The sequence below is a fragment of the Equus asinus genome, chromosome 2 (genome assembly GCF_041296235.1).
Source record: "Equus asinus isolate D_3611 breed Donkey chromosome 2, EquAss-T2T_v2, whole genome shotgun sequence".
Classification (NCBI taxonomy): domain Eukaryota; kingdom Metazoa; phylum Chordata; class Mammalia; order Perissodactyla; family Equidae; genus Equus; species Equus asinus.
The window spans coordinates 162757336-162829424 of record NC_091791.1 but is presented as its reverse complement, the minus strand read 5'-3'; the positions used below and the strand labels follow the sequence as shown (position 1 = coordinate 162829424).

Genomic DNA, 72089 nt, shown 5'->3' with positions numbered 1-72089 from the left:
CTTGCCCTATGTTACTGAAATTATTTGTCATTTCTAATTTTGCTTTCTCCACTTTATCACCATTTGCTACCTCCCTGGTCTTGGTTCTCTCTACTGTTTGATTTCGCCTTCTCAATTTAATGGCACCAATGATATCTCAGCCCTAAATCCATGCCTTTTTCTTAGTCTTTCCCTATTTATTACTCTGTAACATAAGAAAATGACAGCTATCACTTAACTTCTTTAATATTTGTGCACAGAAGCAGAGGGACTTTTAAAGGCAGATAATATGTATAATATTAGCAACAGTAATATAATAAGGATGATCACAAATGCTATGTATTTGTTCTCTTTTGGCTGTGTATGCTTCATCTATTAACTTTATTTTATTTCTGTATATGTTATTCTTTAAGCAAATCTTTCTATCTCATGACTTCAAATTTTGTGTGACTTCAAAATTTTTGTCTCTCGCTGTCATCTTTCTTGCCTGTCAATTCTTAAAGCTTTTATTGAATAAATGGCCCCTCGATTTTGCTGAACCTTTTACTAGCATGAAAACCTTGATGTATTTTGGTTCTTTTCCATTCCAGTCAGCAACTCTCTCTCCCTCTTTTCCTTAACTTGTAGTAAGAATATGTAGGTTTAAGTCTTTGCTCTGCGACTAGTAGCTGTGAAATCTTGGGTAGGTTAATTTATGTATGTGTTAAACGTTTATGTGTAGGATGAAATATTCTTCTGAGTGAAGTGGAATTACTATTTTTCCAGCTTTGAGATATAACTGACAGATAACGTTGTGTAATTTTAAGGTGTACAGTGTTTAGAAATCTTTTTATAAGTCTATAGCAGGAATGATTATTTTAAATCATGAAAAAATAATCATATATGCATATGTATTCAAAATAGCACTGGATTTGGAATCAGAAGCCTTGATTTTTTATTTCAAAATAAGTAACTCTGTGTATTTGGGTAAGTTACTAACTTCTCTGAACTTGAGATTTCTCACAATAAATGAAAATAATTCTGCTATTGGACATATCCACCCAACAGGTAATTATAGAAATCAAATATGTGAAAATACTTAGTAAATGTGTTACATACAAATAGTGTATTTTCCAGTTCTAAAATTCCATCATTAGTTCAGAAACATTTACTATATGGTGAAAAATATCTATATTTCATTCTTTGCCTGTACGAATGGTATGGAAGATGACTATGAATTACATCATGAAGCCTAGAAGATAAAAACTGTGTAAGTTCCCTGCTCTGCTGGCTGCTGTTGGAATTATTGCTCCTCTCTCTCTCTTAGTCTTTTCCTTTTACATGCTTCTTCTTGTTTCATAAAAATTTATGAAGTTAAACCATGGACCATTATAAGCCTTGAGGTGAAGTTTCCCTACTTCCCAACTGGAAATTCATAGCAAGAATATCGGGCATTCTCTTGGGAGTGATTGGGAAATGTGTTACTGCTCAGTTTTAAATTCGGAAACTTCCTATGATACTAGGCTTAACGCAAAAAGATGGTAGACTGGAAAGACATGAGCTGTGGAGATTTATGGACCTGAAGAAATGATTTTATTTCAGAGAAGTGTTATTAACTAAACAATCAAGAAATCTTTGCTGGGCCAGCCCAGTGGCACAGTGGTTTAGTTCACACGTTCTGTTTTGGAGGCCCAGGTTTCGCCGACCTGGATCCTGGGTGCAGACCTATGCACCACTTGTCAGGTGTGTAGGATTGGCTGCAGATATTAGCTCAGGGCTAATCTTCTTCAAAAAAAAAGGAAAAAAAAAGAAATCTTTGCTACTTATTTCATTTTGTATTTTAGGAAACACAAGAGCCAGAAGAAATAGTTTTATCCTCTTTAAATTTACAACGTATTTGGAGAGAGGGAAGCTATAAAATGAAAAGCATTGGAGAATTATCATTAGTAGCAAAGATTTGTTCTAAATAAGGGATCAGTTATTATCTCATCTCAGAATACCTTCCCCTCTTCTTTCAGTTTATTAAACTACTAATTTTCAAAAACTCATCACAAGTCCTTTCTCTTTTGTGAAGCTGTCTCTGAAGTTCCCAGTGGACTCTCGCGTGTCCTTTTTGGCCAACAGCAAACATTTAGATCCTCTCCTATGGCGCTATATATTGTAGGTTATTTTTATGTGGGGAATTATTATTTTTCCGTTAAAATTTAAATTTCTTGACTTCTGGGAATAAGAGAGAGGAGAGATTAATGTAAAGTGCAGTTACTAGGGAAATTTTCATGGAGCAAATGGGATTTTGAATTACGTTTCAAGAATTAGCAGTGATTGGAAATGTTCTGTGTTGCACCATCCAATGCATGAGCAATAGCTACATGTGGTTACTAAGGAATCAAAATGTGTCTAGTGCAACTGAGAAAACAGATTTTTAATTTTGTTTAACAACCACATGTAACTAGTGGATAATGTTTTGGACTGAGCATATGCAGAATTTGACTTCTCTCTTCTCACTTTATTATTTCTCTAGTATGTAGAATCCAAAGCCATAGGTGGATTAGGAACCTAGATTCTCTGTCTATGACTGGTTGTTTGTCCATCACTGAACCACTATTTTTGGATTTGTAAATAATTAACTTAGACTACACAAACACTAACGAGATTTGTGGGATAAGAGTTTTATGACCAGGTTCACTCATCATGTACAACTGAGACGTGTGTATGTGTGCATATATAAACACACATTTTAAAAGGCAAAGCTTTGGATTTCATTTTTTTGTATTAGTGAGTCTTTCTCTTTCAATTCCAGGTCTGAGGCTTTTTGTGCGTTCATGTACCCTTATTTTACAAGCCCGTTACTGTTTATGCTCCAACCTTTCTCTTTTCTCAACTCCAACTTTTAGTAGCATATCTAAGTATTATGAGAGCAGGAAGGTTTGAGACACAGAATTATTTGACCCACAGGCAACAGAATATAACTTCCATGTGGTAATAGTATTTCAGTGTTACCTGCAAAAACGAATAAGAACTAGAGAGATTCATGTGGTAACCTGGAATTAAGTTCAGGAAACAGATTTAGCATTGGATCTTAGACACTTGGGAGGTTTTAAACAGAGAGATGAGCAAAGAGGGATAAAAGTTGCTAAAGGAGATGAGGGGACTGGAGAGGCTCAATGGTTATATAACATCTCTGACATTAATGTGCATTTCTTCATCCCCAGCGAACTCTAAAAGCTTAGGAAGCCAATAGCTATAAACAACATTCACAAACCTCAGAGATTGTGAAGAATCTGGACAGATAAATCAAATTTGCTTCCTTGACTTCCTTGCCTTCCTATAACTCCCCTCACCCCCATGCCAGCACTTCTGGGCCTTGTCCTGGCTACTGACTATGCTACTAGGTAGTTCTCACTGATACTTCTGCGGGACGAGGCCAATATTTTGTCCCATTAATATCTATTCTACCCTTGCCTTGGTCCTTTCCTACTCTTGAGTCACCTCTATGCCCTATACCTGGTTCTCTTATTTTCACCTCTACTCTGTGGGATTTGTGTGAATTGCTAATGTGAAGGTAGGTAATGGTGAATGAATAACTACAAAAGATATATTGTGTGCCAGAGACGAGGTCAGGTTATGAAATGAGACAGCTTGAATGCCTGAAGAACTGCTCCATGAACAACGTAGAAACAGAACCAGTGAGTTCTGGCAAATGTCATTTCCACTTTGTCTTTCTTTTTCTCTTTGTGTTGCACTGTAGCACCTTCTCTGCCCCTACTAATCCTTGCTATGCATAATTACTATGTTTTCATATTTTCTCCATTCTTTTGTTTATAGATGACTAGTCCTGGAGGCCATGGTGATAGGAATATTGCATGCGGCAGTGACTCCACTAATTTAGATACCACAGATAAAATGCTTATGTAGCGATGATATGAATTGAGACGATATATAATCTTCACAGTGTGAATGTCCTTGAATAACTAATCAACATAATATAAAACATTATTAACCTTCTTTTTTTAATTTATTTTTTTGCTTTCCTTTATCTACAACCATTCCAGCTGATACATCAATGGACGGCGCAAATCACTCTGTGGTGGCAGAGTTTGTGTTCCTGGGACTCACCAATTCCTGGGAGATCCAACTTCTCCTCTTCGTGTTCTCCTCCACATTTTATGTGGCAAGCATGATGGGAAACTCCCTCATTATGCTCACTGTGATTTCTGACTCTCACTTACACTCCCCCATGTACTTTCTGTTGGCCAACCTCTCCTTCATTGACCTGGCTGTTTCTTCTGTCGTTTCTCCCAAGATGATTTATGACATTTTCAGGAAGCGTAAGGTCATCTCCTTTGGAGGTTGCATTGCTCAGATCTTCTTCCTCCATGCCATTGGTGGTGTGGAGATGGTGCTGCTCACAGCCATGGCCTTTGACAGATATGTTGCCATATGTAAACCCCTCCACTATTTGACTATTATGAGCCGAAAAATGTGCATTTTGCTTCTGGTTGCTGCATGGATAATTGGCTTGACCCACTCTGTGATTCAACTGTTTTTTGTTATAAAATTGCCATTTTGTGGCCCTAATGTGTTAGACAGCTTTTACTGTGACTTTCCTCGGTTCATAAAACTTGCCTGCACAGATACCTACAGGTTAGAGTTCATGGTCACAGCCAACAGTGGCTTTATATCTCTGGGATCATTCTTCACATTGATTGTCTCCTATATTTTTATCCTGATCAGTATTCGAAAACTGTCTTCAAGTGCATCATCCAAGGCCCTCTCCACTTTGTCGACTCATGTCATGGTGGTGATTTTGTTCTTCGGTCCTTGCATCTTTGTTTATATCTGGCCTCACCCCACATCACATCTAGACAAATTCTTTGCTGTTTTTGATGCGATTTTCACTCCTTTTTTAAATTCAGTCATCTACACATTCAGGAACAAAGAAATGAAAGTGGCAATGAGGAAAATATGCCATCAATTTATTATTTTTAGCAGGATTTCATAAAGGACAAAAGTAGTATGAAGTTTCATTACTGACTTGGAATAGCGTTAAATTTCTGTTATTTCAGTATCAGGAGTTTCCAAGTGCCTTACTAATATTTAGGTGTCCCACATTAAAACAGCGTAGTTCTTTTTAAAATCTTAACTGAGAAATTGTGTTACTGTGTATGGTTGGAGGAAGCCTGTGATGTGGTAAAGTGTCTCCTGGGGAAGCCCATTTGTTTGTCTCTCAGGAGTTATTACCTTGATGAATTTACTGTAGTCTAGACTTCAAATTTGAGTCTCTTTCAGTGTCAGAGTGGGTTATATAAGGGAATGCTGACTAACACTAAATAAATTGCGTATCAATTTAGAAAATGCCTGCTCCTCTCAATCTTTTCTTTCTGCCTTTCTGTCAGGTCTATATCTATGAAAAGACGGATTCCCCTACTGCGTAGTGACTGAAAATTTTCTGTACCATTGATGTAAATCTTTGTTAAAGGTCATTCTTTTTACTCTAAAGAAATAATTGCTTTTAGTGGATATCTAATCATTTGTTGGCCCCAATCATCAACCTCCTTCTTCTGGTAAATGTATCTTTCTCTTCAAGTAAACATGTGTTATGATTAGAAGATGACATGTAGGTCCCATCTCTCTTACCACCATTATTTATTCAAAGGTTGGGCTTCTGAACCAGGGTGTAGTAACATATCTCCTAGCCACAGTTGATCAGTACAGGTATGAACCTCTGACCAAGATGGGCCAAATCTGAGATTTTCCCCAAAAGATTGGATTTGAGAATAGAGAGAAATCAAACCTCAGCCTTGCTTTATGTAGATATGTAGAAACTTCTGGCAATAATATTTCCTGCTGTCAAAAATCAAATCTTGGATAATGAAAAAAGGTATGTGAGAGAAGAAGATATAGGGTTTAAAGAGAGAAGTTTGGCAGTATTCATGTTCTTGGTCCAGCTGTCTGGGCATTCAGCTTCATTCTTGGCCTCAACTCAATATGCTTACTAGCTGAGCTAATAAATGAGCCAATACATTCACTCTCTTGCCTAAGTTTGTTAAAGTTGTTTAAGGAGTAATAATTACCTCTCCACTTTTAAGGAGACTATATTTTCAATTACTTCTGATGTAAAAATCCTTCATTATTTTCTTATTTCTTTAAGGAAATATTATTTTTTCTTAAAAAGAAAATATGCTTACTATGTAAAATTTATTGTAAACTTAGAGATTAAAAATAGAAATCACTCATAAAGTCACCATATGGAGATAATTATTAGTAATATCATGGTCTGTTTATTTTTAGTGTTTTTCTATGCCTAAATATAAATATATATTTACAAAATCAGGATTTATGACATCTACATTTTATTGTGTATTTTTGATAAATATTGTATTCTGAGAATTCTCTCACATTATAAAATTTTGTAGTACACAGCAATTAGATTGTCTTCAATTTTTTGCTCTGTCTTGAAAATTCTTGCATATACCTCTGTCTACCTTTCAGATTACTTCTTTTATAGATTGATATATTTGGAATTAATAATTAACATACTATTATTTTAAGCTCTTTATTTTCATTATCCTTATTCTTCAGAACTTTTTACCTGCTTAAAAATATTCCATTACAGTACCTGTCACAAAGCACTGAATATGAGCATATTAAATACCTTTGTCCCTTTAAAAGACAAAAAAAGATAAAATCTTGCTTTAACTTTCTTCAATTTTTGTATGCTTGTGCTTTTTCACATGTTGTTATTAATCTGAATTCTTTGAATACGTGTGAGAAGAATCCAATGAAAACAAGCTGAAAATAACTAAAACAGAAAAGAAATATATAGTTTTCGTTTTGCAAGAGGAAAACATCTAGAGAGCTGTTGTATAACGATGTGAATATACTGAACACTACTGAACTGTGTGCTTAAAAAGGGAAGATGGTAAATTTTATGTTATGTGTGTTTTTTTTTACTACAATTAAAAATAAAAAAAAATATTTTTAAAAAAGGAAGTACTGACTCAGGTTATTGGGATATCCAGTATTGTAGTCAGCCTCGAGGACTCAGGGATTCACTCAATTACACATTCTTAGATTTTACTCTCTCATTCACCTGCTTTCTCTTGCTCTTTTCTCTCTTTCTCTTTCTCCTCCCTTTCTATCTTTTGACTCTGTTTATCTCTGTACATTGGTCTTATTTTCTTTTTCTGCACCTGAATTTCTTTATGTATAGTTTGGGGAGAGGAGAGAGACTGCAAATAGCTCCAACTTTAAATCACCCCAGCAGAGCAATCTCATAGAAAATGGGAAAGTTTTCTTTCCCAGAATCCTTGTTAAAATACAATGAAAGGATCCTGACTGGCATTGTTTTTGTTTCACGCCAGGTCTGTATCACATACCCACCCCAGTGGACAGGGAACAAGATCCATGTGGTTGACAGCCTCCAAAGAACTACATGAATTTGAGGAAGAGCATTTTCCAAATAGTGGAGGTAGGGTACAGCCCTCAGTGAGAGGGGAAAAGTAATTCAGGGCAGACAAAAAAATTGTCACATCCTGTAGGTAGAATATTAATTTTGTCATATTGATTTACCAGTCCCAAATATATGTTAATGACACTAACTCCTTTATTATCATATTTGTGTCTAAAATGTTTCCCCCAATTTGTTTTCTTTTTAATTTTAGCTATCATATTCTTCAATTTTAAAGTTGTAGTTTTTTGTGACTCAAACTCCATGAGGCTTTTAAATTGTGACTCCATAGTTTTATTCTTAGGAAGTACTTTTCCATTGCAATACCTAATAAATATTCACAAACATGTATTTCTAAAATAGATTATCCACCTGAAAATTATTTTAGGTGTAAAAAATAAGAGAGAATCTAAATTTTTCAAATTTTCTTAAATTTCCTCAGCACCAGTGAATAATCATTTCTGTTCTGATTTCTAACCTTTTTTTACTACATTATTACATAAAATATGGTCCTTGTCTCTTCTGAGATCCAGACCCATATATAATATATCTTCTGACATCTCCTCTCAAACGTCTCATATGTCCTTTGACTGAATACATTCATAACAGTTCTCATGATCATTGCTGAAAACTGTGTCTTCCTCCAATGTCATATTTTCCATCATCAAAACAACTAACCCAAGAGTAATCCTCTCCCTCTTCATCACCCCCCACTTCTATCTCTCTCTCAATTTTTTATTCATGCAGCAAATATCAAGTGCCAACTAAGTGCTAGACATTATTGTAGCTTTTGGAATACATCAGTAAATAAAACATAAAAAAATATTTCTACCGTTGTAGAGCTTATATTCTAGTAGAGCTATACAGAGAATAAATAATAAGCAAAGTAAATATGCAAGTTTTAAAGTAAATTAAAAAGAAATGAGTGCAATAGCAATATAATAGAGTAGGCTAAGATGAATCAGAAACTCTAGAGTTGGGGGAGTAGCTTGCACTTCCAAGTAGGGTAGTCAGGGTAGGTATCATTGGAAAGGTGTCATTGAGCAAAGGTTTGATATAGGTAAGTGAGTTAGCAACGCAGATATGCAGTGTGTTCAGGAAACAGGAAGAAGGCCAATGTGACTTTGTCAGTGTAAAAAGTTGGAGCGTAGTGGCAATGTGATTTTGTCAGCGTAAAAATGTTGAATAGTAGGAGAACATTCAAGGAAGTAAAGAGATGCCAAATAATGTAAGATTCTGTAGACCATTGTAAAGAATTTGGATTTTACTCTGAGGAAGTGGGGACCATTGATGGATTCAGAGCACAGAGGTGGCATGATATTACTTACACTTAAAATTATTCTTATATCTCATTGTCCTGCTAAGAATAGTCTGAGGGAGGTGGGGCAATGGTCCACACGATGATGTTAGTAATGTTTTTCAGAAATTAAGGAAGTGAGAGATGGTGATTTGGATAGCAATGCAGATGGTAAGATGTGGTGAGATTTTGAAGAGTTAGCTAACAGGATCTGCCAATTGGTAGGATATTGCATATGAGAGAAATGACTCCAAGTTTTTTGACTTAAGCTACTGGAAGGATGGATTTGTCATCACTTAAGATGGAAGAGCAGGTAAGAGCAGGAGTTCGATTTTGTGTAATTACATTTAAGATGCTTATTGGATAGCCAAATGAAAATGTAAAGTAGACATCTGGATAAGCAAGTCTGATATAAAAGGTAGAAATCTTAACAGCAGATTGACATGTAGATGTTACTTGAAGGGACAGTACTAGATGTGATATCCTAGAGATGAATACAGAGAGGAAAGACATGAGGTTTAAGACCTGAACCTTGGTATTCTCAAACATTAAGAGATCAGAAAGAGAGTGAATAATAATGAATGAAGACTAAGAAGGAACTGTCAGTGATACAGAAGAAAAAAGGATTGTGTGCTGCCTGGGAAGCCAAGTGCAGAAAATGTGTGTGAAGACTGGAGGAAATAACTGTGATTAAAAGATGAGAACTGAGGATTGATCATTGGATTTAGATACAAAGGTCATGGGAGAACTAAAAGACAAGTGTTAGTGCAGGTACTAGGGGCACATTTTGATTGGAGTGGATTTCAGAGAAAACAAGAGAGGAATTAGAAAAAGAGAGCAGAGACAACTCTTTTGAGGAATTTTCCTGCAATTGTCTTTAGAGAAGTAGCCAGAAAGGGAAGCTGGATTAAGAGATTTAAAGATGGGAGATATAACACATGGTGAAAGCTGAGGAGAATGATACAATAGAGAGGGAAACATGGATGATATAGAAGAGAGAGGGGGAAAGCTGGAGTGGTTCTTGAGTGCACAGGAGTGGAGTGTGGGAGGCGGGTGGTGGTTATAATGAATGAGGTAAGGGTTTAGTTAGATCCTAGTTAGTTTGGTTTAGAAGGAAGAGAAGAGGACATATTTTTTCTTCTGCCATCTCAAGCTATAATTCTGTATCTATCTTCAAATTGATGTGGCATCTACTTTTCTTTGTTATGGTAGTTGTTCTTGCCTGATATTTTGATTTTGCCCTATGAAATAAAAGGGCAACATTGCACCTTTATTTTGTACTTTGACACAATTTGTGTCAAAGAGGTATGCCATAGAGAAGAACAGGAAAGAGTTTTTCACTTCTGACTTTAAAGTGAGACTGAGTTTTATTAGCCATATAATTTGATTTAATTCATAGATTGCAATTAGCCAGTGGTAACAATGCTTGTTCTGCAACGCTGTTCTGAGGATTCAGCAAAATAATATGCAAAAGGATTAATTTCCAAAATCACTTTATTTTCACATGTTAAAATGTTCTTTCTTCTGAAATAAAGCTCAAAAAATTATTTCCTCAAGGTTTTAAAAATACATTTCTACATTTTAAGTTGAATATGTTCTATTCAAATTATCATAAAATAACTAAAAATAGAAAGGTCATTTTAACTTTTCTGTGGAATGCATTTTCAATCACCACATATAAAGATTTAAAATAGTTCTATAATATGGCAATAATTCTCTTTGCCAAAATAAAATTACAAACATATTATTTGCTTTCATTAACAGTTTCTCTCTTGGCTATACTGGGATAACAGAAAAGATCATATGCAATAACTCCTCAGGCCAAGTGCTCAGTCTAGCAATCCCACATGTCTGCAGCATCAATTGATCACTCCCCTCTGGGGCTATAATTAGCTTCCACTCTTCACAACGGCACCATTTTATACAGTTATTTGTATGTGTCTGTAATGATCCTGAATAGGATCTGGTTGATTTTTTTGGAGAGCGTAACAGAATCTTTAGTGATGCTGATCTCTTATTTCCTTTTGGAAAACAGGTGGGTGAGGGGGATACAAATAGAAAGAAATCAGACATCAAAGTTTCTCTGTTCTAAGGATAGAGAAGATTTTTGTGATGTGATGAATTTTCTCAAGTCAGATCCACTTTATTACAGTAGTTTCTTAATTAAGTTTCTTCTCTCTTTTGTTCCTCCCTTCTAGGTTATCTATCACACTGACAGGTAAATCATCTTCCTTGAGCACTGGTCTTATCATTAACAGCTTGCTCCTAATTCTTTGCTCACCTTTATTTATTAACAACGCTTAGTCATCTTAAGGTAGAACCTTAGGTCAGATAAAACTTGTCTCAACTTTTTTTCTTATCTTACATTCCAGTATTCTCTTAAACAATTTCTATTCTCCAGGCAACCTGAACTATTCACCATTGTCCTCGAGAACCTTGAATTTACCTGTCATTTCTCCTGTTGTACCACCATGTTTGAAATAATCCTTCAAACTCTGTCTTTATATATTGTAACATTTACTATTTATAAAAGCTCAATGCCACATTTTCCACTTTGTATTCACTGATCACCACAGCCACAATTTTCACCTTCCACTTGGCTCAGGCATTACTCAGTCTGTGATGTTCATCTCACTATGCCTGTTGGGTATTTACTTAAACTATTAGATAGGCATTGTCTTTCTAAGCCACGAACACAGAATAGATCCTGAGTAAATGCATTTTAATTAATAGAAAATTAAATAAGAAGGTATTGTAGAATAGAAATAAAGAGAGGTAGGACTACGTTGGCCTGAGTTGCCATCTTCATCCATAACTGATTGTTTGATGTGCATAAACTATATTTCTGTTTTCTATTTACACAGGGATAGCAACAGCTGTGGCTGAAGAATGCTAAGTGGATCTTGAAAAAATAGTGGTTTGGGAGCAAATGTCTTATTTCCTGAGAGGCAGGTATTTGTGGGTTTTCCTCCGCTTCCCAGGCAAGTTTATGCAAATTTTTATCTGGATGAGCACAATCTTTGTAAATCCCAAGAAGCACCCCCTCTCTCATGCAGATGTCAATGACCAGTGTTATCTAAGGTGGTCAAGAAGGGCTTCTAAACAGTTTTTGTGAGAACTTATCCATGGCTTTGGCTGTTGGGAGAGCAGTGGTTGGGGTAAATGGCACAGTCTGACTTCTTATTTCTCAGAATGCAAACTTCTCACAAAACAAGCCCTGAGCAGTATCTCTACTTCAGGGCAAAAACATTCTATGGAAATGTTCCCAATGAAGCCTTTCAAGCTACTGGACATCAGCATAGACATGAAAACCTAATTTGAAATCAGCCCTACTTGATTATCTCAGAATAATGAATTAAGAATTAAAGATTTTTTAACACTTGGCACTAAGAACTGGGACGTATAGCTTACTGGTCCTTACTTTGTGTTAGGTACCACTTACTGTGCCCCCACAATGTAGTAGATACTGTCTTAAGCATATATTACATGTATATCACCCAGTTCCCACCACAACCTACCAGGGAGGCATTGTTATCTCCTTTAACAAAGGAGGAAACTGAGGCTCTGAGAGCTTAAGTAACTTTCCCATACTCACATAGCAAGTGAGTAGTGGAGTCTGGATTCGAAAATAGGCCTAATAGACGTCAAAGCCTAAGCTAATCACAGCTCTATGTAAGCTTCTCAAATCAGAGGAGCAGATATAATTTATGGCTGATTTACATTGGCATTGCATTATAAAAAAGCAAACTGTCTATTAATTATCATGTGTGAAATTCACAGAAATTGTGTGAGCTTGGCTGGGCAGCTACTGAAGGAGTTTCCATTTTGATCTGAGTCACTTGATTAGAGGTGGGAGTTGGATCTTCCTATTTACTTTTATCTGGTCTCTTCTGAACTTCTTCCCTCTGTCCTTGTATACTTTCATTGTTTTCTTTCTCTTCCTTTTATTTTCATAGTACCTTTATCTTCTAATTTCTCCTTTATGTGTGTCTTTCTCTCTGTTTTTGTTTTTTGTTTCTGCTTCCTCTATTCCTTTTTCCTTTCTGTGTCTCAGATTATTTCCAAGATTCATGAGATTAAGTTGAATGTTGGATGTAGATTTGCAGAGGAGCGTTTCCTCCTATCCCCAAGCCAAACATATGTTGTAAAGGGTTGGATGCCTCTGGATAGAGGCTATTACTTATGGTTACTATCAATTTGAGATGAGAAATATTCTTCTTTTTATGCAGAATCTATTGGAAAAGATGGTGGAGAGAGGAGAGCATTGGAGTCCTGGCTCCTGGAGTGTGGAGGGGTTATTAACTAACCTCTCATTATGGAAATATTTACTGACTTTCATACCTAGTTATGAACTTTGGGTGATATACAAATGAAAATTTTAAAGCATTATGATTAATAGTCAAAAACTCTACAAATTACAGATCAAGGTATTTACTAACTCATATTAAAATGAGAGATCGCCTTCCATCCTCTTCTTGAAATCCTTGACCTCATTAGATGACACTGGTCTTTCCTTTGAATTTGTATTCTTTTTCTTTCTCACATATTCAACGAATAATTTTCTCTACTCTTCATATGGCATATATTGTATACTATATAATATTGTAGCTATTTGATGTGCAATTTATGTCTTTCCCATAAGTTTATTAAGTTTGTGACTTAGAAAAGTTAGAAAGAAATAAAACCCTGACCATTATGGACTAGAACTCTCAAGAAAATCTTACTAAAATAATTGAGAACTAATATTGCCTTTTGAGGGGAGTAAAATATAGAGAGACAGAAAGAATGGTGGGATAACAAGTATTCCATCAAATAGTTTACCATTGTTGTATCCTTCCAAATGAGCACCAAAATAAGAAGATTGATCAAAGTACAGCAGCAATGAATAATCTCATTTCTGTGTGCAGTTTACTTCTAAAATTTAATTGATCACTTTTTTTGTATTGAGTTATGATTGTCACGCAAAATAATTTAGTGCAAATAATAAGTAGTTTGTCTCAATGCTGGTGTTTAGTGTCGGTTTTAACTCAGAAAATGGTATTTTTAATTTCAATTTTTACTCTTCTTTCTTAGGTTATTTTCTACAGGATATGTACTTTCTGGATGAGGAATTCAGAGACTTGGGTTCTGGTCCTCAGTTCTGGCACTAGTGTGACCATGGGAAATTCAGTATACATTTTTTGAATCCCAAGTTTTTCATCTAAATAATGGTCAATCTGGACCAGGACATCCCTTAGATCAAATTGTCAGTATAATTTCACTGGCTACTTATGCTTCTCTTCACAAAACTTTTCATGTTTCTTCTTCAGTTGCAGTTGCTGAGTATTTCTCACCGTTTTCCCAGTGCCTCAGTCATTCACTCATGCATTTCATGCCACCAGTCTTCTTCATTCCATCTGTCCCTCCCGCAATCAGCAGCACACATAGTTCCCTCTTCTCCAGCCCAGGCTCACATGTCTGATGACTGAAGAACTTGAGGTTATAGAAAAGTGTGTATCTTGAGACTATGGACTGTAGGCTCAGGAGGTGACAGCAAAATAAATTGAATTAGTTGAGTATGGAGTCACTCAGCTAAGAAGTGGTGAGACAGAATTACAGTCAGATGACAGTGAAAGTTTCTGGAAGTTTTGGACCAGAGGGATGTGTTAGGATAGATAAGAGCATCATCTGAACATGTGTTTTTGTGAGAAGATTCTTCAGATTTCTGAAGTTGTGTCTACAAAAGGAGAACAGTGTCAGTAACTTGTTCTTCTGCATCCTAGCACCTTCTAAGGGAATAGAAGTTTAGGAGCTGATTTCAGGTTCACTCCCCTATTGGAACTGACTCTAGTGGATATTTGGACACACAGAAATGGAATCCTCTCCATCCCCTCCATCCCTTGTCTACCTAAACAGACTGATATACTCAAAACTTAAAAGGCACCAACCCTTTAGTATCAGCTTTAGGTGCACATGATCAAGCCAACGTGAAAGCTCTTGTGCCCTCCTATAAAGTTACCAAAGTTTGATAGTCTTCTCATTTTATAAGGGGCTAAAAGCTTAAAAATATAAATGATTTTGGAGATACAACACACCTGAATCTATTTCAGACTCAGTAATTATATGATATCAAATTCAGAGCAAGTTACAATCAAGGAAAGCACTTCATACTGTAAAAGAATGGACATACCACAGGGCAGAAAAAAGGAATGTGTGAGTGAGGCTGAGGCAATGAAGAAGAAAAACAGCATTTCAAGGTTTCCAAGTGCTGATAAGCACCTTAATGTGTTCAGACAAACAGAAGCTATTTGCAGGTTTATGTCACATCCTTTGTAGTGATAAAGGCATATAATTTAACAGAAATTAGGGTGGAATCCCAAATATTTATACATATAATAGGCCTGGATAAATCTTGCAGGGCCAACTGTGGGCTCCAGAGGGAACTTTATTGAGTACTGTGACCAGTAGAAAGATTTGTATGACTTTGTAGAACTTTTCAAATACAGGAAGATTCAGTGGATGAACCTGGAGGATATTACGGTAAGTGGAATAAGCCAGTCACAAAAAGACAAATACTGTATAATTCCACTTATATGAAGTATCTCAAGTAGTCAAACTCATAGAAACAGAAAGTAGAATGGTGGTTACCAGGGACTGGGGGGTGGAGGGGAAGGGAGTTGTTATTTAATGGGTGTAGAGTTTCAGCTCTGCAAGATGAAAAAGTTCTGGAGGTCTGTTTCACAGTGTGTACTGTGAATATTACTTACTAGCACTACTGAACTGTACACTTAGAAAGGATTAATATCATAAACTTTACATCGTGTGTTTTTTGCCTCAATAAACAAGTGGGCAGATTTAGAAGAGCAGTGAACCTCACGTAATATGATAAAAAGGACTAAAATTCTATCTTGATAAAGCGCATATATTCCCTCTTTTACTAGTCTTGTCTGGTTCTGATGTTTCATATTCTCCAGTTTCATTTATTTTATTCTCACTCTATATCCTATTCTACAGTTTGTTTCTTCATAATTCAGCCCCATCTGATGTTTCAGAAAACTCTCACTCCTAGATGGTGATCCATTTATTAATCTTAGTTTTCCCCTAACCCTACTATCTGAGTGTAAATTGTACTGAGAGAAGAATAAGAAAATGACCATAAAAGGGAGATGAAATGTGTTGACATGTGAAAGTAGGGTAAGATATAATATGCATTCATACCTAGTTTCCCTTTGGAAAACTTTGGGGGTAATTAAATAAATATATTTCCACATACTGTCTCTCTCCATTTAGGAGTGAGGATACTTTCTTAATTGTATGTTCTGTTTCTTGCTGCAGGCACCTGTGAAACTTCTGTTCTTGCCTATATTTCCTAACAATTTAACCAATTTTAGAATATGAGAGCTTTTGCTGAGAGTTCCAATCATGATATGATCCCTTGAGTTGTGCTTATATCACCATCATCATCATCATTATCATGATTTCGCAAATGTGAAGAGTTGAATAACCAGGTAGTTCTGGTTTGTAATGTGAACAGTGCAACATAAGTAATTAATACACTATCATCCCTAATAATCACAATTTATTTTTCATTTTCTTAGTTCTCATGATTTCAGCCACAGCTAAGTTGGATTAATGGATGGAAGGAATTATTCCGTTGTGTCTGAGTTTGTGTTTCTGGGACTCACACATTCATGGGAGATCCAACTTCTCCTCCTGGTATTCTCTTCTGTGCTCTATGTGGCAAGCATGACTGGGAATATCCTCATTGTGTTTTCTGTGACCACTGATCCTCATTTACATTCCCCCATGTACTTCCTACTGGCCAGTCTCTCCTTCATTGACTTGGGAGCCTGCTCCACGACTTCCCCCAAGATGATTTACGACCTTTTCAGAAAGCACAAAGTCATCTCCTTTGGAGGTTGCATTGCTCAGATCTTCTTCATCCATGTCATTGGTGGTGTGGAGATGGTGCTGCTCACAGCCATGGCCTTTGACAGATATGTTGCCATATGTAAGCCTCTCCACTACCTGACCATTATGAGCCCACAAATGTGCATTTTGTTTCTGGCTGCTGCCTGGGCCCTTGGCATTATTCATTCACTTTTTCAACTAGCATTTATTGTTAATTTACCCTTCTGTGGTCCTAATGTATTGGACAGCTTTTACTGTGACCTTCCTCGGCTCCTCAGACTGGCCTGTACAGATACCTACAGATTGCAGTTCATGGTCACTGTCAACAGTGGGTTCCTTTGTGTTGGCTCCTTCCTCATACTCCTCATCTCCTATGTCTTTATCCTGTTTACCGTTTGGAAGCATTCCTCAGGTGGTTCATCCAAAGCCCTCTCCACTTTGTCAGCTCACATCACTGTGGTAATTTTTTTCTTTGGTCCAACCATGTTTGTCTATACATGGCCACACCCCAATTCACAGATGGACAAATTTCTTGCTATTTTTGATGCTGTTCTCACTCCTTTTCTGAATCCAGTCATCTACACACTCAGGAATAAAGAGATGAAGGTAGCAATGAAGAGGTTTTTCACACCGTTAGTGAGTTTTAGAAAGATTTCATAAATGATATTATAAGATCTTTACCCTGACCATTATGTAGCCTGTATCTGGAATTTTAGAATCATCTTCTTTAGTGTATCAGCTATTGATCTGGGTGTTACCACACTCCTAAAGAGTGTTCCACTTCCCTAAGAAGAATGAAGATTTGGACAAAATCTTAATTCAAAACTTATGTTAATTCATATAAATTTGAATATATATGTGTTAATTATAGTTCTTTCTTTGTAGTTGGTTTCTTTATCTTCTTTTTCTCTCAAGATTATCAGTTTATCATTGGCTTGCAATTTGTCCATATATGTTCTCATAATCTGCCTCTTGAGGTAACCAAGATGCTAATTATTCACTTTGTCATTGATAATCTTCACTTTTATTGATAATGGCTAATTTTCTTATTCCTTTTATGAGTTGGAAAACATCCATGCCTCATCCAAGTTCTTCAGGCATATTTTAAGCCATAAACTCTCATTTCATGATGAGGATGACATCATCAGCAGGAAAATTTTATGTTTAGATTCTTTTTCCAATAGTTAAAAACAATGTGATTTCAGAGCAGAGGATTATGAATCTCTCCCTCTTCATTGTGTTCTGCCTTCTTGCCCCTATTTTTGCTATTCTTTCTCTTAGATAATTGTCTCATGATCACTCAGTATTTTTTCTTTTCATAATAAGAACCTCTCTTGGAAGAATTTTGAAAACCTTAATCTAACAACATCCACTGGTGTCCTTTTGTTCACATACATATGTATGTTCATGAAGCAGTGATTTATTCTTCCATTTATCTGTTGCCTAAAACTAATTTTTGCTTACTATATACATAGAATATTGCTTACTCTTTATCTGGAATTGTTTCTAGGAATACATGGAAGCACCCCACAATGTGTGGCCTGAAAGAGTTATAATTGGAGAGAGATATCAATCAAATATTTGCAACACAACTTGTATAAGTTTTTGTAGTGATTTGTAAAAATATAGACTAAGATTTCCAGTTCTAGCTAAATGTCATAAACCCAGCACAGCCTATTTTTCCCATTAATTACACCTAAACAATCTTGAAAATTTAGAGGAAAACTACCTGAGGCAAGAAAAACAAAGTAAGGAAAAGTTGGCATATTGCAGAGGGGAAGCAAAACTTGAAGAAGCAACCCATAAGCGAGTGAGTTTCTTAGTTTGTTTGTTTTTCTCTCATGGCTTTTACTTGTGAGCAGACTCCAGATGCAGGGCTATTGTTGCCATGATACAGGCTGAAAAAACTCTAAGAGAAAACCAAGCCTTCTGGCCAGGGAAGCAGGAAAAGTGGTCCTTTCAAGCTGGAAAGTGTGGGGGAATTACTTTTTATCCCCTCCTTTCTCTCTTTGCATCATCCTACAGCAGCCCTATTGCAGAACTATAGCAGTGGAGCAGGAAGCTAAAACACTAGGAGATACTCCATCTTTTTGGACAAAGGAACTGAGAGAGGAGCCCTGTGTTCTGAAGAATGTAGAGGAAATTCCCATAACTTTTTCTGCCTCTTTTTTCTTGCCACATTAGCCCAAGAACAAAACCTAGTTATGGAACTGCAGCTCAGAAGAATTCAGGCAGCTAAAACTCCAAGAGAAATTCCATATTTCTGGTCAGATGATGATAAAAAGGAGTCTTGCAAGTCAAAGAGTGTGTGAAGATTCTTGGAGATAAGAGTCCTGGAGGAAGAGACTCCCCTAAATCAGCATAGGCACCAGCACACATGCAGGGCTGGGTCCTGAGCTGTGCATGCTTGGGACAGATCCAAAGCAGCATAACAATCCCTTTGAATACTTATCTATGTTGTAAACTTCTACCAAAATCCCAGGCTAACCATGAGTGTGACATGAGGAGGGCAAGCTCAAAGCAGCAAAGTAAAGGCTTTGAAAGCAGAACTGACATTGGAACTACTGCCAGCAGAAGGTACAACCAAACTTATGGTCTGAACCTAACTTATTGCCTACTAAAAGAAGCAATCAGAAACAAAAAATTCTCCAGAGGATTTTAGTATTACCCAGAGTCTCAAAACATAATATTCAAAATGTCCAAGATAAAATCTAAAATAACCTGACATGCAAGAATCAGGAAAATGTGATCAATTCCCAAGGGAATGTTTTCAACCATTATTTCTTCAAATATTTTTTTCCATACTCATCTCTGTCTCCTCTTCTTCTGGGACTTCATGAAAGGAATGATAGGCTTTTTCAAAATGGTCCCCAGGTCACTAAAAATCTGTTCATTCCTTTTAAATCTTTTAAATCTCTGTTCTTCAGAGTGGGTATGTTTAACCTATGTTCTTCAGATTGGAGCATTTTTATTGATTTATCTTCAAGTTTGATGTCTCTTTCTTTTGTCATTTCTATCTGCTGTTGATCCCCTCCTGTAAATTTTCATTTCAAATAATGAATTTTAAAATTCTAAAATTTCCATATCACTTTTTTTTTAAAGATTGGCACCTGAACTATATGGTAGGTCCTTTACATTTTGCTTGAACTGGTAAAATATTAAATCTAAGTAGACTATGAAAGGTTAGGTATGTTATTGTAACCTCTAGAGAACCACTAAACAGCTACAACAACAACAAAAAATAGATAAAGCCAAAAAGTCAATATAAAAATTTAAGTCAAATCGTAAAATATATTTAAATAATCCAGAAAGAGACAGGATCAGATAAAGTGAAGATCAAAAACAAAGGGACAAACAGAAAAAAGAAGAAAAGAAGATAAAATGGTATACCTAAGTGACCATGCTAATAATTTTGCTAAATGTAGAGCCCTACATACTAAGTAAAGACAAATATTATCAGATTAGGAAAAAAAAAATCTAAATATATTACAAGAAACCCACTTTATATATAAAGGCATGCATACATTAAAACTAAAAGGATGGGGGCCAGCCTTAGTGGCTTAGTGGTTAAGTTTGGTGCACTCTGCTTCAGCATTCTGAGTTCAGTTCATGGACCCAGTCCTATACCACTCAGCTATCAGTGGCCATGATGTGATGGTGGCTCACATACAAAAAAATGAAGGAAGATTGGCAACAGATGTTATACCAGGGCGAATCTTCCTCAGCCAAAAAAAAAAAAAAGAATTAACAAAATATAGAAGGATGGAAAATATACCATGCAAATACCAATCAAAAGAAAATGGGAGTGATTATATTAATAACTAACAAAGTAGACTTCAGAATAAAGAAAGTTACTAAGGATTAAGATTGACATTGCATAATTAGTAAATGGTCAATTCCTCAAGAAGGCATAAAAATCATAAATGTATATGCATTCAATCATAGAGGTGCAAAATACATGAGATAAAATATAAAAACTTATAGAATTGAAAAGAGAGGTAAACTTATCCACACTCACACTTGGAGACTTAGACAACTCTCAGTAACTGATAGAAAAAGGATACAGAAAAATCAGGAAACAGAGCCCTATATAATACCACAAGCTAGTTTGATCCAATAATCATTTATAGAATAGTCTACCCAACGACAGCAGAATATACTCTTTTTTTTTTACAAGTGTGTACAGAGTATTCATAAAGACAGATCACATTCTGGAGCGTAAGGCAAACTTTACAAAAGTTAAAAAAATTGAAATAATACAAAATAATTCTCTGACAATAACATAATTAAGATGATTGATTTATTTATTTTTGGTGAAGAAGATTGGCCCTGGGCTAACACCTGTTGCCAATCTTCCTCTTTTTGCTTGAGGAAGACTGCCACTGAGCTAATATCTGTGCCAATCTTCCTCTATTTTGTATGTGAGATGCCACCACAGAACGGCTTGATGAGCACTGTGTAGGTTCACGCCTGGGATCTGAACCCATGAACTTCTGGCTGCTGAAGCAGAGCATGCGAACTCAATCACTGTAACACCAGGCTGGCGACAATGTAATTTATATTTATATATTGAAAGCAAATAAAATGAAATCTGGAGAATCTCCAAGTATTTGAAATTAAACAACATACTTAAATAATACAAGGGTCAAAAAAAGAAGTCATAAGGGAGATTAGAGACTATATGTGCTGAATGAAAAAGAAAATACACATCGAAATTAGTGTAATTCAACTAGAGGAAGGATTAGAGAAAAGTTCACATTATTAGCTGCCAATATTGGAAAATAAGGAAGTTATTAAACCAATACTCTAATATTTCACCTTAAGAAATTAAAAAAAGAAGAGCAAATTAAATACAGATAAGCAGAAGAAAGGAAACAATAATAATAATAATTGAAAAAAATCTTGAAAACAGAATAATCTATAAAATAATAATATTGAAACCAAAAGGAGATTTTTTTGGAACACATCAATAAATTGAAAATCCTCTGACCAGACTAACCACGGAAAAAAAAGAGAGAGAAGACTAAATAATCATTATCAGAAATGAAAGATGTGACTTCAGTATATACTCTAGACACTTCAACAAGATAATAATGAGATTCTATAAGTAACTTATACCCCTAAATTTAACAAGTTAAATGAAATGTTCAATTCTTGAAAGATAGAAAACACCCAAGTTGACTCAAGAAAAAATAAATAACTCGAATGATTTTATATTAGTTAAAGAAATTGAACTCAGTTAAAAACCTTCCAACAAAAAACTCTCTTTAGGTGATTTCACCAGCAAATTCTATCAAACATTTAGGGAAAAAATTCTATCAATTTTACACAATCTTTTTTGGAAAATAGTAAAGGAGGGAGCACTTTCCAACACAATATATGAGATCATCATCCCTCTGATATCAAAACTGTACAAAGACCTTACAAGAAAAGAAACTACAGACCAGGATCTACCATGAACATAGGCACAAAAATGCTCAACAAAATATAAGAAAATCAAAATCTGACACTTACAAACACAATAAATGCATCATAACCTAGTGGGTTTATACTAGGAATAAGAGGCTGGGCCAACATTTAAGTATCAATTTGACAAACTAAAGAAGTAACTACAAGTTTGTCTTAATAGATGCAGAAAAAACATTTGACAAAATTAAATTTGATTCATGACAAAAATTCTCAGCAAACAAGGAATAGTAGGGAATTTTCTTAGTCTGATTAAGGACATCAACAAAAACCTACAGCTAACATCATACTCAATGGTGAAAGACTGAATGCTTTCATTCTAAGATTGAGAATAAAGCAAAGATGTGTATCCTTACCACTCCTATTATAATTACCAAGTCCTGCCAGTGAAATAATTCAAGAGAAAGAAGAGCATACAGTTTCGAAAGGAAGAAATAAAATTGTCTCCATGTGCCAAAGACATGATTTTATATAGAGTAAATTCTAAGGAATCTGTAAGACAAGCTCCAAAAACTTATAAGTGAGTTCAGCAAGGCCGCAGGCTTCGAGTCAACATATAAAATTCAATTGTATTTCTATATACTGGAAATGCACAGTTGGAAACCAAAAATAAATTTTTAAAGATGCTAGTTATGATAGCACTTATAAACATGAAACCTAAGTATAAATATGACAAAATTTGTATGCTACTAATTACAAAACATTGATGCAATAAATCAAAGACAATGTAAATAAATCATAAATTGGAGGACTCAGTATTGTTAATAAGGCAATTCTTGACAAATCGGCCCACAGATTCCACAAAATCATGTTAGATACATCATCATATTTTTAAAGATGTCAACAAATTGATTCCAAAATTTGTATGGAAATGCAAAAGAACTAGAATAGTCAAAAACAATTTTAAAAATGAGAACAAAGTTGAACCGCAAGACATACATGTAGATCAGTGTAACAGAAAAAATGAATCAAGAAATAGACAACCCAAATATGTGCAAACACAACTCAATGTAGTCTTTTCAACAGATTGTGCTGAAACAATTAAACATTTATATGCGTAAGTTGAACTTCAACCTGTATCTCACATCTTACACAAAAATTAACTCAAAATGGATCATAAACCTACATATAAAATCTAAAATTATGAGATTTCTAGAATAAAATATTGGAGACCATTTTGTGAACCTAGTTTAGTAAAGATTTCTAAGATATGACATGAAAAACACAAAACATAAAAAAATTGATAAATTGTACTCCAACAAAATTAAACATTTCTGCACTGTTAATAAAGTGACAAGCCACATAGTGGCAGAAAAATATTTGCCTGTGATATATCTGAGAAATGACTTTATTTTGAATCCTATAAAGAACTCTCATTAGTAAGGAAAAAATGACCGAATTTAAATCAGCAAAAGATTTGAACAGATACTTTACCAAAGAAGATAAGTGGATAGCAAACACATGACAAGCCACTAACACTGTTAGTTCTTAGTGACAATAAATAAATAAATAAATAAATAAATAAATAAATAAATAAATAAGAAAAAAAGAAAACCTGGTAATTTCAGGGGTTCTTGATGTCGTGGAGCATCTGGAACTGTCATACATTACAGGTGGTGATGCAAAATGGTACAGCCACTTTGGAAAACCATTTGGAAGTTTCTTTTTTTATTATTATTATTTTATTTTGTTTTTGTGAAGAAGATTTGCCCTGAGCTAACATCCATTGCCAATCCTCCACTTTTTTTGCTAGAGGAGGATTAGCCCTGAGCTAACACTTGAGGAAGATTAGCCCTGAGGGCGTGGTGGAATGCATATTCAGAGTGAATGGGAAGGAATTGATGGTGCGCCTGTCATAAAAAATGTTCCCACAATCTGCTCCCTGGTTCCAAAAATTTAAGCTCCTCCCATGTACAAAATACATTCATCTCTTCCCAAAAGGCCTCAAATCTCATGCATACTATCAACTCAAGGTTCAACATGTTGCCATTTAAATTAAGTTCAGACGATGTTTCCCAGGTATGGCTCATTACACATAACTGCTTGAATATGAATCTTCTTGATTTGAAGATGTTATTAGCTCCTTGTCACCACATGCTACATACAGTTTCAAGATATGCATAGGGTAGTGACAATAGACACTTTTATCCAGAAAAGAGGAAATTGTAGAAACACAGCAGTCATTGCTATGTGTTACAAGGTTTGTTGTTTGGCTGAGTACAGCAAAATAACAAGGGCAAAGGAATTAACATGGAATTAAGGCTGGAAAAGGAGGAAGAGGGGAGGGGCATCAGGGGAGTGAGGGACGGTAAACATTTGGTGGGATCATTGGGTTGAGGGTCTTGGTGGAGTTGAATCATTCTTAGACTTGAAGCATTAGATGGAATGAGTGCATCTCCAACTAAATCCATCAAGTGCTACTAATTCTCTCTTAAATATATTGAAAATCGATTTACTCCTCAAACCCCCATACCTAGTCTAAGCAACTATATTTCTTGCTTTGACAAATATTTTGCTTCCTATTTGGCTCACCTGCATCCAGTCTAGACCACTTCAAATCCATTCTGTACACTGTAGCCAGACTGATATTCATAAATGTCGTCTGGTTAATTTTTTCTACTTAAAATTCTTCCTTGACTTATCATTCTCTTAGAAACTGTCTCCCACTGCTTATTTCAGCCTTCTCCTGTGTAATGTTCCCTTCATTTTCTCACAATGTGTTTTCAGGCACAATTCCCATGCCCGCTCTGACCTCAAGAGCACAAATTGTTCCCTCTGCAGGGAATGGTTTGTGCGCCACTCATAGTTAACTTTTATCTATCCTTTAGACCCTTGCTCCAGTGTAACTTCCTCAGGAAAAACTTCCTTGATCTTCTTTCTTACATCAAATCTTTCTATCACAGTAATTTTCACTTTATTGCAGAGTAATTTTATGGTTGCAATTTTACATTTGTTTGTGCAATGGTTTGATTAATATCTGCATCTCCCACTAATCTGTAAAAGTCCAAGATGCGAGACATAGCACTGGCACGCAGCACATTCCTGGTGTAGGGAGGGGTGCTCAGTAAATATTAGTAGAACAAATGAATCAATTAATTTTATTCATCCATTTTAATCCTTTTATTGTTAAGGTTTCTCTCTGTATTTTATTTCTTTTGTGTATGTTTTCTTTCAATAATTTTAAAAGTTTATAGTCTATTTTAGTTATTAACTGTATACAACATAGTTAATTCTTTAATTTTCTTTTACCTCCAAAGACACTATTCATTGACTCCTCACTATGAAATAGAAATTAGCGTACCTTCCTTTTACCTTTTAATTCACTTCCCCTTTCCCTTTGACCACTCAATCTTATTTGAATTTATTATGCCTAGTTCTTCTAATGATTACTTTTATACTTTAAAGCACTACTTAGTTAATCACTCTTAAAATGATCTGTTGCTTCTTTCCCACTGTAAAAGATGAGGAAACCAGAATTTCTTATAGAAATATTTATTTTCCTTTTTATTTTTGTTACTAAGATAATTATTCTTTATACTGACATAGTTTGTAACATTTGTATTCTGTTCTTTAACTATAAACCCAGAACTGTTTAATATTAAGCTTCATAATTCACTATTACCATATTATCTCTATTCACTTTTTGATTAGTTTGTTCTGTAATAGTTTTCTTCAGAAAGGCCTCATGGGAACTCTATTTGCTAATTTTTTTTTTTTTTTTGGTAGGTGGTTATGCTGTGCCCGTGGAGTCTGGTGACTTCAGTTGGATCTGCCTTGATGTGGCCTATGCTGTAACTTTTTTTTCCTCTGCGTCGTGATAAGCCCATTAGTCTGTAGGTTCAATGCTTCTTTCATTTCAGAAAAGTTTTCTTTTGTTTTATGTTGAATTTTATTCTTTATCACATATTGCAAACTCTTCTTGAAGAACACTATTTCATTTGTTGAATCTTATTTTAATCTATATTTTTTCTCTAATTCTTTTACAAAACTCTGGTTTTCTATTTCATTTTGTTCAGGATGTTTATGTCTCCACTCTTTTTTTTACTGTTAGTAATCTTCATTTCTACCATGCTTTTCTTTTTATATTTACATCTTGAATTTTTCCAGGCTATTTTTCATCACTTCATATTTTCTATTATTTATTTCTTTTACCTCATCTCTTCTAAATGTCATTTCAGAAAGAAGGTGTATATTTAAAAATTCAAAGAAATTTGCTCACAGTTTTCACTACTTAATGGCATAAGCTTCTATTATGCATAGTCTATGTACCTTATGTCATTTCCCCTTTTTTCTTCTTGAAGTATTTTCCCATAAGTGATCACACCTGCTTTATTTTATAATAAAAGTTATTACAATATATTAAATATATAATGTTATTATTATTCTTTGAATGTACTAAATATTTAAAAGGATGTCATGGAGGAGGAGCCAAGGGTGATAGCGAATATAATAGAAGGCAGCTGAGTTTTGGAATGCTGTCTCCAAAACACCTCTCATCTGTGGGTGTGACACCTGGGCTGCTGGGCTAACCACTGGCTTGGAGTTGAGTCATATTTGCTAACTTCTGTCATGTGTCTTGCGATTTATCCTATTCTTCTCATTGTATAATGGGAACTGTGAGCTGTCTGGCTGCTTCCCACCTCCTCTTGCCTTGCCTTTTGCCTAACCACCTCTTGTTGAGACAGCTGAACTTCCTGACTTGCTTGACTTCTGTATAGGCATGCATTTTATTTTGATGTTCACTCTTCTCCTGTTTCAATTTTTATTGCATATATGTTTTTCTTCATGTGTTGTGGTTTGGAAGTATAGATATATTTCCTAGGCTTTCTAAGGATGGAGCTTACATTTATCTTGCTTTTCCTGGTTTAAAGGGACAGAGAGGTAGAACCATCTCAAGTTTGAAATCTTAGACTGGACGTCTGAATTTATTGATATAATTGAGGTTAACATACACTTTTATTTTTGTTTGTAAACTAGCCTGAAATTTGGATTCAATATGTGCTTCATGAGTATTTTGGCTAATACTGACTTTTCTGTAACTTACGAAGTTAACTGTAGGAGAAAGAAAAACTTTTTGAGAAAGTCCTAAATTCGTATATAGCCTAAGCTTTTAATATCTGTGCAATTTTAGATGAAGAATAATTTGCCTTAGATTATGTGGCAATAGCAAGATCTGCTTCACAGTGTAGTTGTGAAGATTATAGAATATGTAAAATAGGATATTATAAATATGCATTTAATCTATTATTCTGTATAATAGAATATGTATAAAGTGTTAACTTTAAAGTCAATTTAAATCTCAATTCCTTATACATTCTCTCTACTTTTTTTCATGGAATATTTTATGTTTTTACCTCCATGTATTATTATTCATATTTTTAATATATTCTGTGTTGAATATTTTGTGGTAATCAGCATAAATGATGTTTAAATGATTAAAAAAGATAAAGGACAATTTTTTAATATTGCTCTAGAGTTCACCTTTAGTCATCATAAAATAAAGATTCAAAATAGCTCTAAAATGTAGCAAAAAACCTCTTTACCATAAGAAAACTAAATGCTTCTCCTTTCTCCTTATTAAGAGCTTCTCTGCTTGGCTACACTAGGAAGACTGAAGACTGAAACAACCATAGCTGATAATTCCCCAGACCATGTGATCTCAGTTTGGCGATCCCACATCTCTGCAGCATTACTTGGTCACTACCCACTGGGGCTGTAATTACCTGCCGCTCTTTGTGTTTGTCTGTAATGATCCCGCATAGGACCCAGCTTATTTTGGGAGAACTATAGCTATCTGAACCTTTAATGATGCTATTCTCTTAGTTTTCTTGGCAAAACAGGTAGGTGGGAGGGACAGAAATAAAATCTGTAGTGGGTAAATCAGCGAACCAAGGTTTCCATGTTCCACGAATGCAAACAATAAGTTTTCCATAACACCTTGTGATGTCAGCCTTCTACAGGGCAGGTTGTGCTTGCACTAGAGAAGGAGGATGGAGCAGAAGTCAGGCCCATGAAGGAGTCACTGTGTATGGGCCATTGACGGTATGAGTAGGGGAAAGTGCACATCTAGGACTAAAACAATGAGACTAAAGCTTCAGAAGAATATCAGGGAAGACTCAAAGTTGCTTATGGCTACTGGTCTTGCTTCACAAGTTTCCCAACTCTTTAGCTTCATTTTCTTATTTTCGTTTTTTTGATTTCATGTGCTTTTCTTTCTGGCCTGTTATTTATAATCAGCCTGGCCACCTGGTTGATCTCTCTAATGACTAGAAAGCTCTCATCCTTTTGTAATCTTCTGACTCACCTGTGTTCCACTTCTCAGCCCTTGTCATCCTAATGGTTCCAGCTCTTTTCAATTGATTTCAAGCTGCTGAGCGTTGCTGGTGTGTGTCACAAGAGAGTGACACGTAGGTTCTATGAAATCTTAGTCATCTAGCCCCTCATGGAGATTTTTCCTTAATTCATTCTTTGACAACTCTATCACATTCATTATTTTATTCATTCATTAATGAATCTACTTGATGTTTATAATGTGTGTCTATGATACACTAGGCCGAAACTGCCCATTTACAAAGTAGAAAATTTGTGTAAACTGGTACCTCAATTTTCTTTTATTCTTTCCTCTTTACTCTGTCATCCCACTTTCCTCACTGTCACAAAATTTCTCTATGCCTCTTTTTCTTCCTTGTTTTCCTCTTTCACTCTTGAAACACTCTTCTCTACTGGCTTCTCTGGCCCACTGCTGGCTGTCCTCCTACCTCTGTGGTTGTTCTTCCTTATTCATTCACTCCTTTGTGTCTTTCTCATTATCACTATAACAGTCTGTATTCTTGGCTCTTTCCTTTCTTTTTCTTTTTCTTTTTTTTTTCTCTATACTCTTTCCCTCAGGGACCTTATTATACATTTAATTATTACTTTTATATGGATTACTATGCTATTATATCTTGAATCTGTACTTCTTTCCATACATTCTGTCTCATATTTCCACTTGGACATCTCACTAGGTGAAAACTCCAGTTGCTTAATCTGAAACTCCAGTTGCTTAATGTAAATGTGATCATCTATTAGGTTCACCATCACAAATTTGATGTCCAACTTTCTTATTTTTAAAAAGGGACTCCACCGCTGTCCTATATATTCTTGCTCAGATTGTGGTGTCATCTTTGACTGCACTGTCCTTCGTGTTCACTCCAGTTTTAATCAGTCACCATTCGTTTGGGTTTTATTTCTCGATATTTCTGTTTTCTGCATTTACAGTCTTACACCTAAATCTGTGTAGTCCTAGAAGATTTGTGTAGCCCCAAGATCTGCTTTAATTCAGCATTCTGTTGAGGACTCCCTACCTCCATTGTTTCTTTCCTCTTAATGACCCTTCACAGTTATAGATGGAGCATCTTCCCTAATGACTGGCCTCATCATCAATTCCTTGCACCCACTCCTTTGTTGACGCCCTACATTTGTTTAATAATTCTTAAATATCTAAATTAGTTTCTAATGTTAGGGACAAACTCATGTCTACCATCTTTCTCATCTTATTTTCTTCTGTTCTCAAAAACGATATTTATGCTGTAGACAATCTACATGTGTTGCCATTAACCCAGTGACCACCAAACTTAACCATTTTTCATATTTTACAATCTACTTGAAATGACATTTTTAGACCCTGTGTTTGTGTGTTGCAATATTTATCATACCTTAAAGTTATACACAAATGCCACCTCTGCTATACTGCTTTTTCTCATCACTATAATTATCTCTTCCTACTCTTCTCATATCTTAGAGGGTCTATTCCACTTCTCTGACAGGTATCACACATTGCCAGATGTATCTTTCTGTACGTGTTGATGAAGTTTGACTTTGTGCAACATCATTCTATCTTGAGATCTGTCACATAGTAAGCAAATCCATTTTAAATTAACAAAATGAATAAATGAGAAAGTAAGAATGAGAATACACATAACTAAGACTTTGGTCTTGGATAACTATCTGACTTTATAACGTGCCTAAACTACCTCTGCTTTCTCCACTTGTACAATTAAAGTGGAGGTAAAAATTGAAGAATTTTATATGCCTCATGAAAAAGGCAGTTTGGGAGGAAAGTCTGCTTTCCTGAGCAGCTGGTGTTGTGTGGTTTGGCTTCCTTGCTTTGGCAGATAAACATAAATTTGTGTCTGGATGGGCCCAGCCTTCAGAAATCCCTTGAAGCACCTGCCTTGCCCCTTTCTCCCTTCTCTCCTCTCTCTTATCGCTAGAGACAAGGGGAAATGTCCAGTGTTATCTCAGGTGCCCCCCTCAAAATTAATTTTTCTATGTGGGGAATTGAAATGTATGGCTTTGGATTGTGGGGATAGCAGTAGTGGAGGGCCACAGCCTGATCAGAGCACAAAGTTTCTTCCTGCCTCCCTAAAGCAGTCTTTGATTAGTTAGGAGCACTTAGGAGAAAAATTAATTATTTGGGAAACATACCTAAGTGATTAAATTCAAGTGCAGACATGAAAGCTTTACCTAAAACCAGGTCTACTTACAATACTTTAGAAAAATGGTAGATTCAGAGACTTAAGTATTAATTTTCTATACTTGGAAGTCACCCACGTATATGGTTTTCAATATATAATAGATACCATTTATTGTGCCGAAACTATGTGCTAGGTACAGAGTCAGGAAGGTTTAGAAATATTGTATCATTTCTTTCTCACAACACCCTGCAAGGAAGGTATTATTATCTCCATTTTAGTAATGAGAAAACTGAAGCTCAGAGAGGTGAAGTAAGTTTGTCATTCTTACATAGCAAGTGAGTGGTGGAGCCTAAACTTAAAAGTAAGCCTGATAGGGGCTGGCCTGGTGGTGCAGAGGTTAAGTTCACACGTTTCGCTTCGACAGCCTGAGGTTCGCCAGTTCGGATCCCCGGTGCAGACATGGCACTGCTTGGCACACCATGCTGTGGTAGGCATACCACATGTAAAGTAGAGGAAGATGGGCACGGATGTTAGCTCAGGGCCAGCCTTCGTCAGCAAAAAGAGGAGAATTGGCAGCAGATGTTAGCTCAGGGCTAATCTTCCTCAAAAGAAAGAAAAAGAAAAAAAGAATTTCTGATATAGTTTTCAAAATTTTATGACCCCAAATGTAAATCGTATGTCACTAGGAATAATATTTATTTGTGGCGGGACTTTAGTTTTTTGTTTTTTTTTTGCTTAAGTTACCCTCAAGCAAACCTAAAGAACCATGACTGGGAAACCTTAGGTGTAGCATGCCCCCTGGTGGCAATTTATGAGTTCTTGACTATTTTAACACTAAAGAATCTGGTAGGATACTGCCAATGTCATGATTAAGTGGTGTGTAAAGAATGTTTTGTGAAAGAGTGAACATAACATGTATGCAGCTTTCCCTGATGGGGAAGAAAAAATTGGTGGGACACTAACAATAATAATTAGTGAAAGAGCTATTAGTAATTTATCAGCTTATTATCTTTCTTAAACTGGGAAGAAGATGTTTTCAGTTGTGAGGACATCAACCAAAGCTACTAGTATTTGCGCCTGGCATCCAGAGATGTTAGATGTTTTGATGTAAGATATGAGATGTAAGGGACAGTTCCAATCTTGTATGTACCACTTCCATATGATTCTGGAGACCTGCTGTGCTCATCCAGTTTTGTAGCTTGGTAGGTCACAATGCCAAGTTCACGATGGGAAGCTCAGGTTGCACACATCTTGGTGACACTTGTTCAAGTTTTCAGTATCTACTGAGGCCCAGAAGGCAAGTCAAAAGTTCTTGCTCAAAAGTAGGTTAGTATCTAAAAGTAGATTTAGTATCTATAGAAGATGGCATATGTGTGCTCCCAAAATCTAAACGTCTCGGGCTGTGATTTACCCACAGACACCTTCTGAAGGCAGCATTCGGGGGCCCTCTATGTTGTAGAGGGTTTATAGTATTTGTTGGATCATATGGACCAAGTGTCAGAACAGCTTTCAAGGCAGTCTGGGGCTGCTGTAGAGCCTTCTCTGATTCTAGGCCTTATTAAAAACTGAAGATCTTTTGGGTTACTTGGTTTTTACATCGGAATATCATGCCAAAATGAGGCATGTGTTACCTCCAAAATATTAAATGACAGAGAATTATGCCTATTTCTTAGTGGTGGATACAGTGGTATAAGATGTAGCAAGTTATCCACTTTTTAAAAGATATCTTGGCCATCCTCCGACCACTAGACCCTTAGAAATTTCACTGAGGTGACAGCCCCTTGAATATTTTTCAGATTTATTTTCCACCCTATGACATACATATATGTCTTACCAAAGTATCTAGATTATTTGCTACTTCCTGCTTAGTAAGTCTAATTGACATATTTACAATATAATGAGCCATCATGATGCTCTTGGAGTAGAGAAGCACTGGAGTTCCCTGAAAATTAGATTATTACGTAGGAATTGGAATGCTGGTGTACTCTGAGATAGGACAGTGAAGGCTTATTTTTCACTCTGGCTGCTAAAGGCAAACTGCTTATGATGATCCTTACTAACAGGTATAGAGAAAAAAAACATTTTCCAGACTAATATCTGATACCTAGTATCAGGCAATTAATTTCATCTGGAACAGAAGCTGTAATGTCACCACTTGATTAACTGTCTTTCTCCAAGATCTGTTTGTCTTCTGCCCAGGATAATAGGAGAAAAATCATAAGATAGGAATCACCATGCCTGCAATTTTCAATTCTATGATAGTGTCACTAATCTCCAAAATTGCTCCAGGAATTTGATATTGTTTCTAATTTACTCTTTTGATATGTAAAGGCAGTTCTAGTGGTTTATACTAGGCTACTGATGCTATAATAGCTCATATCACATGTATCAGAGAACCAATACAGAGATTCTTCCATTTGCTGAGTATGTCTATTCCAACTGTGAATTCAAGGACTCCTGTAACTACCACAGAGTGGCTTGGGACCCACTGGGCCTGCTCTGAGACACAACCAGGCAAATTTCATTCACCTCTTGAACTCTGTCAGGCGCTCCTCCGACTGGTGGACCACAGTAGCAATTTAAGTCTCTAGGAATTGGCATAAATTCAGAGCTGGTGTCCAGTAATTCTCCAAAACTCTGCTTATTTCTCCTTCCTCGATATCCAATAACTCTAGCAAAGCTTTCAGGAAAGCTTTGAGAAATATTTACAGGACACATTGTTTTGCATGCACTATGGTCCTTCTTCAAGGATACTTAGTCTCCTTTTTTTTTTTTTCAAAGAGCTCTGCATTTGTTAACTGGGTCAAGTCTGGACATTGTTGAGATGTTGTGAATCTCTGTTGCTCTTATTTAAGTCACATTTCTGATCACCAGACATAGATATTTTCTGCTCATACTAATCAAGTAAGACCTTAATAGGCTACCTACTTATTTCAGTTCTAGAGACATCATGATTAATTATCCAATACTAAAGCTGCTGTCAGGTCAAACTATTTTTAATTACTGCTTTGGTTCTGTTGCCTATTATAATAACCACGCACACTTTATGTCTGGCAATTTAGTGCTGCCACATGGCCTCTACCACTCCAGCGTCTCACCATCCCCATTGAATTCAAGGAGCCAGGTACAAAGGCAGCACTGTCATTCCTGGTCTACAGCAAATAGTAATCGCAGAACTTTTCCAACATGCTAGAATTCCCTTCATGAATTTATTTCTTAAAGCCTTGATGAAGGGTGAATCCTCTGAATTTTCATGGGGAACATGGAAGGAAATGAGTGAGCAGTGTTGCGATCTCCCTCAGCCTTTGAATACCTTCTAATACAGTAAACTAAGGAGTTTCTGACAGATCAACGTCATTCTATGTATGCTAGTGTTGGGTCTAAGTTTTTAGTAAGTCAAATAAAGCAAATTTTCACAATCTCTTCAACACATGGTTCTGGGAAACCTGGAGAACCCCAGGCAGAAAGATGATATTGGAATCCCAGCTTATACCACATACAAAAATTAGCTCAAATTAAATTACAGACTTAAATGTAAGACTGAAGCTATAAAAGTCCTAAAAGAAAACACAGGAAAAAAGCTCCTTGACGCTGGTCTTGGCAGAAATTTCCTGGATATGATTCCAAAATGACAAGCAAAAAAAGAACAATTAAATAAGTGGGACTGCATCCAACTAAAAATCTTCTTTACAGCAAAAGAAAAAAATCAATAAAATGAAAAGATAACCTACAGAGTGGGTGAAAAGATTTGCAAGTCATATATCTGACATAGCGTTGATATCTATAATTTAAAAATAACTCATAGAACTCAATGGCAAAAAAAAAAAGAAAGAAACCCACACAATCTGATTAAAAAATAAACACAGGATGTGAAAAGACATTTTACCAAAGAAGGCACACAGATGGCCAACAAGTACATGAAAAGATGTTTAACATCACTAATCATCAGTGAAATGCAAATCAAAACCACAATGAGATATCACCTTGTACTTGGTAGAATGGTTATCATCAAGAAAACAAGAGATAATAAGAGCTAGTGTGAATGTGGAGGAGAGTGAACCTTTGTGCATTGTTGATGGGAATGTAAATTGTGCTGTCACTATGGAAAGCAGTATGCAAGTTCCACAAAAATTTAAAAATAAAACTACGATTTGATCCAGCAGTTCCACTTCTGGATATTTATCTTAAGGAAATGAAAACACTAGCTCAGAAAAAATATACACACCCCCATGTTCACTGCAGTATTATTCACAATACCCAAGACATAAAAGCAACAAGAGTGTTGGTGTCCATCAACGAATGATGTCATCAATGCTTAAATGAATAAAGGAAATGTGGCATATTTGTACAATGGAATGTTATTCAGCCATGAAATACAAGGAAATCTTGCCATTTGTTACAACGTGGATGGACCTTGAGGGCATTATACTAAGTGAAATAAGTCAGGCGGAGAAGGACAAATACTGTACTACCTCACTTACATGTGGAATCTAACAAATAAACAAACATGAACTCATAGACACAGAGAACAAATTAGTGGTTGCTGGAGGCAGGAGGTGGGAGGGTGGGTGGTGGACAAAATGTTAAAAATACTGTATTGTATATTTGAAAGTTGCCTAGAGAGTAGATCTTAAATGTTCTCATCACAAGAAAAAAAATTGTAACTATGTGTGGTGATAGATGTTAACTAGACTTATTGTGGTGATCATTTTGCAATATATACAAATATTGAATCATCAAATTGTACACCCAAAAGTAGTATAATATATGTTAATTATATCTCAACAAAAAAAAATGAATTCTCTAAAATGATATTATATAATCTGGAATTAGTTTTCTGATCAAGTTAGATTAAAAAGTATTAATGACTGTGTCATCAGCAATAAAAGGGATACTGATAGTCCTTAGCATGCAGTAGCAAACCAGCTACATCAATTATCACCTATACACACTGGCAATTGAGTATCTATAGAAGGTAAAGCTTTGGATGATCAAGTAATTGCTGTCAGAACATTTTAGTAAAAATAAAGAGTACGAGTTTGGTTGCTTGTTTATAGGTGCACTGGAGATCTGGGGGAAAGAATATGATGAGTTCAAAGCTTTAGGTTCCCATATCAAGACTAAGTAAGGGACCAGAAAGCCTCTATGACTGCCCTGAAAGAAACTTTTACCTTTTGTAACTGCTGGGTCATTCCTTCTGGCGGGGGGGACAAAAATTCTAATATGTGGATGGCTAAGTTACAAGGCAAATTAAGTTCAAAACCTCATGCTGTCCCTTAAATTAAACTTATACAACTGACTGGGAAGGAGTCAAACCTTGAAAATCAAGATGGAGAATATTGCTGTTTCAATAAAACTAGGAAACTTGAATCAATCCCTAAGTGTTTTCAGTCCTCCTTTGTTGGTGGAATCTTCCTCTGTCTAAAGAGATTATGTCTCTGCTTATCTGAAGTAACTGTTATGGTCTCTCCTGAGTTGATTGCCATACAGGGGACTACTGATAATCCTCAGTTCTGGCCTCCAGCCCTCCGTATTGCTCCTACTCTTAAAACTAGGCTCAAGACCCAGAAAGTTCCAATGAGTCAGGGACAAAGTGGGATTCATGAGAAGATATAAAACACACCAAAATAACTGCAAGATTTTACATATTCATATCAACAGAAATCTGGAATATGTGTATGGGAATGGATCCTAAGTGTGACGGATCAGGACGGAAGGAATATAATGTTGATTTAGGTCACATTTAATGATATTATTGTGCTAAGCAGTGATTCTGTATTCAATATGTTAGCTCAGATGGCTAGAGTGACTGTAACAGTTGGCTTTATTTGGTTGACTACAAACGTAAACCCCGAAGCTAGAATACATAGAATGAGTTGATCCTCCTTAGTTTACTGTTAGAGGAAGGTATTCAAAGACTAAGGGAGATTGCAGTGCTGCAATCATTGATGCAATTTTCCCCTCCCTGTTATTTTTATTCAATTGTTATTTGTTTTCCTTGTTATTCAACAGCTTTCTTTTGGCGTTATGGCCAAAAACACAAAATCTGAAAGGAAGTGGTAATTTGCGGAAAAAGATGTCACCCCAAAGTGACCCATTAACCACTCTTCCCCTTAGTTACCCAGGGAAAACCAACATGATTCTAGGAGACAATTCCCATAAGAGATTGATTTCTGGCTGGCAACACCAAGTCTCTGAAGTTCCACTTGGTCACTACCCAAAGACAATTAGCGCTGTTAATTAACTGCCTTTACAGTGGCAGCATTTTGTGTAACTCTTTGCCCAGGGGAGAATAAGCAACAGACAGAAACTTTCTGAGTTGTTCTAAATCCCTGTGGATGCAGTTGCTTTTTGCCCTGAGGCAGAGGAGCAAAATTCCCCCTGCTCAATGTGCTTCAGTATTAAAAATATGCACATACTGACCGAAGTTAGCCTCTATCAATGGTAGTTGAATATAGGACCCTAGATGAGGGTTGTTACATGGTGGAGGTTTTGTTCTGCCATTCGTTCACCATTCTTTGACTTTGATTTTATTTATCATTTTTTAAGTGAAAACTAAAACATGATACAAAAAGTGGCACAACAATTTATTCCTTGATCTATTTTTATAGAGTAATTATCACTCAGGTGAAGATGTAGAACTATATCAGCTGTGCCATCCCAGAGGTCTTCTCTGAGACTTATGCGAATAACAACCACATTCCCCCTCAAAAACAGCCATAACTTTGTTATAGTAAGGATTCCTTGCAGTTTTTTTGTAGCGTTATCTTCCAAATGTGCATACCAAGACAAAATAGTTTATTTTGCCCATTTTTTTCATTTGATGTGTCTTTCATGTCTCTTCTAATATGGGGATTTCCATTCAACCTTTGCATTTCCTTATAAATTTTTGTTGAAAAACTTGGGCCTTTGACACTTGATTTCCCACACTCTGAATTTTGCAGGTTGCAGATTCTCAGTGCAGTTCAGCATTTTCACTGACGTTTGAATTTTATCCAAATGGCAGCTGCATCCAAAAGTTTGACCAAACAGGTTCATTCCCATTTTTTGTGATATTACAGGTGATTAGGAAGCATAATTTTGACTTTCTTTCCTGTTATTAGCAGTAATTAATGTTCCATATGTATAAATATATTTATCTGTGTGTTGTTGCCATGTGCTATCAAGTTGGCTCTAACTCCTGGTGACCCTATGAAGTGATGTCTACAATGTCTTGTCCTCAAACCTCCTACTAAGCTCCTATAGACTCATGTCTATGCCTTTGTAGAGGAGGAAGACATATCCTCTACCTGCTCTGGCTTCTTCTGCCTAGACAATGAATTAAATTTACATGTGACAGAATAACAGGAGAAAATTAAACAAAGCTTTATAACCTGTATACATGGGAGAAGCTCAGGCAAACTGAGCAACTCACCAAAATGTTGGAAGTTCCCCCCTTAAATATCACCCTCAGGGGGCTGGCCCCGTGGCCGAGTGGTTAAGTTCGCGCGCTCTGCTGCAGGCGGCCCAGTGTTTCGTTGGTTCGAATCCTGGGTGCGGACATGGCACTGCTCATTAAACCATGCTGAGGCAGCGTCCCACATGCCACAACTAGAAAGACCCACAACAAAGAATATACAACTATGTACTGGGGGGCTTTGGGGAGAAAAAGGAAAAAAAAAATAAAATCTTTAAAAAAAAAAAATCACCCTCAGGTAAAGACAAAGGAGGATGTTGAGGGTGGAGGGAGTGCATCATGGGAGGTTACCAAAAGTACAGTGAAGAAGGGTAAGGTTATTATGCAGATTTAAGTCCTTGCCTTCCGCATTGATAAGAGTTTCTAGAGATAAGGTATTCCCCCTTCTTCCTAGTACAGAGAGGGAGACACTTTTACAGATGGAGATTTCCCTTACAAATGTAAATGTCTCTTAACAAAGGGTAAGTAAATTCTTCTTTTCAGAGTTTCTTTCCTGTCTGTAATTATTAAAAGTAACAGCTCCAAATAATCCTCATGCCAAAGAGACATATCTTGGGGTGACAAATTCCAGTCCCCCACACCTTCCTTTATGGAGTCAATCCATCTCATATTTCGTCTTCCTCTTTTCATTCTGCCTTCCTTTCCCAGCATTTTTGTCCTTTCCAAAGAATCCTGCCTTCTAGTGATGTACCCAAAGTGGGACAACCTCAGTTTTATCATTTTTGCCTCCAGTAATAGGTCAGGCTTAATTTGCTCTGGGATTCACTTGTTCATCTTTCTGGCAGCCCATGATATCCCTAGAGCTCTCCTCCAACACCACATTTCAAATGAATCATTTTTTTTTTCCTGTCAGCGTTCTTCGTCCAGCTTTCTCACCAATACAGAGTAACTGGGAATATAAGGGTGTAGATAATCTTGGCCTTAGTCTTTAATGAAGCTTTCTTGCACTTGTTAATTATTCCTAATTCTTTCATCACTCCCCTACCAAGTCTCAGTCTTCTCTTCATTTCTTGGTTGAAGTCTCCATTTAAATTGATGACTGAATCAATATAAACAAAGTCTTTACCAATTTCAATATCTTCATTGTCTATGTTCAAGTTGTGTGGCTCTTCTGTAGTCATAATTTTTGTCTCCTTGATGTTCAAATGTAGTCCGACCCCTGGTCCAGATTTTCTGATGATGTTTGATTCCACTTTATTTCCTAATTTTCTATTCCAGTCACCTATAATTATCAGCATGTCTTGTTTTGATGTATGATCAATGTCTTCTTGGATACTTTTGTAAAAACATTCAATTTCATCTTCTTCAGCATCTGTAGTTGGATTATAGACTTGGATGATGGCTATGTTAGTAGGTTTTCTCGGAAGTCTAACTGATATTATTCGGTCAGACTTTATATTAAAGCCCCTAACTACCTGTGCTAGAACTTGCCTCAGTTTTAGAGCCACTGCATTTCTTCTGCGATAGTTTCAGAGTAGAACACTTAGTAGTTGTCTGGCTAAAAGTGCTCCATTCCAGTCCATTTTAGTTTGCTAACATCAAACACTTCAATATTTAAACATCCCATTTCTTGCTTTATGATTTCCAGCTTACCTTGGTTCATGCTTCTCACCTTTGTGCTCCAATTGTGTGCGTTGTACAGCATCAGACTTTCCTTTCACCTTTGTGCACTTTCAGACACTAGACATCCTTCTGGCTTTAGTCATTTATCGTTCTCTTGGGTTTCTTTAGCTCTTTGAGCTTATTTATTCTATTTGCATCATTAGCAACAGTGCTATTTGTACTTGTTCTTTGCACTTTGTATATGTGCATATGAAAGAGAAGGAGAGAGATTACATTGATAATACCAATTCTATCCAAGTCAGGGGACTTCTTTTTGCCTTTTTCTTTTCCATATTTGTATCTGTCTCCTTTCATTCTCCCAATGAGAATCCTGGGTCGTAACAGCATAAATATGTTTATTCACTTACTTCATCCTACAGTGCACACAAAATTGTTTCAATATTACTGCATCCATACCACAAAAAAAAGAAAAGCACTTGTTAATTGTTAAGAAGACAACAATTTTATTTTTTAAGTGAATGATATGTAAAGTGTTATCTTTAAAACTTAATTGGAAAAAAAAGCAAAGAACAACAATCAAAAAAATAATTTGCTGGATTAGTTCTTATTTTTCCCCTTCAGTTTGGCTATGCTATTTATTTGAAATATATTTAGGTTCATTTGTTTCTCTTTGCTTTCAGTTTTAAGGTCTTTTAACAACTTGTCTCTGTTGAATTAATTTTAATTTTTCTATATGTGAAAGATTAACAATACTAAATTCAAAATTATGCGTTCTCAGAGGAATGTCTCATTGTCTTATATCCATTCCACTACATTTCCTCCCACTTCTCATAGATAACATAAATCATCAGATTCTGGTACATGTTTGCTACATTTTCTCTTTTTTTATTTCAAAAATTGGCACCTGAGCTAACAAGTGTTACCAATCTTTTTTTTGTTTTTCTGATTTTTCTCCCCCAAATCCTCCCAGTACATAGCTGTATATATATATTTTTTTAGTTGTAGGTCCTTCCAGTTGTGGCATGTGGGACACTGCCACAACATGGCCTGATGAGTGGTGCCATGTGTGCTCCCAGGATCCGAACTGGTAAAACCCTGGGCTGCCAAAGCAGAGCACGCAAACCCAATCACTCGGTCACGGGGCTGGCACCACTACATTTCTTTTTTGAACAAATTAATATGCTTTCTTATTTCTTACACAAAATTTGAGTACTATGTATACACTTTTTCAGTTTGTATTTTTCACTTACAAAACCTTCCCCTATTGGTTCATAGAACTTTTCTCTATTTTTTATAGTTGCGTAGTACTCCATTGTGTGTATGTTTCATAGTTCATTAAATCTCTATCTCCAATATTTGCACATTATGTAGTTTCCAATGTTTTGCTATCAGAATAATACTGCATATGTATTTTTGTGTCTTTGGTAGTGTATCTCCAGGGTAAATTCCTCACAGTGGCATTGTAGAGTTGAAGACTAATGGATATGTAGCTTTGTTGTATATTGCCAAATTCCCTTCCATTGTCGTTGAACTATTTTGCATTCCCACGTGAACTATACAGTTTCTACTCAATTTTTCTTTTTTTTAAAGATTCTATTTTTTTCCTTTTTCTCCCCAAAGCCCCCCGGTACATAGTAGTATATTCTTTGTTGTGAGTCCTTCTATTTGTGGCATGTGGGATGCTGCCTCAGCGTGGTTTGATGAGTAGTGCCATGTCCGCGCCCAGGATTCGAACCAATGAAACACTGGGCTGCCTGCAGTGGAGCACGCAAACTTAACCGCTCGGCCACAGGGCCAGCCCCTCTACTCAATCTTGACAAGAGCTTTAGCATTTTAGCCAACCTGGTGTGTCTCATTGTGGTTTTAATTTGCCATTATCTTATTATTGGTGAAGTTGAATATTTTAAATATGTTTAAGGGATATATTTTTACCTTTTTTCACAGTGTTTTTATCTTTTGCCACTTTAAAATAGAGGTTAAATTTATATAATGTAAAATTCATCACTTTAAAGTGAACAATTCAGTGGCACTTAGTACATTCTCAATGTTGTACAACCACCCTTTCTCTAGTTCTGAAACATTTCAATAACCCAGAACGGAAACCACATAACATTAAGCAACGTACTCTCTATTCTCTTTTTTCCTCCAGGCCCTGGCAACCATCAATCTGTTTTCTGTATCTATGGAGTTACCTATTCTAGATATTTCATATAAATGGAAACATGCAATGTGTAACTTTTTGAATCTGTCTTTTTTCACTCAGTATATTTTTGAAGTTCATCTACATCATGGCATGTAGCAGTATTTTATTCCTTTTTATGATTGAATAATATTCAATTGTATGGATATACCACATTTTGCTTATCCATTCATTTATTGATGGATATTTGGGTAATTATCACATTTGGCTATTGTGAATAGTGCTGCTATGAACATGTGTGCTTAAATTTTTGCTCGAGTAGCTATTTTCTGTTCTTTTGAATATATATCTAGGAGTTAAATTGCTGAGTCATATGCAACTCTATGTTTTTATTATTTTGAGATTGTAAAATTGTTTCCAAAGTGACTGCACCACTTTACATTCCCACAAGCCGGTTATGAGGGTTACAATTTCTCTACATGTTTGCCAACATAGATGATTTTTCTTTTCCTTTTTTTTTTGATTATGGCCTTATGGTGGATATAAAGTAGTATCCTGTGGTTTTGATGTGCATTTCCCTAATAACTAACGACATTGAGAATCTTTTAATGTGCTTCTAGACTATTTGCATATCTTCTTTGAAAAAATGTGTATTCAAGTCCTTTGTCCATTTTCTAATAGGATTGTTTGTCATTTTTATTGCTGCATTGTAATCGTTCTTTATATATTCTGGATGCTAGAGCCTTATTAGATATGTGATTTATAAATATTTCTCCTATTCTTTGGGTTCTCTTTTCACTTAGTTGGTAATATCCTTTGTTATCTAAAAATTTATAATTTTGATGTAGTCGTATTTATTTCTTATTTAGTTGTTTGTGCTTTTGGTGTCATATCTAAAGACTCATCACCAGTAAAAGGCCATGATTTATTCCTATATTTTCTCCTAAGAGTTTTTGATTTCAGCTCTTACTTTTAAATCACTAGTGCAATTTGAATTAAATTTTTGCAAATGATGTGAGGTAAGGGGTTCACTTCTTTTGCATTTGGATATCCAGTTGTCCTGGCACTTTTGATTCGGTTATTGTACTTTTCAGCTCCAGTTTGGTTCCTTTTTATAATTTCTATATCTTTATTGATAGTCTTGATTCGTTCATCAATTGTTCTCTTCATTTTCTTTAGTGCTTTGAGCTTACTTTAAAAAGTTTATTTAAAATTTTTGTCTAGTTAGTCCATTGTCTATGCTTTCTCTGGGATAGTTTCTGTTTGTTTCTTCTGTGCATAAGCTATATCTCCCTTTTTATTCGCATGCTTGTTATTTTCTTCTTGAAAACTAAACACCATGAAAGCTATAATGTGGTAACTTTGGAAATCAGATTCTTCTCCCACTTCAAGGTTTATTTTTGTTAGTTGCTGTGTGATGTTGCTGGATTTTTTTTTTTTTTGGTTATTTAGCTACTTCTAAACTATTGTTGTAATTTCTGTGTTCTCCTTATATTTGGTTTCTGAAGTTTCTGTTCCTTTAGAATGTGTTCAGCTGGTGATTTAAAAGAGATTTTCTCAAACAATAAGAGCCAAAAAAGGAAAAAATGTAAGAAGACAGAGGAAAAATTTTAAAAGTAACAAAAAATGAAAACCTCTTCACATCTTTGCTGGTTGGTTATATGCTTTTGCACTCCTTCAACACTTCAGCCATATAAAACCTTGCATTACCTATTATTTTCTGCTTGCATGAGCCTAGCGATTAACCAGAGGTGAAAACTGATGGTCTTCTCAGGTATTTTCTGAGCATGCATCCTGCCCTGGGTATGGATATGGCTTAATTGATTCCCCAGTAAAAATAGATGATTTTGAATCCTTTCATTTCCCAAAATAACTGTCTCCCATTTTTCCTCTCAGTCTTTCAAGGATGTACAGTTTGCCTCGATTGCAATATTTTGTCCCAGATGGCTGTGGGTTATTCACTTGCCTTACAATGTTTTTGAGGAATGCCTTCTCCTCTTTCACCCTGTTTGAGTTCTTAATTAGGCAAAACAAACCCCCCAAAAAACAACAAAGAGACTTGCATTAAACCCTCAGCTCGCCCTCAGACAGTTTAGAACAAGCAAACACAATTCTTTGAGAGAAATGTCTGCTCTTCTCTCTCTGGAGCCAAGGACTAGGATCTCTCACCAGGAAAATGAGACACCATCTTCAAGACTGACGCTGAGCTGGAGTGACAGTATAAGGGAAAGACAAAAATAGTACAAAGCTATCTCACCATTTTTAAGTTATTTTGTTTTCTTTATTGAGCATTCATTGGATGTTATAAGCCTTTCATCATTATTTAGAATTCTAACAAAGTTGATTCGATAGATTTTGCTTGAATTTTCCAGTCTTTCTGAGGAGTAAAAAGCCCTTGAAGCTACCCATTCTGACATTTATATTAATGGCAACTCCTGGTCAATTTTAATCAGGTATCTGGTCTTTCTCTTTCAACCTTAGAGTTCCGTATGTATTAATAGTATTGTAACTGAAAGTCTGGCCTCTGAACTCGATGCCAATCCAAATAATGAGAACACATTCTTCAGTGGAAAAGGAAAGTCTTTACTCTGCCAGGCAAAGCGTGCAAAGAAAGGGCTCATGCCTCAAAAATTGCTAGTTCCCTCTAAGAAAGGGCTAAGGGTTTTTATTCAAGGTTTTGGGTAGGGGAGATGGTGCATGTAGCTTTGCTGGCTGGTGTTTCTCTACTAGCCTGGGTTTGGCCTTGAGAAGCTGCTCATGGTCGGGGGATGGTGAGATAGGGGGATTGCTGGTGGGCTTCCTTGGCTGTCATATCTTCAACATGGATGGTAAATTTGGGCATCTGGGAGCTGAGGAGTTGAGGTTTGGGAAGCCCCAGCTTTCCAATATTCTGGAGACAGCAGTTTCCCTGGTAGACTTCGAGGATGCATGATTATCTAAAACTTTAGTTTGCCCCCTACTCCAGGCCACCAGGGCTTTAAAAATGTGTAAATCCTATTTGGTTGTAGAGCTCAAGGAGTCAAAAGCTAAGGAAACGGGTATTTACATATGAGTGTATCTAGAGAAGCCAAAAAGGGGGAAGTGTGTTTTAGTTTTAATGCCATATATGCTGAGTTCAATGTAGGAGAACCGTTGTCTGGGTTGATGTTGAAAGCCTGTAACAGATTCCCCACTGTCATTAGCTTACTTTCCGTTTCTATGGAAGAGGGGCCTCGTGGTTGTCCAGCTGCTTCCTGCTGTATTGGGACAACGTTAGGGGATTTTTGCGGTAGAAAGCTTGAACATGTTTTTGCCAATTTTCTCTGCTGATGGTTACTGTTTCAGTTGCTGTCCTATAGATACTGGGACTACAAAAGAAAAAGAACTTAAGCATAATGTATATCTCAGCCAACAATAGGAGCATAGATAAACCAAAATGTAAAATGCCAGACAATGTAGACTGGATTTCTTCTGGAAAATCCAGAAGAAATTCAGGAAGTCCAGGAAAATAGAAGAAGAAATCCAGGAAAATAAACTTGAAAACCAGTTACAAATATCTGCTTTCATTCCATCTAGGATGGAAGTATGTTGATCTAACATTTGCTGTAACCAAACATTGTCTGATTTTCCAGTACTAGTCTTCACTTGTGATGAAGTGTTTATATATGTGTAAGAAGAGGTGTTAACTATAGTGCAAACTCCACCTTGTTAATCTAGAATATAGTCCTAGGCCATATGATTATCCAATATGGCTTTTGCTAAAGAGTTGAGAGAGGTTTGTATGTTAAGAAGGGACTTGGCAGTTTCATTTGTGATGATATTCAGGGTGTGAGACAGATTGCGGAGTACGTGTTGGTGGGTCACGACTCTGCACCAGGGCAATAGAGTATACCCAAAGAAATATCCATCTCCATCAGGAAGGAAACAAGCAAGATGTTTTCTGGCCTGTTCAGTTAAAGAATGTGCATCGTTAGGAGACAAGAAATTCAGAGAACTTAGTCTTCATTTTTGTAAAGAATCACCCCCCACCAAAGACAAAGCTGTATATAAGATTCTTCACAATGGGACCAAAGCTAATTAGCTGTGTGGGAGAGTGAGCTACTGCTGCCACAGAGATGACCAAAACTTAGCCCATTTTTAGTTTCTCTTGGGGAATAGATTTTTGGGTCACACTGGTTTCCCTGAGAGACATATTAAAAGAATTGCCTGGTGATGAAACAGAGGGGAAGAGGGAGGATTTTGCGTTAATAAATAATAATCTCTTTATAGGGTAGATGATCTGGGGAGTATGAGTTGCTTGAAATAACTGACATAAGAGTGTGAAAATGTATCCTGAGTGGACAGACACACCTTCATGCAAAGGACTGTGAATGAAGCTTGAAGAAATAAACCTAAAACCCATGATATGTAAAGGAGACTCATAATTTATAGAAGGGGAATGAATTGATTATTTTCCTATTATCAATTATAGCAATGTTTATCTGTGAATGTCTACCTGTGCGCCCTAACTTTGGAGTGCTGAAGATGAAGGTATTCTTGAATGTTTTTTATCTTTATCCTTCCTGAGTTGACTGGATACAATAATATTTGTATTTTATGGGATCAATTTCTTAAGAGATCATGGGAAAACATATACAAACCTAAAAAAAAAAAAATAAGGAGTTGTTTCGAGTTGTCTGTAATAGGAGCATGTTTGCCTTAGAGAAAGATAATAGTTCAAGGGGCCTATGATAAGCCATCAAGACAAGCCTAGTGTATCTCTCTGAAGAAGCCTGGCTTTATCTGTGATGTGTAGATGCAAAGAATCTGATATCCAGGTTATCATGGGTGTTTCAAAATGTCAAAGCCTTATCTTTGTTTATATTATCAATGTTTAGAGCTGTATTCCATTTCCTCTTGTTCAGAATTAAGAGAAAATTATATTCTCTAGAATAGCTGCAGAATGACGTATGGTGTTAAATTAATTTTTGAAAAATATTGATATTCCAAAGATTTATAAGTAAGGATAAAAACTGGAGGACAATGTAGGCAGATTTTTTTAAAAAAATGAATGTGGATGCATGATAAGTTACATAAATCATACTATATATAAAATGAAGTAAAACAATTTAGTTGTTTAGAGGAAGCACAACTACTCTCAGATTAAAGGAAAATTTCTCCTGTTGCCCCACAGAGGGCTCTTCTGTAACATAGTACAGACCCCATTAATGATTCTATCATGCCAATGTGCTCATGTCCTGATATGTCTTTGTTCTAATTGGGAGACTAGGGTACCAGGCAGAACAACATATTAAAATAAATGAGGGAGAACCTAGGCAGAAATAAGTTCCTAGGGAGATGGCCAGCCAGGCACAGAGCATGCTGTGATTTGAGGGCCATCTCCTGGGGCGTGGGTCATAGATTTGCTTGGCAGGGGAGAAGGCTCCTAGGGCAGCAGAGGAGGAAGAGTTGTTAACATAGAGTTCCTGAGAAGTAGAGGTATCAGAGAGAGCTGAGACCAATGATTTGCAAGCTGCTTCAGCTGAGCTTGGCAGAGATTTGAATTGACCTAAGCCTGCAAGAGGAACTCATCAGTAGATTTCACTGCAGAGAATGGAAGAGATAGAGGCAGAGAAAATTGAGAAGAGGAGATAGAATAAGGGAGGAAGTACTTTAATCTTAGGACTTTAGATCAAATACAAAAAGAAAATCCAGACACCATTTAATAAATTATTCATATTGCAGAATTTTTACTCTTTATTGGGTTTATGTATTTATTTAATAATAAATATTTATTGATCATTTTCTAAACTGCATTACTGATGTTATTCCAGTAAACATGATTAACACAGCCCCTCCTTACATGGAACTTAAAATGTAATGAGGAAGACGTATTGAATAAGAAATTATGAGTGCAAGTAATATTACAAATGAGGTAAAAGAAAGTGCTATAATAATATGCAGTGGAAAGAAATCTCCTGGATACAAGGTAGGAGGAAAACCAGGAGACTGTAGTGTTTTGTAGTGTTTCAGAAGTCCAGTAGGGTATTTGAAGGAGAAAGTAGTTAGCGATGATTAAGCAAAGAAAAAATTCCGATCCACATGAATAACAAAACATCTAAATGTATTATTGATTCATTTATAGAGAGGAAGTCAGAGATGTTATTGGAAAGGTTTCTGGAGAAACTCAGACAAAAAAATATGCAATATTTTCTTTTAATTGAGTAAATTTTATTTACAGAACAGTAAAACAAATATATGAACATTTTTTACACAGAAAAAATTATGTGTATTTTCAATAAACATTTTTATTCCTAATATAAAAATCCTCAATTAAATTGAATATACCTCACTATTTTTGGTTTTACAATTATCCAAGACTATCAAACACAGGTATAGAAATTCTTGGGGGGATCTTTTGCTTGATCAGGAAACAATATTCGAGGAAACGAGGATCTCTAAACACACATCCTTGGGTGATTATTCTCCTGTGAAACAAATATTTTGTCAATGCCCTTTTTTGAGAATAAACAGGGATGATTTAATATTGGAAGGTTTTCATTTTTAGAATAATAGAGAGGCATTAAAAAGTGCAAAAAAGCTCTAGTTTATATTTAAGTATTAATAGCATTACAGAAATTTTTTCTCTGCCTGTAATTACTCAAATCTAAATGCAAAACTGAAATAGCATCCTCAACGGAGGAAGTTCAAGATAAAGTCAGATCTGAGTTCAGGGCTTAACATAAGTAACACACCACTGATTTTTCTTCTTATTGTAAGTCAAACTAAAATTAAAATAGAAAATAAAAAACCATACTTTATTGACTTATGATTTGCCCAAACTCACATTTTATCTGTTGCATCTGTAATTTTTCTATGAGATATATTTGCCAATTTTTTTAGGTATTTGTTTAAAATTGGGAGTAAATACAATTAGCAATACTCAGAAAAATGTCACCCAGAAAATGATATTGGAATATTATTAAGTTTACTCCTGGAAATCATCTTAGTTTTTCAGTCTCATGTCTCTTCTCAAGGGAAGTACATGAATGAAGTTAATTTATTCTCTGTGGTTGGCAAAATAAACTCTAACTTGACAACCAATTTTCAGAGTTGTGCATTTGTTAAATTATCTCTCCAAATAGTAGCTCTTACCATAGTAGTGATGATAGCCACATGGCCCTATGTTCTTGGTGAGTCTGAAGCATGTTGTATCCTAGATCTGTTCTGTTCATCATGAGATCTTGCTAGAACCCACAATCCATTTGCCCAGTCTTCTCATGGCCACTCTCATGTCTTTGTTTCTTAACGCATAGATGGCAGGATTTAAGACAGGGGTGATAGCAAAGTCAACAATGAACAAATACTTATCCAGTGATGTTGTAGGGAAAGGCCACACATAGAGAAATATGCATGGCACGAAAAACAAAATCACTACAGTGATGTGAGCTGACAATGTGACAAATGCTTTGGATAAATCCCCTGAAGAACGTTTCCAGACAGTGACCAAAATGAAGACATAGGATATAATTAAGGAGAAGAACGTAGCCATAGACATAAATCCACTGTTAGCAAGCAAGCAAGTTTCATGACTCGAGGAAAATCACAGTAAAAACTATCTACTTTATTAGGGCCACAAAAGGGCAAATTTATGACAAAAACAAACTGAGATACAGCATGGATTATCCCCACTATCCAGGCAGCCACTACAAAGGAAATGCACGTTTTGGGGCTCATGATCGTCAGGTTGTGGAGTGCCTTACAGATTGCAGTGTACCTGTCATATGCCATTGCTATGAGCAGCACCATCTCAACTCTGCCCATGACATGAATAAAAAATATCTGCATCATGCATTTTGGAAAAGAAATGATGTTGCAGTCAGTGAAAAGATCAGAGATCACTTTGGGCACTGTGGTAGAGGAAAGACCTAGATCAGAAGAGAGAGCTTGGCCAATAAGAAGTACATGGGAGAGTGTAAATGAGAGTCAAAACTTACTGTGGGCACAATGAAGAGATTACCCTGGATAATTCCCAGGTAGAACACAGAAAAGAACCCAAAGAGAAAAAGATGCATCTCCCATGAATTTGAAAGTCCAATCAATACAAATTCAGATACTATAGAGTCATTTGCTCCATCCATTGATTCAATCAGTAGAGAAGAAGCTGAAGTATTCTGAAGGTAGAAAATAAGGAAAAATTGAGAAGCAGGGTGCTAAACATTGATAGATTTTCTACCCATTAATGATTTTGTGCAAAATAGTTTCAAGTGTGAAAATGTGAAGTTAGAAAACATACAGAAAAAGCATGTGAAAAGATAGATGAATAGGAGAAGTGAGACAATCAAAAGTTAGATCAGAGACACAAGGAAAGAAATCATGTAGGAATCTGGCAAGTAAGGTGGAAGAATTAGTAGCTTAGTTCTGCTAAAATGCTATTTGAATGTGAGTAAAATTGCTGCCAACAACTTTTTTAGAGAGACCATCTGTTATCACTGCAAATGAGAAGAAAGTTTGAAGATGTCTATTTATAACATATATTTGGATAAATTCATTGTCTAATCTAAAGTAAAACATTAGAAGTTCATTTAAAGGAAATAATAAGATATGAGAAAATATGCAGAAAGGGGAAATTGATAAGACTCATACCAAAATGGATGTTGCCATTATCAATGATGCAAATTTAGATTTGTTGACATGTTCACTAAATTATTAAGTAAAAAAAAATTTGGTTACAAAGGAGCGTGTCTTATGTGATATGCTTTTTATACATATGCACTACAAAAATATGTAAGTATACACATCACCATCTCAAGTAGACCACGTTGGACAATTACATTTTATGTAATTTTAATATTAATATTAACTATCTATATTTTGTATTTTTCTATATTGGCCATGTGTTTGTAATAAAAGTTATGAAAATGAAATTGACAAGACAGAAAGAGGGTCAAGGAAAGGAAAAAGAAGAATACTTTGGAATTTAGGGAGAGATTGGAGTATACATATATGTGACAGAGGTAGGTTATTATTATTATTATTATTTTGGCACTAGGTTCATAGTTTTACTAGCTCTGGTTAAACTATCATTTATTGGTCAGTGAATGACAACTACTAGATATACAGTCAAGAAAATCTGAGTGTTTTATGCCAAATTTTAAACTGAAATGTACATGCTTCTCGTTTACAGAAAAATGAATATAGTTGAATGAGTTTTCAATCAAGGAATACAAATGATTGGTAACTGGATGGCATTTTATAGAGTCCTGATGTGACCATTACTTGAAACAGGCAACTCATACAATGAAAACAATGGAAAAGCACTAATATAAGCCACTCTTTTAGCTTGCCAGTAGAATTTTATTCTCCCTAATATTCCCTTGTATTTTTGAAAGCAGATTAAGACTGACTGAAGAAACCTGTCTAAAGTGAAAAGCTAAAAATACCTGGTGAAACCAGATTTACTAGTAACTCTGCTGCTACTACATTGTGGTCATAACCTTGTTTAAAGATCCCATCTTTTGTTCAAGACTTATTAAGAATTGGTTCTAACATTTAGTCAGTTAGTCTTGGAATACTGAGTTTATGTTTGGAGCATAAGGGAAGAGTGCATTTAAACCAGTCCAAAAATATTTAGTTCTTTTGGTTTCTTAGAAAACATTAAAGAATCAGACTTTCTCTGGAGGCAGAGTCTCATAAGAGTTGATTCATATCCCTGCTGAATATTGGTTTTAACATTCAGAACATGAGGACATTTCAGATAGGCAATGCAGGAAATCAGATAGAATTAGGGTCTCCTGATATTAGTGATTTAAATTTCCCTCTCCTCTAAGGGATCAAGAGCAATAATAACTGCACTAATATTGAAAATGCAAACAAGTAAAGCTGCTCAAAACTCACTCTGCCAACGTCCTGTTCACTGTTGTATCATATTCACTAACTTTTCGTTTGATCTCTACTCTTAACCACCTGAGCTCAGTTATTAATAGAGGTCCTTTTCAGAACTGGTGGACACCAGTTCCAGTAAGTCATGTTCATTCTTATCATTCTTTCTTTAATTCTTGACCCAGTCATTGGCTTATGTCATCAAATGCTTTACCAAATATTCCAAGTTGAGGAAACTGACAGATCTCAGAATTCCCTATATGGGGGCAGAAAATAATTTCCATTGGTGTAATCTGTTAGGAGCGTGGGTGGGAATGGAATAGGCAAGACATGGAATTATTTGGTGTCCACAATGGAAAATATGAAGTATCATATAAGAGGATGAAGAAAGTGATGAGACATATAAGATCCTTGAGATACAAGTTCACCAAAGAGAGATATCATAAATATCAGTTCTTTCAGAAATATCTCCTTCTTCAGGGATAATAAAATTTAGTGATTAAATTAGTAATAATAGTGTCCAAAAGATTGGAGTAACTAGACACAGAAGGAAAGTAGACAAGTGGAAAAGAAAGACAGAAGGTGGAAGGGAATATAAAAAGAGAGAGATTGCTGTGGTATTGCTCAAGATTAGGAGTATTTTTCTGACCTACCTGTTCTGTTCTAGGGTGTGCAGCAGCATTTGTAGAAACTCAATAATTTTGATTTCTGCTTTGTAGTATAATCACCTCCAAGATAAAAATATACAAGTTTTTTTTTCCCAGTGAGAATACAGTTAGTTAGTAGCAATAATTAACTAAAGTGTTAGTGACCCATTGATCCTTCTGAGCTCCCTAATAACCAACTGTTTATTAATTTCTCCTGGGAACCAGTTCTAAGAATCACGTTAATTTTCCCAGGTGAAAACATACCAAAAGAGATACTTAGTGATGAGAGGAAAAGAAAGAAGGAACATGTAAGAATATTTCCTGTATATTGGGCAAGATAATGGACTGGATAGGTGCAAAATAAATACGATTTAGGATAGGAAATGTGGAACCCCAAACCTACTTAGATCTACTGAGTTGGGGAAGAGTGAGAAGTCATCCAATTGTTGTAGATGCCCTCATTCACAGAGTGGGAGAGAATGAACCCTATGTATTAATATTTTTTTCCAGAAACAAGATGGTTTTATGCAAGGGAGATATTCCAAAGCATTCTTGATTTGTTCCCATTCAACATTTTCTTTCTATTAACTATTCCAAAATTTATCACGTGACACTAAAATGTATCAAATGAATGAATGGATAAAAAATGCTTTTGTGTAACTCTTCTTTCCATAAAGCACATTGAATTCTGAGTGGATATAAGGGATATGGGACGATGCAAAATTGTTGAATAAAAAAGAGTTCAAAAAATGTGACTCTGGATAAGGAGTTGCAAATGATGACCCATGGGGCAAATTTGGACCTCTATCTCTTTCTCAAAGATGTATTGGAACACAGCCACAGTAATTTGTTTATGTATTGTCGATGGCTGCATTGTGCTACAACAAGCAGAGTTGAGTAGTTGAGGAGTTTCAACAGATACTACATGACACACAAAGTCTAAAATATTTACTCTTTGACTTGTTACATAAGAAGTTTGATAATCTTACCCCAGATCATGCAAGTTATACAGCAGAGGGTACAGTAGAAGCATCACCCGCATTCATCTTCATCTTCGACACTTATACTTAGGAGTAAACATGCAGATGAAGGTTGAGAAGTAACTTTGTTGAAGTCCTGTAGATTTAATCTCCAGATATGTTGCCTGTACTCGTGACTGGCTACATAATTGCATTGTGGGGATCAATGCAAAATGAATATGTAGGGCCTTTTGTTAAAAAAATCATTAAAAGAGGAAATCAATCCTTCTCAAACTCTTCCACAAAATCAAAGAGGCAGGAACACGGACCCATTCTATGAGGCCGGCACTATCTTAATACCAAAGCCATGTAAGGACATTACTTGAAAAGAAAACAACAGGCCAATAACCTGGGTTAATATAGACACAAAAATTCTCAACAAAATACTAGAAAGTTGAATTAAACAGCAGGTCAAAAAGATCGTTCACCATGGTCAAGAGGGATTTATCCCTGGGATGCAAGGATAGTTCAACATATGTACATCAATCAATGTGATACATCACATTACTAGAATGAAAGAAAAGTATCATTTGATCATCATCATTAGATGAAGAAAAAACATTTGACAAAATTCAACATTCATTCATGATAAAAACACTAAACAAATTAAGCATAGGAGAAACATATCTCAACATAACAAAGGCCATATATGACAAGCCCACAGCTAACATTATACTCAATGATAAAAAGTTGAAAGCATTTCCTCTAAGATCAGGAACAAGACAAGAATGCCTACTCTCACCACTCCTATTCAGCATAGTACTGGAAGTCCTAGATAGAGCAATCAAGTAAGAAAGAGAAATGAAAGGCATCAGAATTGGACAGGAGAAAGTAGAATTGTCTCTATTTGCAGGTGACATAATTTTACATATAGAAAATCTTAAAGATTCAACCAAAAAATGATTAAAGCTAATCAACAAATTCAATAAAGTTGCAGGATACAAAATTAGCATTCAAAAATCTGTAATATGTCTATAAATTAACAAAAAATTTTCTGAAAAAGAAATAAAGAAATTGATTTCATTTACGATAGCATGCAAAACAATAAAATTCTTAGGAATAAATTTAACCAATGAGGTGAACATCTCTACTAAGAAAACTATGAGACACTGATGAAGGAAGAAGACACAAATAAATCAAACATACCCCATGTTCATGGATTAGAGGAATTAATACTGTTGAAATGTCAATGCTACCAAATGCCATCTATAGATTCAATGCAATGCCTATCAAGATTCCATGGCATTTTTTACATAAATAGAAAAAAACACTCCTAAAATGTATATGGAGCCACAAAAGATCGTGAATAGCCAAAGAAATACTGAGAGAGAAGAACGAAGCAGGAGGCATCACACTTCCTGACTTCAATTTATACTACAAAGCTACAGTACTTGAAACAGTATGTTACTGGCATAAAAACAGACAAATAGACCAGCAGAGCAGAATTGAGAGCCCAGAAATAAAACCAAGCATATATGTTTTTAGTATGTCATAATATTTGATGAGAGAACCAAGAATACTCAATGGAGAAAAGACAGTCTCTTCAATAAATGGTTCTGGGGAAATTGAATATTCACATGTTAAAAAATGAAACTAGACCCCTATCTTACGTCACTCACAAAAATTAACTCAAAATGAACTAATGACTTAAATGTAAGATCTGAAAACATGAAACTTTCAGAAGAAAACATAAGAAAATGTGCATTGGTGATGAAATAACCACAGATAACAAAATAAAAAACAAGCAAGTGGGACTATATCAAACTAAAAAGTTTCTGCAGAGCAAAAGAAACCACCAACAAAGTGAAAAGACAACCTATGAAATGGGCAAAAATATTTGCAACGCATTTATCTGATAAGGGGTTAACATGAAAAATATAAAAATAATGCATGGAAGTCAATAGCAAAAGACACCAAATATTCAATTAAAAAACGGGCAAAGGACCTGAATAGACATTTTCTCAAAGAAGATATACAAATAGCCAACAGGTACATGAAAAGATGCTTAACACCACTAGTCATTAAGGAAATGCAAATTAAAACCACAACTATTAGAATGGCGATCCTCAAAACGACAAGAACGAACAAATTCTGGTGTGGATGTGGAGACAAGGGAACCGTTGTTCACTGTTGGTGGGATTCTAAATTGGTACAGCCACTACAGGAAACAGCATGGAAGTTCCACAGAAAAAAAATTAAAAAAAGAACTATCATATGATCCAGCAATTCCCCTTCTGGGAATATATTCAAGGGAAACAAAAACACAAACCCAAAAAGATATCTGCACCCCCATGTTCATAGCAGCGTTATTTACAATAACCAAGACATGGAAACAACCTAAGTGTCCATCAACAGAAGAGTGGATAAAGAAAATGTGTATACACACATATGAGATAGACCATTAACCATAAAAAATTAGAAAAGCCTACCCTTGGTGACAACATGGGTGGACCTTGCAGGCATTCCTCTAAGTGAAATAGGTCAGACAGAGAAAGACAAATACTGTATGATCTGACTTATATGTGGAATTTAAAAAAAAAAAAAACCAGAAAAACAAAAACACCCAACTTGTAAAAACAAGATCAGATTTGTGGTTACCAGAGGTGGAGATTAGGGGGAGGGGGAATTGGAGGAAGGTGGTTAAAAGATAAAACTTCAGTTATAAGATAAATAAATACTAGGGATGTAAAGTACTACATTATAACTATAGTTAACACTGCTGTGTGATATATAGGAAAGTTGTTGAGAGTAAGTCCTAAGAGTTCTCATTAGAAGGAGAATTTGTTTGTTTTCTTTTTATTGTGTCTACATGAGACAATGGATATTAACTAAGTCTATTGTCACAATCATTTCACAAACTATGTAAATCAAACCATCATGCTATACACCTTAAACCTTTAAAATCATCTATGTCAACTATTTCCAAATAAAACTTGGGGGGAAAGCTCTTATTTTGTTGATCTTTTCTATCTTTTTTTTGGTCTCTGTTTTATTATTTCTGCTCTGTGTTTTGTAATTTTCTTGCTTCTACTAACTTTGGGCTTAGTTTGTTCTTCTATTTCCTGTTCTTTGAGGTGTAAAGTTAAGTTATTTATTCAAGATCTTTCTTTTTCCTTAATGCAGGCATATAGATACAATAAAGAATTGACCCCTTTATCATTACATACTGCCCTTCATATCCCTGATAACTTTCCTTACTTTGAAGTTGGCTTTGTCTGAAGTTAATACAGCTGCTCCTGCTTTCTTTCAATACTTGTGAGTGTGGCATATTTTTCTCCATCCATTTACTTTTGATCTATATTCTAAGTAGGTTTCTTGTAGACAACATATAATTGGATCATGTTTTTTTGATCCACTCTGACAATCTCCATCTTGTAATTGGTGTATTTAAACTATTCACATTCAAAGTGATTATTTATATAGTGGATTACTACCTACCATATTCATTTCTATTTTCTATTTTTTGCCTTCATTCTTTGTTCTTACTTTTGTCTTCCACTCTTCTTCTGCCTTTTGTGGTTTTAACTGAGGATTTTACATGATTCCATTTTCTCTTCTTTCTCAGCATATCATTTATGCTTCTTTTTTTTACTTCTTTAGTTGTTATCCTGGAGTTTGCAATATACATTTACAACTAATCCAAGTCCACTTTGCTGTTTCCTTCCTTATCAGTAAGAAGGTTTTTATTTAAACTTTACATTCTATTCAAAATGATATTTAAATACTTCTGATCCAGCGTATTATACTGGATTTCTTTCTCAAGTCTTTATAGCCAGGGGCACTTCTCCTGACTATTTGAAATGGCTATGGGGTAATTGAGGATCCGTCTCCACATCAGATAACACTATACCACTTCACATGTATTGTGAGTACATATAATAATAAAATAAGCCTAACTCCTTCTTCCCACTTGTATAATTGCTATCTTTCACTTCATTTATATGTAAGCACACATAAGCATATATATGTATACATAAGATATAAACATAAACATAAGCAAACACAATGCATACATTGTTGCTGTTTTATTTTAAGCAAAGTGCTATCTGTTATATCAATAAAAGTAAAAGGTTTTATTTTATCTTCGCTTATTCCTTCTTCTAAGATCTTCTTTTCTTCATATATATATTAGTTTCTGACTTATATTTTTTCCTTCTCTTTTAAAGAACATTTTTAACATTTCTCTCAAGGCAGGTCTACCGGCAACAAATTCCATCTTTTGTTTGTAGTTTGTATGAGAAAGTTTTTCTTTCTCTTCCACGTTTGAAGAATAATTTTGCAGAGTACAGAATTCTAGGTGATCTTTTTTTCCCTCAAAGCTTTAAATATTTCATTGTACTCTCTTCTTGCTTGCATGGTTTCTGAGGAAAAGTTGGATATAATTCATATCTTTGCTCCTCTATAGATAAGGTGTTTTTTTCCCTCTGACTTCTTTCAGGATTTTTTCTTTACCTTTAGTTTTCTGTAATTTGAAAACGATATATCTTTGGTATTTTACCCCGTTTGGTGTTTTCTGAGCTTCCTGGACCTGTCTTTCGGTGCTTGACATAACTTTGAGGGAAATTCTCAGCCATTATTGTTTCAAACCATTTCTTCTCTTCCCTTCTATCCTTTTTCTCCATCTGATATTCCCATTACACTTATGTTACGCTTTTTTTAATTGTCTCACAGTCCTTAAATATTTGGTTCTGTTTGGTTTTTTTCATTCTTTGTTCTCTTTGCTTTTTGTGTTTGACGATTCTATTCATATGTCATCTAGTTCAGAGAAACTTTCTTCATCCATCTCCAATTTCCTGATAACCCCAGCAAAGGCACTCTTTATTTCTGTTACAGTATTTTTGATCACTAGCATTTCTTTTTTTGTTCTTTCTTAGGATTTCCAGCTCTGTGCTTATATTGTCTATCTGCTCTTGCATGCTGTCTACATCATCCATCAGAGCCCTTTACACGTTAATCATAGTTATTTTAAATTCCTGCTCTGATAATTCCAACATCCCTGCTATGTCTAGTTATCATATTTTCTCTGTCTCTTCAAACTGTACTTTTTGCCTTTTGGTACACATTGTAACTTTTTCTTGATAGCTATATATGTTGTATTGGGTAAAAGGAATTGCTGTAAAGAGACCTTTGGTAATGTGGGAGTGAGGTGTGGGCAGAGGAGAACCATTCTGTAGTCTTATGATTAGGTCTCAGCATTTTAGTTAGCCTATGCCTCTAATGTGTGAACCTCGCAAGTGTTTCTAAGTTTTTTCTCCCCCTACTTAGGTGGGACAAGATGGCGAGAGAGGGCTAGAGTTGGGTAATTCTCTTCCCCAGGCCAGTTAGGCTCTGATACTACCTCAGTAGTTTAGGTTCTGGTTAACTAGTTTCTCCAGAGGAGAGGGCTTTTTAAGAACAGAATGCTCTGGTATATTTCAAAAAGATTCCTTTTCCACTCCCTCTGCTGGAAACCTGAGGGATTTTTCTCAGAAATTTACTGGGGGAATCTGGTCAAGCCCCTGGAAATAAATCTCACAATATCATTGGGACCTCCTATGGCTGATCCCCTTGGACAGTTTTTTAACTCTCAGAGTTGTCCACACTGAGCCTCCAGCAATTGTCAATTTTTTTTCAGGTTTTCCTACCCCGGCACTGGTTCCTATGCAGTTTCTGTTGTTTGTCTCTGCTCCAATAAGCTATGATGACCTGTATTTACCCGTCTGTCTCTCTAATCTTGGGGGCAGCAGTTTGGCCTGTGTCCTCCCCTCTCTTATAGATCCAAGAAGAGTTGTTGATTTTTCCAGTCTGTTCCCCTATTTACTTGTTGGTAGGATGGAGTAGTAGCTTCCAACATCCTTACATGTGGAAGTAGAAACTGAAAGTCTTTATTTCTGTTTTTGACAAAATTAAAATGAGTGTATTAAAATATAGTCTTTTCTTTTTTTCTTTTCTACTTCTGTTGCTTTGATTAAAATTGCATATTTTTGCCAAAATTATATAAATTTCACCTACTTTTTTTAAAGTTGCTTTATGATGTAATGTCAAAATATTTTGATCCAATTAATTTATGTTGAAATGAATGTATCTAATTTTATGTGTGTGAAGAACACAACTTTTTGTTTGTTCAAATAATTATTTGTAATTATATGGATTTATTCACTTCTGTTTTGAGAATCTACCTTTATTGTAGAGTAAAAGATCTCTTCTGTGCTTTCTTTACTACTCTAATCATTGTATCTTTATTATTATGTCTGTGCATTCAACAACACAGATTTCCTACCTCAAGTCTTTCCTAATTACTAATTTATTAGTTTCTAGAGATGACATTTAATTTATTTCCTCTGTTTCCTACCATGTGAGTTAAACTTTCTATTTTGTATGTTTAAGGAAAAGAAAAATGGTAATCAACTTAGCACCTTGCTGACAATTGTCAAATGACTCTAGTCTATGATATTTATTTTCTCAAAGGGTCGGTTTTATAATTTCTTCTTGACTGTGGGATTATCATTTAAAATGGATAGTGGTTAATTATACATGGGCCATGTTAAGATGTGACATAATTTTTCCGCTAGCCAGTAGAAAACAGGAGGAAAGACATGTATACTTATTATTTATGTTACTTATCTTACTGTAATGTACAAATAGTATTAAATAGCAGAGTTGATAACCTGGCTTAGCCACTCCAGTCCTTGCACAATGGGACCATGAATGAACTAGTTATGAAAGGCAAGGATAAAGTTTTTCCATGGGTTCTTTTAGCATAGTCTCTTCTCCTTAAGGCATTTCTAGCTACAGCCACTGTTTAATCTTTGACCTTTCAGAAGCATACATGGATGCTCAACTCTTGACATAGTTTCATCTTTTGAGGCATTTAATCAGCAACTTGAATGCAAGTTGTTTGCACTGCGTCTCTTCCCTCCTGGAAGAACAGCTAATAGTTCTTACTGGGATAAACATGTTTCTCTGGTATGGCTTTAACTATCTTTATAGTAGTACTTTGGCCATTAAATGATCCAAAGATATATAGAATGCCTAACGTCCTTCATACATTGCTTAGGGCAAAGGGATACCTTTACAGCAAAGAAAGTACAACAATAGGCACACAATCAAGTGATCCACTGGTGCTGCAATATACTGTATCAAACAGAAGCTGGCAGTCTGCTAGCACATGGGAATGGCCTTTTAAAGCTGCAAGTAAAAGTGGCAGTAAATGCCAGTTTGGGAATTACACTTTGTGTTTTAACATGTGACATGTACTTTGAACCAATGGACATTATAATGTATTGTGTCCGAGAATGCATAGGTCTGGAAACCAAGGTTAGATAGTGAGTAGCTCTATTCACCATCACTTCCTTGGGGAATTTGAGCTTTCTGGACCTAGAACTTTGACCTCTGGTGGGGTGGGGAAAATGCTTCTCCTGGGGACAGAGTAAGCATTCCAATAAACCTAAAGTTTTAGTAGCTCCTTGGTCGTTTTGGTTTCCTTGTGTTTGTAGATCAGCAGGCAATGAAAGAAGTTACTGTGGCCTGCCAGGTGGCGCAGTAGTTAAGTTCACATGCTCCACTTCACAGCTCAGAGTTCACCGTTTCTGATCCCAGGCATGGACCAATGCACCACTTATCAAGCCATGCTGTGGCAGGCGTGGAGGAAGATGGGTACAGATTTTAGGTCAGGGCCAATATTCCTCAGCACAAAGAGGATTGATGGCAAACATTAGCTCTGTGCTCGTCTTCTTCAGAAAAAAAAAGAAAAAAAAAAAAAACGAAGAAGAAAGAACTTACTATCATGCCAGGGATAATTAATCTTCTCTGTCATGAAGAAATAGAATTGCTGCTACACTTGCACCAACCACACTTGAAGATTGCAGTAATTGCAGCCTAACAGGATCATGGTAATCACCGAGTCAGACTGCTGAGGCAGGAGGATGTGGATCTTGGCAAGTGAACTACTGGATAGATGTAAGGGGAATCTAGAATGGGTTGTGGAGGAGGAATATGATGCATATTCTCCTCGAACATGTGCAATGACAGGCCCCATTAACACTTGTTCCATAAACACTATGTATTTGAAGAGTCAATGCCAGAGTGAACTTAAAAGGAGTATGAGTGACTCTAAGCATGGGAAAATGTGGAGCGTATCTGATGTTCTTGATGCCTCTTACATATCCCTCCGCATTTAGTATTCCCAAGAATGTAGATTGTTTTATACCATAAGCTCCAGAGACTTTCTGCCTGAGGATTTTTCTTTGGATGTCAGAAGTGCTCAACTCACTATACATGGAAGCCAGGAACTGCCATGGAGTTAATGCCTCAGAGCTACACCAATACAGAAATACACAGCTTCCTTGCCTCTTAAGTGGAACAACTATAAGTCGTAAAATCCATACAATCTCTTAGAGGAACACAGAGACACTGAACCTAGTTGTCCACAGTAGTTGGATACCAATTAATACTCTCTCTGTTGGCATTTTTCCCTTCCCTATATCACATCCCCACTTCTGAACCAGTGTCTTCTAGGGATTTCTTCCAGATAAACTACTTGCACTCAGATATTGTCTCTGGGTCTTTTTTTAAATAATGAGTAAAGCCATTGGATCTACATATATAACAATTAAATGTGATGATTTTTGACATTGATCACAACAAATTTACCAGTTATTTTTAGACCTTACAAATAGCAGAAATGATATTATTACATCCTTTTATTTGAAAAATGACCAAAAATTCAAAATTCAAATGTTCTTTGTCAAACTATGCTGTTTTCTATAAGAATATCAATTCTTAGTATAATGGATTTACATTTCCTGTGATGGTAAAGGTAATTGTCTTATACTCCATATAAAGTAGTAGCAGGTTTAGGATGGCAGAGGATGAGCTTCTTCTGGATGTATTAAATTTGAGGTACATAAGTGGAGATGGACCAGTATGTAGTTGGATGTACAATTTTGAAGCTCCAAAAACAGATGTGGCCAACAAAATCTGGCATAAGATATCTTTTTGTGAAATGTCTTTATTGCTACCCTTATGTCTTTGTTCCTTAATGAACAGATGGCACAATTAAAGATAGAGGTGATAGAAAAGGCTACAATGAACAGATTTATACCAAGAGATGGTAGGGGAGAAGGCCATGCATACAGAAACATGCATGGAGTAAAAAACAGGAAAAAACACAGTCATATAAGATGACAAAGTGACAAACGCTTTGGATAAGTCTCCTGAGGAACATTTCCAGACAGTGAGCAAAATGAAGGAATAGGAAAGGATTAGCAGGATGAAGGTGCTGATACTCATGAAGCCACTGTTGGCAGTAACAATAAACTGAAGCTTGGCTCCATTTGTACATGCAAGTTTTATAAATCTTAAGAAGGTCACAATAAAAGCCATCCACTTTATTAGGTCCACAGAAAGAAAACTTTATAACAAATAAAAACTGAGATATAGCATGTATCACCCCAGTTATCCAGGCAGAGATTACAAACGAAACAAATATTTAGGGTCTGTGATTTTCAAATACTGAAGAGGTTTACGGATTGCTGTGCACCTATCAAATGCCATGGCTATGAGTAACACCATCTCCACTCCTTCTGTGATGTGGATGAAGCATATCTGTGTCATATAACTTTGGAAAGAAATTACTTTGTATCCATATAAAAGACCTGTGATTATCTTGGGGATTGTGGTAGATGAAAGGCCCATGTCAATGAGAGGTTGGCCAGCAATAACTACATAGGAGAATGTAAGTGAGAATCAAAAATTACCAAAAACAAATAAAAAGGTTTCCCAAGATGGCGCCTAAATAGAGCCAAAAACATATCAAAATGAAAACAAGTTTTTTTCTCCCAAGCACAAGTAAGTGCCAGTAACACAAACTCAGTGACCCCAGAGTCATTTAACCCACCTATTCACTGGAACAGAAGAGCTGATTTTCAAGTGACCTGAGGATAAAAATTAAAAAGAATAAGTATAACTGGCAGAAACATAGATTCCCTATTCACCTTGTTAATTAAGTTAATTATAATTGATTGAGAGAAAAAAATGAGAATTTTGGAAGAAATAAGGTTAGCAACAAATTTGTTATACAAAGAGAATATCTGAGGGAAAATGTGTTGGTAAATTTTGCAGATAAAGCTGAAAGAGGTTACTTTAATTTTCATCCCATAGTTCAACCTCTTTTCAATATTTCTCAAAAATGTCTTGATCATTTCTGTGACCATTGCCCTAAATGTTCTCACATTAAATAAATATCATCTCTTCTGTTACAGCACTATTAATACTTTCACACAAATTTTATATTATCTTCCCTGCATCTTTTATAACCTATTAATATTCTCTTAACTTCAATAGACTTACAAAGATCACCAGAACAAAAGTACTTGAAGATAACCCCTCATTCCCTACCTTGGGTTTTTTGAATTTAAATGGAATTCAGATGCACAAGTCTTAATAATTTTAATACTTGGTTTATGACATGATATCATCTTTGGTCCATGACCACTTTTAATAAATAAATCAATGCCAAACTAAAAATAAAATAAAATATTGGATGTCTGAGAGTAAAGTTTAGTAAGTACAATGATGATAACTAATAATTAATAATCAATTGTAGTGTTGCAGATAACATTTTAGAGTCTCCTAATCAGGGCATTATGTTAAGTATGTGATCTCTTTCATGACTCCATAAGATAGATTCAATTTTATTATCCTCCTTTCACAACTGAAGAAACTGAGCCTTAGAAAAATGAATTGGTAAAGCCAGGACTTGTATCAAGAGCTGTACGACTTCAGAATGATGCTCCTAATCACTGCTCTACGCTTTTCAAGCCTAGCACCTCCAAGTCTACTCTGAATCTCCCCAAGGATCTAGAAGCATCAATAGACCTTTTTCCTTCATTTCAATTTTTCACTTCCCTTGATCTGTTAGGCATAGAATCTCTCCTTCAAATGTTAAACCTGTCAAGGATGGGATGAGGGGATTCCTACTGATTTTTCCTTTCTTTCTCAAACTCTTTAGCGATAAGTTTAACTTATACTTTCCTTTTATTGAACAAGCCAAAACAAGATATCTTCTACTCCAGAAAACCCTTTTAGAGAAGTCACCAGGTATTCAGCATACAGTAGTCTACATATAAATTATCACATATAATAATCACTTTTCACTTTTCAGTCTTTATCTTACTCTCCAAATTTGATACTATTAATCATCCACTATTTTTGAAATTTCTTCTCTCATTGACTCCTGTATATGTTGCCTATCCCAAAGCCTTTTCCATCCACATTTCCTACTAACAGAACACCTATCTGTTTAGGTATTTGGTATAGATCTCTCAATTTGGGAAGAGTGTAAGTCCTTATCTGAGATCCTCGTTGAAACATGATAATCCAGTATCATTTGGCCAAGAATTGTTTTAAGAGGGGCATGTAGCCTAGATTTGATTAATGAGATATAGAACAATATGGAAGATTTTCTTTTCCAGATTAAAATGCAATGCTTAATGTGGAGGACGCTCTTTTGCTCTTTTCCTGTTTCCTTTATTCTTGCGTTCAATATTAATGTGATGCCTAAAGGTGCAGCAATCATGAGCTTTGGAAGTCCACATGTTAAAGATGATAGTATGAACAGATAGAGAAAGAATCTGCTGGTCTAAAAGGTCTTTAACTAATGTCAGCAAAAGTGTGCCTTCTGACATCTTATATGTGAAAAAAATAAAGCCTAGTTAACTTAGGAGATTGTAAATAACACTTTGTTACTTGAAGATGAACACATTCCCAATAGTTGTATAACAGAGCTCTACTAATTTTTCTCCTATATTTCTAACTTCTTTTTTGTGTCTTTCACTGATACACAAATGTTTTCCCTGCCTTTCTTCATTGACGTGACTAAGGAGTCTATCCTACAATATTTTTTCATTCCAAACATGCTTCATTGTTTCAAGTATTCCCCACTTATAATTTCTGTGTCTGTAGTTCTAACCTTGGACTCCAGCATAATATATCCAAGACCATACTGTAGTACATAAATGAACATCACTCAAGCACCTCAAGTTTAAAATGCTCAAGGATGGACTCATAGTTTTATCATGTTGTAAATACCTTAAGAACTATCATGACCATTCTCTCAGTTGCCCAGTCCAGGAATCTATGTGGCACCCTTGTCTCCTCTTTTGTCTTACATCCTAGATGGAAAATTATACATACTGAATGTTTCTCAGTTTTGTTTTCTCCTCTTCATTTCCACTGGCAACTATTATTTCAGGCCTATATATTTTCTCATACTAATGACTGAACAGCCTTCAGAATGAGCTCTCAGCCTCCAGTCTTATCTAAGTTTAGTCCTTTCTACTCTGCTTTCAGATCTGCCTATCTAAAGATGAAATATGTTCATGTTACTCTCCTATTTAAACATGTGGTTCTATCATTAAGAATACTCAAAATTTGATAGCATATCACATAGGACCCTTTATGAACTGAACACTTTACTATATTTTTTCATGTCTCTCTGCCTTTGCATAGACTTTCATCTGTGTTATTCCTGGTCATTACAAAGTGGAACAGTCTTTGGCTCTAAAGCCTAATAGATTTTGGTTGCCATCCAAGATCTGCCATTTGTGAGCTATATAAACTAGAGTAGGCTACCAAATGATGCTAATGGTATTTATTTGCCCATAAAATGAGGGAATTATAACTTACTTCTCCTAACATTATGAGGATTTGAGATGATATGGGTAAAAGTATATGGCACAAATGTTACTTCCCTTTCCCCTTTATCCTTCAAGACATAGATAATTAAATGGCATCTGCTCTAAAATATTCACTGAACACCTTAAACAGGGTAAATAGCTTCTTTCTATGAACTCTTGTTATGTCTTGTACATTGTTTATAATAATTAAAGTAGATTATTTTTCACATGTTAGTTCTTCTTTTTGAACTATAACCACTTTGAGAAAAGGAGATTTTAGCCAATTTTGTATAACCCAATTCTTAGCACAATTTCTGACACAATGTAGGTACTGTTAAACAGCAGTCTTCACCTACATTCATAGTAGAAAGTTCAGGAAGACGTGGCAAGCAAAATCAGAGGCCTAAAAGACCCTGTGGCGGGTGTAGCGGAGAGTTAATCTCCACCAAGTGACTTTGGGAATTGAATTCACTGACACCTGCACCCTGATGTGAGAATGGAAACCAATCTAGAAGCCAGTGACTTTCCTGCCATGTGACTGTCCTTTCAGAGTAACCTCAACACTCCACATTTCCAACTGGATCCTAAATCTAATACAATAAAACTAGAAAAAGTGCAAACTTTTCCCTTTCTTTCTTGCCTCAAACAAAAAGTATATAGGCACCACAGAGTACTTGGCAATTTCCTTAAATTACAATGGAGTATTAATGTAAAGCATGCTATAGCAATATTGATGAAAAGAAAAACATCACTAGCTATTTGGAAAAATTCAGTAACTCTAAAGAACAGTACAGTTTTCATAATCAAAGCCCCTCTAAAAGCAATTTCCTAGGTGAATAAGGAAGGTAACTTTTAAATGTACTTGAATTTATGTTTATAAGGTTTTTTGATGCACATAAAATAAATTAGAAGTTCAGATAAACTAACCCGAAAAATATAACTTGTCATTAAGTTAAAAAATTATAAAACACAAAACTTTACATATAATGTAAATATATATATGGAAATAATCATACTTTATGCCAAAGTGTCTCCAGTTTGTGAGATTTTAGATCATTTTATATTTTTCCTAAATATTAACTCCTTTTCTTTGTTTGTAGAGGTAATATTTTTGGATTTTCTAATTTCTAAAGAAAATTCAAAATTAGTGGAGCAACTAGGCAAAAATGATATAAAAGCAATTTCATAACTAGGAGTATAATGCAGTAACTAAGAGCACGGATTCTGGGGTCAGACTACCTCGGTTCGAATCTCTATCTCCTTGATTTGTGAGCTATGTGTCTTTGGGTGAGTTGCTTAATTTCTCTGTCCCTCAATTTCCTTATGTGTAAAATAGTGTTGATAGTATTTATCTTATAGTGCTATTGTGGGTATTCAAATGACTTGATACATGGAAACATTAGAGCATACTCTGGCACATAATAAGTACTCAATATATTTTTTTAAATTATGGTGTTTTTTAAGACTCCACCATTCAAGTCTTGAACATAGAGATTGCTTGCCCTGCCAGACTGTGCTCAGTTGGAATGAAATAGCGAAGACACAACTTTTTATTTCCATGAATCTTATTTCAGAAAGAAAAGGGATAGAAAATAGAAGTCTCTTTACATAGCAATTTAGGAAAGATAAGGACACTTCGAAGGGAAATTAACCTCACAACACAATTTAAGTTATGAAAATGAGACCATAAGGATATAAAACAATATAAGTGAAAATCATTCAAACAAATAACGTGATCAAAAGGAAACTGGAGTTAGAAAGAGGAAAGAAGGTTTGGGAACAAAAATAATAAAAGGGAGAGGGAGCAATATGACCAGTTGCTAGAGAATTGAAGAGCGGGCGTCCTATGTACCTGTTACCCGTTCAGGCTCAGGTTTCACTCAGCAGCAGCTTCAAGAGATTGAAACACGCAGAGAGTTAACACTCATTTTGAATCATCAGCATTTCTTGAGACAGAGAGTTATAAAGAGTTCATACCATTAGGAAGGAAATCAATTAGTAGGACTGGATAGTAAGACTGGATATGCTCCACAGTTGATTCTAATGGAAACCAGGTGTTCTGCAGACACTGGTTTTCCCAAGGGTAAACTTTCACAATTTGCAGAAAAGAGTTGCAGGGAAGTTGAGCAGTGCAGTATGATGATCAGTGATTTTGTGTTCTGATAATGTATTATTTTTTTTCAAAATTAGAGAGTTTTAGGTTTACTTTAGACGTTTGTTGAGTCATTGCTAGTTATATGAGGCATCAATATGTTTGGCATTAATGTCAAGTTTAAGAAAATCATCACTTTACACCCTTAGATTGTTTCACTTGGATTTTTGAGAAATAATGAAATGACATTTGAACAAATCAGGGGACTTTCAAAAGTAGGACAAAATTATACTGGGAAATTTCACTTGGCATTTTTTAACAGCTTTATGGAGGTTTGATATGTATACTGTAAAATTTATCCATTTAAATGCACAATTCAGTGATTTTTAATTTGTTTATAGAGTTGTGTAACTAACATCATCATTCAGTAGTTAATCCCCACTTGCACTCCCAGACCCAACCAACAAGTAATTTGTTTCTTGTGTCTCTAGATTTGCCTTTTCTGGATATATCATATAAATGGAATCATACAATATATAGTCTTTTGTGACTGGCTTCTTTCACTTATACTATGTTTTGGCAATGACCTATATTTCAGCATTTTTCAGCAGTTTATTTATTTTTTTGAGTCACGCTTTTGGTGTCTTATCTAAGAACTCTGTAACTTATGGTCAAAACCCATTTCTCTCATGTTTTCTTCAAAGAGTTTCAAATTATAGCTCTTATATTTAGATATTTGATACATTTTGTGCTGATTTCTGTGAATTATACTGAGTAATAGTCTAAATTCATATTTGTTTTTATCTTGGAGTTCATTGAGCTTCTTGAATTTTGGATCTGTAGATTTATGTTTTTCATCCAATTTGGGAAGTTTTGGGACATTATTTTTCCAAATAATTTTTTGTGCCTCTTTTTCTCTCTCCTGGGAATTTCATTACATATATTGGTGTGCTTGATGGTGTTGTACAAGTCTCTGAAACTCTATTCATTTATATATTAATATCCATTTTTTCTTTCTGTTGTTCAGATCAATAATTTCTTAGTCTATCTTTAAATTGCTGATCTTTTATTCTGCCATTTCATAGTTGTTTTTCAGCCCTTCTAGTGAGTTAAAAAATGTAGTCCTCATACTTTTTGATTTCCAAGTTTAAATTCAGTTATTTTTATCATTTCTATCTCTGTATTGATATCCTAAATCTGTTGAATTGTTGCTTTCATATTTTCTTGTAATCTTTTAAACGTGGCTTACTTTAGTTCTCTGTACATATTAATAATTGTTGATTTGATGTTTTTGTTTGCTAAGTTTGAAATACGGGCCCTTTCAGAGATAGTTTCTACTGTCTGTTTTCTGAGTATGGATCTTATTTACTCTTTCTTTGTATATCTCATGAACTACTTGTTGAAAAACTAGACATTTTAAATAATATGTTCTAGTCACTAAAGATTCCAGTTCTTCCCCATACCACGGGTTGTTTTTTGGCAGTTTATTTTATTCTATTTTTTGTTTAGTGCCTTGTCAGGATTAATTCTGCAGAGTCTCTCTCTTCTGCAATATGCCACCACTCACTATTTTTTAAATTGTTGCTTTTATTTTTTGAAGCCTAGCACCTATGGACCACTCCTTTTTTAGCCTTGTTTAATGTTCAACTAATTATTGGTCAGAGGTTATACTCAAACTCCTCAAGCCAGTAGGGCTTCCACTCTTTGCCAATGGATCTTTATGCCATTGGGAAACATATTTAGAGTCCAGGCAGTTTACAAGTCTGCCCTGGGTTTTATTTTTTCCAGAGTTCCTTCTTCTGTCTTTGTGTTTGTGTGACATTGGGTTTAGTAAGGAATATGTAGATAGCTGGGGTTGTCTCTCATCTCTCTTAATTATGTGTACAGCTGTACAGCCTTGCACACGTGCAGCTCTTAGTTCACCAGATGTGGTAGGCAGAGTAAAGACCCCAAAGATGTCTATGTCCTTATCCATGAGACCTGCAAACATGTTACCTAGAATAGGAAAAGGGACTTTGCTGATGTGTTTAATTTCTGGACTTTAAGGTGAGGAGATTACCCTAGGTTATCTAGGTAAAACCAATGTAATCATAAGGATCATTAGGAGAAAGAGGTAGATAGGTCAGAGTAAGAGAAATGACTAGCGAAACAGAGATCAGGGTGGTATTGAGCCATAAGCTAAGGTATTTAGATAGCCTACAGTGGTGGGAAAAGGCAAGGAAATGGACTATCTCCTGGAGCTTCTAGAAGAAACACAGCCATGCTGGCCCATTTTTGACTTATGATCTCCAAAAGTGTGAAATAATAAATTTGTGTTGTTTTAGGACACTAAGTTTATGGTAATTCATTGCAGCAACAGTAAGAATCTAATACACCAGGTATATACTAGAATTCATCAATGGTCACTATGGATGTCTCATTCTCTGAATCTCCTTGTTAATTTCTGGCTAGAATACAGTTGGATTTTGCTGCTATCATGATAACAGCCTCAGGCTAGGTATGACGTTGGTATTCTACATTTGTTTGTCACAGGGATTACTATTATTTCTGATAACACCAAAAGAGATTTTTTTTTCCCCATGCTCCAAATCAAGACAGCCCTCTCTGGTAGTCACAGTGAAACTTCTGATTCTCATGAATTGTCCTATCCTGATAGAACTACCTCTAGGATGGAGCTGGGGGGTGATGAGAGAAGCCCAAGGCAAAAACCCCACGGACTCCTATCATTTTTACCTGAAGTTCAGTAGTCTTTCTTGAATAAAAACTTATCAATTTGCTGTATACCCTTAGCGAATATTCAGAGTCCTGAAATGATTGTTTTGTAAAATTGCCCACTGTTACTATTGCTTTTAACAGAGAAGATTTGCTGCGCTTCTTTCTGACTGTTCTGACTCACTTGGGATTTTAATACCAAAATTGTTTCATATTGAATTAGTTATAGATGAAGTATTTTTTTCTAATTTAGAGTCTGTTCATTAGTTAAAAGTACTAAGATGGTATTTTTCAGCCACCGCAAACCAGTGAGTAAACAGAGTGAAGAACCTAGCCCTTTAGAGTAAGTTTGCATTCAATTCCATCTGTGTAGCTAATGCTTTTCAACTTGTTAGTATAAAGAAACCACTCATTTCTCTTTGAGAGAAAGAGAAACTACTTTATTAAATATTAGCATAATTAAGTATTAGCTTCCAGCCTAGTCCTGGGTTTTTAAATGGTAAATATATTGACCAATTCTCTATAATGGTTTATGAATATGAGAAAAAAGATTAAAATACAATGCAGTATATGATATATACATTGCACGCGAGAGAATAATTTATTGAAGAAAATAGTGTGGAAAAAATATAAGGAATTAGTGAGACTGTCTTTGAAAAATCAAATCTATAAATATATATTGTCCCTGGCAGATTAAACGTGGGTAGAGAGAGGATACTTAATATGTTTTAGTCATTCATTGAGCACATATCTATTAAGCACAACTATATAACAGGCACTGAGCCTTCTTTGCCCGTAGAAATAGCCCCTCCATCTCTGTCTGAAAAAATTAGTCTCTTGCCTGAAGAACATGTAATGGCATCCCTTGAAGTAGTTGCCTTACAAAGAGGATTGGTGATCATCCTCAAGACCCACTTCCATCACTGCTCATTGTTCTAGACCAATAACCAGATTCAAGTACAAAGACACTACACAGGGTGAAATACAGAGTATGAGCCTTAAGGAGGTGCAATAACACCAAAATAATTGCATTTTTTTTTCCTTTTTTGCCAATAAATCTTCACAGGAATTTGGGGAACATGTGTGAGATTGAATTATAAGGTTGTTGGTTAAGTATGGAGGGAGTATAAAGTTACAAGAAGTCAAAAATTTTACATCATTAGGCAGAAATTCTTGAATCAATGTGTTAGCTCAAGGGGCTGGGATCAGCTACAATGATATACCTGATTGATTTACTGAAACTTGTTCCCAAAGGCAGACTACACAAAATTAAGCTGACATTTTAGAATTTCCTTACTATACCATTGAGGAAGGTATTGAAATGTTATAAAGATTGGAAGTTAGAATGGATTTACCATATAAAACTTTTATCGTTTGTCATTTAAGACCTATTCAATCACCCTGGGGGTCAGGCCAGGGAACATTCTCTTCATCAGGATTTTGAGAA

General features: G+C 35.6%; 2 protein-coding genes and 2 pseudogenes across 2 annotated transcripts; 2 read left to right on the top strand and 2 right to left on the bottom strand.

Moving 5' to 3' along the window:
* Positions 1-4021: 4021 nt before the first annotated feature.
* Positions 4022-4960, top strand: LOC106833433 (olfactory receptor 4F3/4F16/4F29-like). Its single transcript, XM_014844624.3, has one exon. The coding sequence runs from the start codon at positions 4022-4024 to the stop codon at positions 4958-4960; it is 939 nt and encodes a 312-aa protein (XP_014700110.3).
* An 11356-nt stretch (positions 4961-16316) lies between these two features.
* Positions 16317-17255, top strand: LOC106833435 (olfactory receptor 4F3/4F16/4F29-like). The gene has a single exon (XM_014844625.3). The coding sequence runs from the start codon at positions 16317-16319 to the stop codon at positions 17253-17255; it is 939 nt and encodes a 312-aa protein (XP_014700111.1).
* A 31613-nt stretch (positions 17256-48868) lies between these two features.
* On the bottom strand, positions 48869-49775 carry LOC106833352 (olfactory receptor 4F6-like; annotated as a pseudogene).
* Positions 49776-62016: 12241 nt separating this feature from the next.
* LOC106833353 (olfactory receptor 4F15-like) lies at positions 62017-62973 on the bottom strand (annotated as a pseudogene).
* Positions 62974-72089: the final 9116 nt, after the last annotated feature.

Coding starts and splice junctions, on each gene's coding strand:
- LOC106833433 (XM_014844624.3), top strand. CDS start 4,022: ATGGACGGCGCAAATCACTCTGTGGTGGCAGAGTTTGTGTTCCTGGGA.
- LOC106833435 (XM_014844625.3), top strand. CDS start 16,317: ATGGATGGAAGGAATTATTCCGTTGTGTCTGAGTTTGTGTTTCTGGGA.